Source organism: Passer domesticus, chromosome 5 (genome assembly GCF_036417665.1).
Source record: "Passer domesticus isolate bPasDom1 chromosome 5, bPasDom1.hap1, whole genome shotgun sequence".
Classification (NCBI taxonomy): domain Eukaryota; kingdom Metazoa; phylum Chordata; class Aves; order Passeriformes; family Passeridae; genus Passer; species Passer domesticus.
Window position 1 is genome coordinate 18,505,217 of NC_087478.1, and position 56,301 is coordinate 18,561,517.

General features: G+C 42.2%; 2 protein-coding genes across 5 annotated transcripts; one reads left to right on the plus strand and one right to left on the minus strand.

Annotated features, from left to right (window-relative positions):
* The first annotated feature begins 3,891 nt into the window (after positions 1-3,891).
* On the plus strand, positions 3,892-26,622 carry PANX2 (pannexin 2). Of its 4 annotated transcripts, none has more exons than XR_010363507.1 (5): positions 3,892-4,030; positions 4,339-4,629; positions 21,470-22,921; positions 23,792-23,953; positions 24,797-24,871. XR_010363507.1 is itself a non-coding variant. In XM_064422194.1 (5 exons), exons 2-4 carry the CDS (start codon positions 4,404-4,406, stop codon positions 23,909-23,911), a joined length of 1,710 nt encoding a protein of 569 aa, XP_064278264.1. In that variant the 5' UTR covers positions 3,892-4,030; positions 4,339-4,403; the 3' UTR covers positions 23,912-23,953; positions 24,797-24,934. The 4 variants fall into 4 exon arrangements, 3 of the variants coding, with proteins under 3 accessions (XP_064278264.1, XP_064278262.1, XP_064278263.1); XM_064422194.1 differs by having other exon boundaries at positions 23,880-23,953; positions 24,797-24,934; XM_064422192.1 differs by lacking the exon at positions 23,792-23,953 and having other exon boundaries at positions 24,797-26,622.
* A 20,306-nt stretch (positions 26,623-46,928) lies between these two features.
* LOC135301767 (tetraspanin-7-like) lies at positions 46,929-50,178 on the minus strand. The gene has a single exon (XM_064422185.1). It carries the CDS (start codon positions 50,103-50,105, stop codon positions 49,389-49,391), a length of 717 nt encoding a protein of 238 aa, XP_064278255.1. The 5' UTR covers positions 50,106-50,178; the 3' UTR covers positions 46,929-49,388.
* Positions 50,179-56,301: the final 6,123 nt, after the last annotated feature.

The window sequence follows — 56,301 nt, forward strand, 5'->3', positions numbered from 1 at the left end:
TGAAAGATTCTTGGTAGCATGACCAATTTTAAAACCTTCAGATTAAAAGGCAGCAATTCTCACGTTACTGGGAACTGATAAGGACAAGGACAGCACACAGTCACCGTTGGGGAAATGGCTAAGCTAAGACAAGCTGTAATATAAGAGACAGTGAGTGGGATTCATGTGTAAACTCTGGACACCTACAATGTGTAAATGATTCATCTCATTTGGAAGAGAACATCTACGTGTGGTCACATGAACTGCACTGTTACATTTAGCTAGTTCTCCTCCTACGTGATTCAGGAATAGTGCTCTGCAATATCTCGCTCCAGGACCTTCGTATTTGGATAGATAAATCTCACACCACATCTAGAGGTAGTATCCCTCTGCTCAGAAGGTAAATTCTAGGTGCTACAAATGTCTCTGTCAGAATTTGAAATCAATCTCACTTTTTCTCATTTGCTTTTGAATTTCTGAACCTTCACAACTGCAGAAAACAAGACTTACAGAAGACCCACACTTTACCTTCTATAATCAGTATTTTCTATGTGATAGCAAGTGATTTATTCAAACTAAAAAATAATACTTCTTTTTTGATCTTTTGTTAGAACTAATTAGAATTCCTTCCCATGACTTTCCACTTTGATCTGTAAATCAATTTCTGACCCTACCAGCAACTTGTGAAATATTTATTAGCACAGGAATATTATCACAGCCTGATTATTGTCTAGATCACCCAGCAGCATACATGCCAGGATGTTATTGCTGAGAAACTTGGCTGTGGTGTTTATCTGTAAATTGTGACGGTAATTTTCCATGTCCCACACTCTGTCTTACTACGGGTTTTTGTTTACCATCTTCTGGTCTGACAGTACCATTCCATCTTGCCTGTCTCTTTGGCTTGCTGTACAGACATAATCTTGCAAAGCAGGATTACAAAATCAATATGATTAAATCAAATAATGGTATTATAATGAAGCAAGCTTCATAAGAGAAATTTTAATCACTCGTGGATATCACATTTATTTTAAAAGCAGAGTGTCTGATTTATGGTTATTCTATGCCTTGGATATTAAATGTGGAATTAGATATAATTTAAGGGGAAGATATAGTACATGTCTACAGAAGTATATGCATCATGGAAAAGATGGGTGAGGATTGGTCCAGATACATTTCCATAGGGGCCTGTCTAATTTGATGATTTGATTCCATTTGAAGCAAACAGAACAAGGTAGGTTTGATACAATGGATGATACATCCAAAGGTTGTAGGCCTTTGGAATTCCTTAATAAAGAGGCTGTGGATGCCAGAAATTTACACAGTCCCAACAGGAGACCAGAAAAATACCCTGAGATCTTTTGGGAGTTATCAAACCATCACAAGCTCAGGAAATTCCCTCACCATTGTTGGAAGCTGGGACAGTTAGGGAAAGGCATCAACACAGGCTACCTCATTTTAACACTTCCTTAATTGACCAGTTGCAGCCACATTTGGAGATGTAAGGGACGAGATGGCTGCTCCTAAGTTTGTCAGGCTTGTAGATGTTTAGACCAAGGTTCCTCAGAAATGGTTACTAGAGCTGGCATTATTTCTTCATGGAAAAACATGAGCAAGCATCTAGAGTCAGCATCTAGACAGCAGATGAGTGCTAAGGGCTTAGGTAGGGGAAGATAGGAGAAATACTACAGGCAGTTTCTGAAAACAAAAAGCAAGCTGATTGTTTTGAATTAAGTAAGTGGATGGGTGAAAGAGGATTCAAAAAGAAGATTACAATAGTGAGAGTTAGAAAAGTGGTCTTTCAACTTCAGTCTCAAGGAGCAGGACAAGATTGTCAACAGCCGACAAATCATGGGGAAACAATTACAATGTTGAAAGTCTGAGCAAAAGTTTCACACATCAGCTGTACTGCCTCAGGCTGCCAGAGCCATGCTCAGTATCATCCCTCTGGCAGCAGCAGGAACAAGTGCCTAAGGTGTTTTGGTTCTTTGTGTTGGAATGGAAAGCTCGTATATTGGAGGCTGATAAAATACAAATGTAGTCCAAATGCAGCTAGAGCTAGAGAAATTGATGCATCTATCCCTCATCACAGATAGGTAGGACTATCGAGGCTTGAAGCCTGACTCAGAAACTGTCCCCACTTTTCCTCAGCTGTGGGAACAACACAGGCTGTACTTGTTCCCAAGTTCCCCACACCTCACTGCTCTGCCAGGAGCACCTTGCCTTGCTGGGGTACAGCTGGTGACCAGGACCTCTCTGCTGCACTACATCACAAGTACCCACTGTACCTGGACAAGGAGGTAAGAAAAGGGTACTTCTCCTCCCTGTCTTCTGCCTGTGAGGTAGGTACTGCATGTCAGTCCTTACAGAAGACCAACAGAGGCAGAGCCCATGGAGGGTTAGAAGCAGGGAAAATGAAATGAGTGATGGTTACAGGTTCAGGTTCAGGGTCTATTGCCTTCTGATCTTCAGTACTCTTCAGGAGCATGTGGCACTGACAGCTTTGTGTCTGCTGCCTGGGATCCTTGCTCAATCACCATCAGGACATCCCGCTTACCTTGCTCATTATCTCCCTGCCTGGATGGAAGGACCCCTGCCAAGAAGTATTATTTAAAGCTTGCACCCAATATTTAAACTTGAGTAATAAACACAACCATCATACTGTTCACAGTGACCAGGGAAATGAAAATTTCAAGGCAAAGATAAAAATCCCTGCCTTACTCTTGTGAGTTGCACATGACAGCTGCAAATCTTTGAGAGAAATGTCAGCAATATTTGTTTAAGTTTATCTCTGGTTGTTATCTAAGTACTGCTAAAAATAAAGTCCACAAACAAGAAGCAGGATCTGTGACCTGGAGCTTTTGTCTGAGCACCATTGCTGCAGGCTATGATGCAGCACATATGGCCTCCTTTGGTGCTGTGTGGTGTAGCTTTTTCCCAGAGTGTCAATCTGTGCTCCATTCCCAGCCTGTTCCAGAGAAGGACAGCAAGGTCTGGCCATCTCTGTAAGACCCAGGTCTCGACACCATGAGGCTGTGGGTGAAAGCTGCCCTCTGCATGCTCGGCAAGTCCTCTGCTCCTGGGCTGCTTCACCAGGTGTGGCCGACCCCACAAGTGCTTTAAAAAGACAGCATCAGTAAGGGCTTTATATTGGCGGCACTGAAATCCCGACGTGCCCGCAGATCCAAGCCCTTCAGGGCCCGCTTGGGTGAGGGATTTCCCTCTCCCTCATCGCTACTCTCTCCATCCCTCAGCCGCGGGAGCTCCCGCGTACCCGGGCCTGAGCTGCCCTGTGCGGGCTCCGGGAAGGAGAAGGGAGGGAGCCCGCGGCCCGTCCTGCCGGGACCGCCCGTGCCGGTGCCGCCAGTGTCCCCGGGCCGGGCCCGAGACCCTCCCGGGGCCGGTGCCGCCGGTGTCCCCGGGCCGGGCCCGAGACCCTGCCAGGACCGGTGCCGCCGGTGTCCCCGGGCCGGGCCCGAGACCCTCCCGGGGCCGGTGCCCGCCGCGCTCCCCGGGCCGCCGGGCGCATGCGCGGTGCCGCGGCCGCGCGGGGCTCCTGCGGGGCGCGGGCGCCGGGGCCGCCGCCGCGACGTGTTGCGCTCGGAGCCCCGCATGGGCTGCGCCGCACCGGCTGCTGCGGCCGCGCCGCTCCCGGCCGCCCTGCCGCGGCCGCGCCCCGCTCCGCAGGCTCCAGCTGCTCGCTGGCATGCCTTAAAGGACCTCTGCGTTCCCGCAGTTCTTTCCGGGCTCCTCTTGCCGCCTCCTCCTCCCCACGGCTGCGAGCCCCTTCTTGAACTGCTCGGCACGCTGTCGCTGCTCGGTGCAGGCGGGCACTTCCATGCGAGCGCCAGCCGCCCGCTGCCGTAACGTGCATCAGCACATCAGCCACCTCCCGCTCCGAGCCCGGAGCGATTTCATTACTCGTCGTGGTGCGGGGACCATTTTTCGGCAGGAAGGTCCAGCGTAAGTGTATTTTCGGCTTCCGCTCTGCTGTGCCGGCCATCGGTTTTGTTCACCATCCCCCGGGAGCCGAGGGAACCGAAGTTGCCAGGTAAATGCCCCCTTCCTTGTCTGCAGCGCTTCGGGAGGCGGCTCCGGTCTGCCGGGTTGCATGGCTGCTGCGCCGCTGTTGCACAGCTCGGGTTCGGAGCGGAGGCAGCGCTCAGCGGCACGGCTGTCACCGGGCATCTCGTGCCGCCGCCCGCCTCTCGCGGCAGGCTCCGCACGGCTGCGGGAGCGGGAGGCTGCGGCGCTGCCCGGGCCGGCGGGGTGCGGGGCCGGCGGGGCCGGGGCAGCGCACGGAGCCGCCGCTGCGGCAGCGCGGCCCCGCCGTCACCGCTGTCGGTGTTGTCCCCGCAGGCCGGGCGGGCGCCGCCCGTCCCCGGGGAAGCCCGGCGGCGTGAGGCCGCCCGCCGCCGCTGCTTATGCAACACATCATCGATAACCACCCCGACATGGCCACGGCGCTGCTGGCGGGCGAGAAGCTGAAGGAGCTCATCCTGCCGGGGCAGCAGGATGACAAGGCGGGCGCGCTGGCCGCTCTGCTGCTCCAGCTGAAGCTGGAGCTGCCCTTCGACCGCGTGGTCACCATCGGGACCGTCCTCATCCCCATCCTCCTCGTCACCCTCGTCTTCACCAAGAACTTTGCCGGTAAGGGCGGCAGGACGGGCAGGGTCGTGTCCCGGTGCATGCCAAACAGGTGCTGGGAGATGTCAGCCAGCCCCCGCCCTGGCCGCTGCCTCCGAGCCACCTGTGCTCAGGAGCCGGCACTGCCCGTCGCGGCGGGCAGGACAGGGCTGTCGCCGCGCTGGGCAGGGCAGGACAGGGGTGTCGCCGTCCAGGCCGGTCCCTATCGGGGACAGCTGCTGGCTCTTGCCTCGTCCGGCAGGCGAGGCGTGGGGAGGTGCTGGTGCTGCCCAGCAGCAGGTGAGAGCTGGCGGGGGTGACAGGGCGGGTTAGTGCTTGAGGCAGATCCTGGGCAGGTCCTGACTGGACCTGGCTGATGTCAGGCATTGTCCTGGTGTTACTTCAGGGGTCTACAGCGTGTTAACTGGTCTGCCAGGGAGAGGCTGATGCTTTCATGGAGACTGATACTATATATGGAGCCCCGTGCAGTGTGCTTTGCTGGATTGTGGCAGTGGAAATCACTGGTATCTGTGTCTGCTGAGGGTCATCTTGCATAAACTCGTAACAGTTTAAAAAGCCTGGTTTGAATGCCCATCACCACCAGTCTCAGAAGGTGAAGTTTTGGTGAGCCTTGAAAATTACTGATCCAGTAAACTGTTAGGACACCTTTTGGGCCACTAGATGTGTAAACATTGTTTTGCTGTGTGGATTATAGGCTTGATGAGTGTAGCTGCCAGTGCATGCCTGCTTTTAATGTCCCTTGAAGCTCCTGAAAATCCATGGGAAATTATTGGTGCTTTAATATGCAGGACTGACCTGGCAGTCTGTAGCTTGTAAATTGCTGAGAATTGGCTGTACTTAACCAGCTTAAACCAGAATCAGGCTCTTGCTTTGCATGCTGCTTTGGGATTGACTTCCAGTCCTTAACACTTGTTTTCATTATGAGGTGAAGTTAAATCATCTGGAAGTATAACTGCTTACAAATGGTGTCTGGAGATTTTTCTTAATCATAGTTAAAACTTTTTCAATCCACCTCAGTTTTTTAAAAAATAGTTTTATAGCTCAAGATCTTCAACCACAGTTAATAAGAACCTCATCTTTTGGATGCTGTTCTGGAGGTAGCTTGGAGAAGCCATGTTTGCATGGTACATGAACACTGGCTCTTCATAGCAACTGAAAGACAGGTTTCAAGGTGACCTTAGAGGATCCTCTGTGGGGTGCAAAAGTTTTGTGATTGCTTCCTCTGCAGAGGATTAAGCTAATAAAAAGGCAATCCTACAGCAGCTCACGAGAGTGCATGCTTACATATATACTTTCATACTGTTTGAGGTGTACACATTTGAGCCTCAGTAGGCCTAAAGACAGCCTTGGATGTGGGCAAGGTCATGCCCCCTTCACGTGTGTTCCTTGACGTAGGGCAAGATTCCTACCAGAAGCCCCTTGATGCCTCAGTGCTTGGTCAGACAGCAGTAGCTTGCTCCATATGAAGAAGTCATCTGAGGCTGCAGATGGTAGAGCAGTATCAAGTCTGAGATTCAGATTTATACAGTGGATGTCCCTCTGCAAAGCTAAACTGTAGTCCCGCATACAGAAGAAAGAGGATCTGTTGAATTTACTCACATCTGCATGTGCTTCTGCTGTTGAGTTTATTTTGTGCTGTGGAAGACTATTATCTGGGCTCACACTTGTGTTCCAGATTTGTTTTTCAGAAGGACTAAAAGCAGTGTCACTTATGTCTACTTATGGGCTGTGTATGTTTATTTGACCCAGTAAGATAGAGAGCAGTAGCCTATTGTGTCCTGCCAGGACAAAACTTTATAAGGTAACACATAAAACACCCTTACATCTCTGCGAAAACATGGGATAAGATTTTTCTCTCATATGATGTCATGTTTCTTCAGATGGTCTGCAGTTAGAAAAATAATAGGAGAAAATGAAAAAATTATGCAACAGAATGTAATTGAAAAAGTCTAAGGATCTAATAAAACTAAATAGATAATTTTTAAGCTTAAGTGAAAGAGTTCCAGGTTAGTGAATTCAATTCTGCTTCCACAGAATTCAAGAGCAAAACTTACATTAATTTTAATGTGATCTTAATCAGACGTTGCTCTTTTAATGAAACAGTATTTACTCAGACTTCTTTCCTAAGTCATGCATGTCCAGAGATACTGACCCTGGTAATAACAGTAGTTCAGCTGGATTCATGCTTACTACTGATTTTACAGTTTGTGTTGTTTCACCCATACACTGTCACCAACCTTGAAAAAAAATCTAACTTTGTTTGCTTTGGATACTGCTTCTTCTGTGCAATTTAAATAGTAGCTATGCAAGTACAAACTTTGCTGATGTAAGGTACCTACTGCCTTTTGGTTGTGAATATCATATCATAATAGCTTCCCAAACTTTGCTTTGGGCCCTTGAGTGCTTTTCTGATACTTGCCCTTATTTCTCATTTCTGTTAATAATACCCAGTGCAAGCTATGTGAAGATACCATCATGCCACTAAACTGAAAACAGCCCCCTTTTCTGGGGTCTATACCGTCTTACTTAATCAGTATTGGTAAAGCTTTTGGAACAATGGTGTGTGCACTCGAGACATGAAAATGTAGCTGTCTAAGAGCAGTGGTTTCTCAAAACTTTTTTTCTGAGGATTGGAAGAACCCTCACGGTCAGTGGGTAGAAGAAATCAGAGCCTCTTATCTACTTTATGTGTGTGCAAAGTGTAGCTGAAAGTCAAGACCAGCTGTACAGTCTGTCCAGCAAGCCTAGTGAGACTTGGTCAGGCAGGGTGGGTGTCCTGCCCTGGGGGTGTGCAGGGGGCACCCCATCATCCTGGGAAGCCTGGGAGTACCCAAGCAGCAGGAAGTCTGCTGGGGCCAGAGGCTGCAAGGAAGCACATATGAAAGCAAAGTTCAGCCCTTCATCAGAGGACAAAGAAAGAACATGGTGTTTACCTAAAAGATTGTAATTGACAACCTTAAAGGTCATTATGACTGTAGTATATATTATTGTATGCTCTATTTTGCCTGTGACTGGAGATAAAGCTACCTAGTTAATTATGTTGTTTTAGTGCCATGGGCAAAGTCATTGTTTTGGTAAATGCATGTGCTCTTCATGTAAGTGATTTGTTTGCCCTTGAGTTTGAGTGTTCTGATCTTTAAATTTCTTTTGAGAAATTTAATGGCAAATTACTGTTTTGGTAGCATAAGAGGCAAGACCTAATTATGTAGCAGATTCTATGCCAATATTATGAAAAAATCACAATTCATCTGAACTTAATGCGTTACAAAAGACTTTAAGTTAGATATTGTGCTTTTCTTCTATTACACGTATCATAAAGTCAAAGAACAGTTTGGGTCGGAAGGTGCTGTGGAGATCATATGTCCAACTCCCTGCCATGGACATGGACGCCTTCCATTAAACCAGGCTACTCAAAGCCCTCTCCAGCCTGGCCTTGAATAGTGCCTTGAAGAGATGGGACATCCACAGTTTCTCTGGACAGTCTGTTCCAGTGCCTTACCACCCTCACAATAAAGAATTTCTTCCTTGCGTTCAATCTAAAGCAACCCTTCTCCAGTTTAAAACCATTGTCCTGAGATACAGGCCCTGCTGGAAGTCTGTCCCCATCATTCTCAAAAGCCTCCTTTAAGTACTGCAAGGCCTGTTAGGTCTTCCTGGAATCTTCTCTTTTCCAGGCTTTTCCAACGCCAATTCTCTCAGCCTGTCACAGAAGTTCTCCATCCCTCTGATCATTTTCGTGGTCCCTCTGGTCTCACCTGGGCAGATGTTTCCTGAGCAGAGGGTTCCAGAGCTGGGTGCAGTTCTGCATGTGCAGTCCCATGAGAACAGAGTGGGGGCTCTGGACCTGCTGGCCACACTCCATGTTGTGCAGCCCTGGATGCTTGGTGTCCTCACAGTCTGGCTCGAGGTGGGAGGAGGGGTTGTCATCCTTGGTGTTCTTTTGCTCTGTAAATGAATCTGTAACGTAGCTAAAATGTACTGGGAGATAAGGTTTTGTTTCCATACATCGCTACTAGGTGGCAGTGCGTTTGGGGTGGAATTGGGCTCTCTGCAGGAGGAAGGCAAAGGGCAGACACTCTGCTAGGATATGCTCCTGAAAGTTAAATTCAGGCTGCAAAGGAGGCAGTAAGAGCTTGACCATTGATTTCAATAGGGACAAGAGTTCACTCTGATGGCTGAAGTAAGATATGTTTCTTGCATTGATCCCCACTTCCTAAAGCTTTTTCACAGGAGGAAAGAAAGCCATGTAGCTAACATCCTACAGTGCCATTTCTGAGTCTCCTAATTCTCCTTTGTTTTTCGAGCAAACCAGTGTGATTCCAGAAAGGACACCCCTAGAAAGTTAATTAAAATAAATCTATGAGCCATATTTTTACTGAGTGTAAGATCATCATAAAGTCATCTAGGAGCTATGTTCAGCTGCCCAACACAAAGGAAGCCCACATCAGCACTCACAAAAGAAGAATGAATATTATTTCCCTTTCTAAAACTCAACCATGAATGGACTTCGTATAAAACTAGCATATCCTCTATTTAGAGGCCCATGTATGATGACCTTGAGGATAATAAAGAAAGTTTTTGAGGCATTTTTCTCTCACCTAGTGGATGGAATCTGTATTTAACTATGAGTTTTCTGGCTTCCTGGAGTCAGAGAGCTCTCAGAAGGTAGCATAGGCTAAAGGATGTCTCTCCAATAGCAGTGTCCTTGTTGAGGTAACAGTGTGTGCAGTGGGTGGTTCCAAGGGAACTTTGGCTTGATCTGTTTTTGTGTGAAAATTACTGCTTTAAAGATAACAACTAAATTTTTTATTTAAATATGAGAGCAAATGTGTTTGAAATTCTGTCAGAACAGCGACATAACCCCCATCACACTCTATACAGTCTTATGCGTCTTCTGGAGCACTCATGCAGATGTGTATGCAGTGCTTTGCAGAGATCCATGTTTGTATTTGACTCTCTGGAAGTTTGATTTCTCACACCGAGCTTTTTATTTCCTACCAGTTAGTTATTCCTGTGCAAACTAGAAGTAAAATATAACCAGTATGAGCAGAGAATTCAGATTTGATAGTACTGTGGTGTCCCACTGTGTGAATAGGTGACTATACCAGGTACTGCCTCGTGGTGAAGCAAATTTTATGTCTGTTAGTATTGGTAGTCACATTTGTCTTCCCATTTTAACTACATTAAAGCCTCCTGGGTTGTTCCCTTTCCTATGATAAAGGTTTAGGGATTCTTTTTATTGGAAGTGTTTCCTTGTTAACCTAAGTCAGCCTTAGGTTAATATTTAGTGAAAGAAAGGTAATACACCAAATTTAATTAAATTTTAGAAGGTAGGGATTTAAGGTACATAGTCTTAGTCCGGCTGTAGTCTGTGTTGGTTTTCAGTTTATATTTTTTTTTTAGTTAGAAAGTTTCAGTGTCTCTTGTCAAGGCATGGTCAGTCTGGAATGGTATGGATATAGAGAAACAAGATCATTCCATCAGCCTTTCCATTTTCACTTCCTTTCCAAAATGCACAGAATGTGGGGTATTAGACTGCCAGTTTGAGGTGGGTCTGTTTGATATTCCATGGTTTTTATCCTTCACTCTCCCTGGTTTTGCCATGGCATCAGTACACAAGCTGCAGCCACAAGTAGGATGCTGCTGGGTCAGCACGTGCTGTATCCTCTCCTCCATGGCTGGCAATGGTGCCACAGCAGCAGGTGCCAGCCTTTGGTGTTGAGTGTCTCATGGCATGTGCTGAACTTCAGAACACTCTTCTGTAATCCAGTAGATTGAGAGACACTTGGCTTTCATGATGTGCTGCTTAGTTCTTTTGTATCACTTCATGTTTTTAGTGACTGGTTTAAATATTCCAGGGTTGTGCTGGGTTGAGAAGCAACCCCAGCAACAATGTCTGCGGGAAGTTCTCTCTGTAAGGGACCAGAGAGTGGTGCATCCCAAAGGAGATTGCATTGCTGGTTTTGTTGTGTTATCTTCACAATATTGAAATATTTTGGTTTCCAAACTGATGTTGTAATGGGATTGCTAAGTCATATCCCTCTAGTACAATGCCTCATGCTTTCTATTCACAGTGAATTATTCTTTCCATATTGCAGTCATGTTTGCTTTTCCCACCCAAGCTGTTAAATGCAGGTACTTTATTAAAATAAAGCAAAGCATTCATCCAGTTGGTTTTTATACTTCAGTCAAAAGCCAAGCTTTAGCATTGGTTTTCATACTAGGTTCTTAAAACAGTGCCTGTAAAATACAAAAGAGGTTGCTCAAAAATACTGTATTTCTGTGTTTCTTAACACTTGTGTAGTTCAGCCCTCTACCTACCATCCTTCTGCTAGAAAATTTTCATAAGAAAGCAATGGAAGGAAACAATATTTAGTGACTGAAGTATCACTTCAAGGTTTTATGTTATATTTTCTGATTTGCAATGATTTGCAGAAGCAATGCTTACATTACTGTGTGATACAGTATATGCATGAGTTCAATGTCTTTTTCACTTTTCACCCTACAGTATGTTTGAAATAGAATATGTCAGATTTTTATATTATGAGACAGAGTTTTATTTTGTATTTCTGGTCACTTTTCTAATTTGTATTTGTTTCGAATTGTGTCAGGATAATTACAAATGCTTATTTAGGTAACTTACCTAATAGATGGCTTTTGATCTTTCCGTTTTTTCTCTCCAACTGCACTTGAAGAAAGTGAAGATGGCATTTTCCCAAGTGACTTTGTTAGTGCTAAGAGTACAGAGCCAGATTGTTTAGTGTATGACAAACTGATGACACCAGTGCAGAAATTGTTCTGAGGTGATATTAGCAGAGAAAAGAGAATCTAGGGAGTGTAACAGTACCACTTAAGTGCTTTCTTAGCACGTATTTTTAAAAAGGGCTGAAATGATGCAAGCACCCACAGGCTGGCTGCAGTCTGCCTCCTGGCTGTTCGCATTGCTGATGGCATTTTTCCCAAAGGATGAGGGCCCTTTACACTCACACAAACTCGAGGTGTGCACAAGATACACTAGTTGGGACTCTGTGCGTTTTGATCATTTAAAGATTTGCAATTACACAGGTGAATGGGGAATAGAACGGTATTCTTGAGGAAATGCATGAGCCATGCATCACTCCACTGCAGTTCCTAATGACTGCAGATATTTTTTCTGTCATGAATTCCATTTCTCAGACTTCATCAACGCACATACATCATCATTTTTTAGTCATGTCTTTAATGACCTGTTTGCATTATTAACCCCTTCATTTTTTCAAATGTCATATGTGGGAAGAGGTCCAAAATACGGATGAATTTTGGCTTACTACATGCTTTCAGATAACCAACAGACTTGAACAGATGGTCAAAAATAATTTTCTTTAAGAGTTACTTAATTTATTCACTTTTGACAAAAGGAAACCTTATGAATAAATGAAGAATAAGGTCGAGACTGTTTTTCAAAGCTATCCTGAAGTATTTGAGGCTCTTTGTTGTCTCTAAACTAGATAGAAATCATGCATCCATGACGTAGAGGAAATTTCAGCTTGTGTGGTTTCTTACATCTGTAAAAGTCTTCAGGAAGAATCTGCATCATCACTGAGTTCCTTGGGTCCTCTCAGTATTAAAAATAGCTGCAGTGGACACCCTCAGTACATGTATATGTTTAATTACAAAAGCTGAATGATTTAACAGTAGACAGGCATAATTCTTGTAGATTCCTTCTTTCTCACATTATACAGGATTTATTCTAAGAAAACCATTGGAATCAGGACACATATTTGCATCATTGGGGATTTTGTCCCTGGCATGTGTTATACTCTTGCATTTGAATGGGGAAGTGCAGCTGTTTGCTGTGATAGCAAGCACAGTTAGCGAGCTCTGGGGACTGTGTGCTTTTCTTTAGTGGCACCAAGCCTGTCATGCAGGCTCAAAGTCCATGGAGTAGTGCTGCAGTCAGGTGCTGAGATGTGTGGTGTGGTTTTTGCAGCTGAGAGACTATTTCTGGAGTTTTAGTTTAATTTTAGTTTTATGATGAGGTAATTATTTCACATTTTGAGGTTGAGGTACCTTATCTTCTGTGAGAGCCATGTTTTCTTCAGGAGGTCAGGAGGCCTCTACCCTGGAAGTGGCAGAGCCCTTGGGAGCCTCGGGTGGTGGATTGTTCTTTCTCTTCTAGGATGAATCAAAACAATTCTGATACTTCACAAAACCCAATTTCTCTACACATGGAGAAACCAGTTTTCCAAAAGCAGTAGACCAGCCATCTCTGCCCTCTAAATACTATGTTATTAAAATAATGTTATTACCCAGTGAGCTAACTGTTGGTCCTTTTCTTGTTTTTCAATATGAACTTTTCCGGGTGCTGTGTTTATGCCAAAAGGTATTTAATACAAGCCATCATTTTAATTTCTAGTCATTAAATAATAGTAATGCAGTAGAACAAACATGTTGTTTCCTGTTGCTTCCTGTGGTTGTATTTTGTAGTTGACCCTTGATTTAAGATGCCACCATTGTTCACGTATCACCGGTTTCACTGGATTCTCATGATCCATTTCATTTCAGCATTTATTCTTGCAGTTTACTTTAGGTGTTACTGCAGTCCTCATTATCATACTGTCTGAGTGTATGTAGTTGCTTTGGGGTTCCATCTCTAACAGGCAATTTTTGACCTCTGCAAAACATTAAAATATTATTTTCACGCCTTACTACCTCTCCTATGCAGAAGATCTGTACATCACTGAAATTCCACTCACCTCCTCATGCAAGCACTAAATTTAGAGGTAAATGTTATTCAGATCTCTTTTGTAGGACTGACTGCATGGCTGAATTTTGTTAATTATATTTAGATTAATACATTCCTTTAAATTCAGATCTAACCTTCCCTCAAATCTTGGCACCAACAGTCACTCACTATAAATAAGCTCTCTTTTCAGTGACTTTACCACCACATGGTAGAGAGCAGCTCATGAGTGAGGACACATTCCTCTATAGGAGCAGCCTAAGGGATTTCATCCAAGTGTTTCTGCACCTTCCTCATAACAGGGGCTATTTCCAACACACCAGACATGCACGAGTAGGTGTCTTTTTCCTGACTAACCTGGGCAGGTGTACAAAGCCTGGAGCCTGAGATTTCCAGTAAGGGTGAGCACACCAGCTACTTTTAGAACAGACAGAGTCTATTGGGAATATGGTTCTGTACATTCATATATACACTAGGAAAGTGCACTGTTAATTCATTGATTCTACAGATCCAAAATATATGCAGTTCAAGCAGCAGTCCTGCAAGGCAAAAAGACCCAAATTGGAAATACAGGGAGACCTGCTGCTACCCTTGCACTTCAGTTACCCTTGTGGGTGAGCCACTGCCAATCAATCTTTGAAATTGCTTATCTACATCTCACTCTTTATGACTAATCCTTACAGAATATAGGCCAATAAAACCTAATAGCAGCAGTGGTTTCCTGTCTCATTTTTTTAGGGACTTTCTTTTCAAGATTTTTTTCTTAAACAGGACAAGTGGTTTCAGAGATTGGGCAAAAAAGGCTTTGCTGATCATGGAGAAATTTGTACCTTAGGAAGACTTCATGGGCATGCAACCTGTATTCAGACTGGAAAGAATATTCCCTAAGAAAGGTAAAGGTACTGCCTTTTTATTTCAGTAAAACTAGTAATTCTTAATAATTAGCTTGCTAAGTTGAGGCTTAGTTTGATGGATGTTTTCTCATTCATATAAGTAAACTCAGTGAGTTAAATAGGACTGTATGACACACAAAATGAATTTCAGGGATCCATCCTTACCCTGTACTAATTTCTAACCTTTAAATATCCTTTAAATAAAATCGTTGAAATAAACTAGTTAAATTAAGTGAGTTTTTCCTTTTGTTGACAGTTAATTAGCTAGCATAAGTTAAAATTATTCGAAGCAGAATTAGGTATTCCTTGTGAACTTTGTGATGGGGATGGAAGACATGTATACTGTTTAGATAATGTTTTGCTTTCTTAGACTACATTTTTAACCTCAGTAACATAAATGTTCTTTATTCGTTTTTTCCAGAGAGAAGAGGATCCAGGACATTTCTTCTTTTCCATTTAAAAATTGCTGAAGAAGAACTAAATAAATTATTTCTGTTTCTAAAAATAAACAGTTTGCTACCTGCTTTCTTGTGCAATCCTTTTAGTATCCAAGATGAATAAGACATGTATGTCAGATTGCTTACATGTATGTGCCACAAAGCAGTATGATAAGGAATACCCTTGTTAAATACTGGCATTTATCACTGAATTCAGGGAGTTTCTGATTTATTTTGTCTATTAGAAGTGTGTGTACTGGGAAGTGATGAGCAGGGAGATTCAGAGATTCTACCCAAATGTTGAATTTCTCCTGGGAGACAAGTGGAGAGGACTGCACAAGGAGTGCTTCAGAGATCTTGCCTGGATTGCCAGCTTATCTTCACAGGCAGGCTGGGCACAGGAGTGAGGATGATTTAGAGCTCTCTTCAAGAGGGCAGAATGCCAGTTGCTAGGAAGCACTAGGCTAGCATGAGTCTGCAGTATATTTAACTCAGTAAGTGTAGTAATCAATATACCTACCTGATCTTTAGCTTGGGTCTCCAGCTAGAGTGTTTAGGCACTTGTCCAGAGGCTGGGAGATCCAGCCTGTTCAGCAGCACCTCATCACCAGTTCTGCTGCCTACACCCTGTGTGGGGTACTGGCAGTCACACTGAATGTTAACTAGATCCTTGAAGAAGACTTCACACAAGAGGCATACTTACCTTTGCCTTGAATTGAATTCTTGCCTTGCAAGAATTTTCATAATTTTTTTACATTTTGTATTATATTTTCTCAAAACTGTTTCATTTTTTCTGCCTGCTAGAAAATTTTACTGTTTCTTTTGCTTTGCTCAGTTATTACATTGGAGTGCTAATAATGCATTTCAGTGGGAAGATTAATGAAGTGTGATTTCTTCTCCTAGAGTAAATTCTAAAAGCTGGAGGTCACAGGAAGCATATACAATTTGTTATCATAGTTTATATTTTGGCAAATATACTTTATTCCACTGGGAATGCAGTAGGTATAAAAAATCATTTGCCCTGTTATATAGGAGTATATACTGTTTATTATTAATTTTTTTTTTACAATGCCTACCAAAGCACTCTAAATGTGTTGTCCACCTTTTTTTAAATAACTTTTGCTCATAATGACATTTTAAAAGCTTTATAACTACAGCATCATTTCTTCAAAGAGAGATGCATATGCTAGATTTTATGCACTGTTAGTAATCACATTTACTTAAGGGAAATGCCCAGTGCCTGCAGTTGCTTAAGTATTTTCAGGAGCAGGTCTGACTTTTTATAGCAGTGAATGCTAAGAGATTGTCACTGTTACCTTTATTTTTAAGTGGTGAGTGTGTTAGATGCAATTCACACGCTTTCCCAGGAAGACTTGTAAAATCTTAACTTTGAATAGACAATGGAGGGTGATGCACATCTACAGTTGCACCATATCTTCTTGACAGTGCCATTTTAGGCCATATTTCTTGCAAAGTGTTTCTTGTTATAGATGGGCAAATAAATGCACACACGCCTCTCCCACAGCCTCCTTGAGCCGTACTTTTGGCATCTCTTCCCTCTGTTGAGATGCAATGCTGAGGCCTGAGCTCCAGCCACATGTATGTCTGTGACAGCCTTCTAGCTGTATTGTACTGGATGTGTTCTTAATGCAACTGGCCATTGCATTCATTTTTTGAAATGGCTGTTTCTCAAAAATTAAAAAAAATACTGCTGCATGGATCAGCCATTCTTGCTGGACATGACCTAAAGAAGATGAAAATTCACTTGGAGGACAATCAAGCATTGTCCCTGCCTGAGCAAGATGCAGAGACAGGTTGAGTAGCCTCCGTCTTTGAAGGTTTTCAGACTGACAAACCCCTAATCAAGCTGGTCTGAAATCAGGCCTGACTCTGCTTTGAGTGGGATGTGGGACTCAGCATTTCTATGGTTTTGCATTGGGGTATAATTTCAGGAAATGGTCTAGGAACAGCAGTTATCAGATTTTTCCTCTGTTAACTCCATTTCCACATCTGAGATTCATTTCTGTAGTGGAAAGTTTTACAAGGGTTCCAACCGCAAACTTCAGCATTCTTTCAGGCCCCTTTCCTGAGGAATCCAGAACCTGGAGTATCATAACTCCAGTTTGAAATGTAGCAGTTTTATTTTTATAACATATTTTCATGCCTAACACTTGCAGCCTGAGAAAATGGTGTTTAATTCAGGGCCTCTGAAAGGGGACAGTTGAATGTATATTGCAGTATGTGGAGGCTGGGAACAGGAGGTGGCTGACCTTGCATTGGGAGCAGTAGGAGTGGGAGCGTGTGCCTGCAGGAAGCCCACAGGCATTTCTCCAAGCCTTTTCTTACAGCAGCAGACTTGACAGCTCCTGGCTTCAGTGCTTTAACTTCACTCCTTTCCATACTGTCTGGATTCTTTCTAAAGAGTTTTTTTTGGGCACAACCCCTTCCTTTATCCCTCTCCCTACCTTGAGTGTCTTCTGCAGCCATGCACTTCCATTCCCCCCTGAGGTATGACTTCAGTACCACAGGACCTCAAGTCACTTCTCTCCCTTTCAGAAATGCTTAAAATGATGGGTTGGGGTGAGTTGTTGCAGAATGGAGCATGTGAAAAAACTTCTCTGCCAAGGGATTTTAATTTCTCAAGTGGCATAACACAATCAGTTATATTATGCAACAAAGTAATTCTGTGTTGTTTATTTCATCTTGATTGCATGTCTGAAAAATGCAGTCAGATCTCTCTCATACCTTATCCTACAGGACAGTTCTGTGGATTTCTAGAAGCTACTTAGGTGCATAGTGAGCAGGATAAAATGTATTTATGTACAATTGTTGAAAACATCTGACATATTGAAAAAAGGGAAATGAAGTTTGTTAGCGTGCACTTAAGTTTAGGCTTAAGTTAATATAAAAAAACCATCACATATCACCATCAAAGCTTTTTTTTTTCCATGTAGTAATTATTAGGAATACATCTTTCAAGGAGCAGAGAGATTATTTTTATGGGCTTTAGATTAGATAACATTGAGAGTATGACCAATCCACTCAGCCATATTAATGCTCCTCAAGCTTTAAAAAATTTTCTTTACACTTTACTTCATTGACATACGCAGTTAAATTGTGGCGTCTCAAGAAAAAGCTGTTCCATGGTGGCTGGAATGGCTATATGAAAAAGGACCTTCACAAACTGTGTAAGAATTTTCAGGATGAAAGAAGAGTATCAGTAGAAACTTCCTATATTTATGAATATAAAGTTAAAAGCAAATGCATTTTGTATATTGCATGATCCAACATCAGAGCTATGATTTTAACACCATTGCAACATTTTTTTAATGCTTCTTACCTATCAGGAGAACATTGTAAAACAAACAAATAGAAAAATCTGCTGTGTCTTCTTGAAACTGCATTAAGCAGAAGCCTCAAGCTAAGTGAGTTATGTGTGAGAACAACTTGTTCCTCTGCTGTCCTCATCAGATCTGTATGTTAATGTCCAGCTATACATCACTGCCAACTTTCATAACAAGATTATTGATATGGTGCTTTTCTTTTTGATTAATTAATGATGGACACAGGCTGCAGTAGAGAAGAAGCAATCTCATACCCTACTATACCTGGATCAAACACTTTCAGGGTGTTTGTTAAATGTCAGGTTAAATGCTGCCACTGTAAGAAGTAACATTCACAAAAGCTAACTCAAAACCTGGTGTGGATCCTTCTTGGCAGCCTCTTGTCAGTGCAGAGAGACAGGTTCTTTGTCCAGGCAACAGCTAAATGAGTCTTTTGCTTTGAATCACTTCAGAAGGGACTTCCTCTCTTCTCAGTTGTCTGGACCATTTTCTAGAGGAAGGAGCTTCCAGGTTTGATGCAATGCTTTGTGAGTCAAGTCCTGTGATGAGAGGGTTAAGCTAAATATCCCTGTGGAATAACTTCACCAAAATTTATGGCATTCTCTGACAGTAAATATAGCTCAAAGATAATGGTAAGAGAGGTTGTGGCAGTCCCATCCCTGGAAGTGCTCAAGGCAAGGCTGGATGGGGTTTTGAGTAGCCTGGTCTAATGGAAGGTGTCCCTGCCCATGGCAGGGGGGATAGGACTAGATGATCTCTAAGATCCCTTCCAGCCCAAACCAGTCTGTGATTCTATGATTCTATATTAGAAAATACTATTTGAATAAAATAGTGTTGGAACCCCACTGCTCTCACTTCAATCAGTTATCAGAAATCCCATTGGCTCCACAGAGATTTGTTTTTGTCTGAAGGGTCTTGGGATTTACATGTTATACAATGAAAATCATGCCAATTTTGCAAATATGCAAAGAAAATACTAGACTAGTGGCAACCAGGTACAAAACATTGAGTAAGAGTGGGACACCATGCTCAGCTGGCCAGATAAATTAGAGATCTTTTACAACCTCACAGAAAATTGGGTCAGATAAAAAGTTTAACAGAGGAAAAGAAAACAAATTCCTCTCAAGTGATGTTTGCTTTTTCCACTGTTTGGGACAGCCTCATTTTGTAGCCTGTAATGCAGCTGGTCAGTCCAAGCTGGACTTCTGAAGCTCTTTAGACTTTTTTCACCACAGCAGTGGCAATGGATGGAGTGCAGTTAGTCTATCAGTGATCTGTTCAATGTAAATATAAATGTAAAATGTTTCTCTTTTCTAATTTATAAAGGAAAAATATATTGGATTGTTGTTGTAGTCACTCTAGCTTTTGGGTCTCAGTGAAGACAACTGAAAGAACTAATCAGTTTATTGGATAGTAGTAACTGATGCAGGAATCAAAAAATAATCCTTATGGCTGATTTGTAGGAATACTTGCTGCTGTTTTCCCAAGTATTTGTGATGTTGAGACCTACAAGAAATGAACTCATGTCTGCCACAGAAAACTTGGTTTCATAATGGAAAGTTCTACAGGGCTTAGGGATACCCAATTAAAAAATTTCTGCTTATGAGAAACATAGCATTCTGCTTTGCCTTTTTTTACCCCATGGGAACATTTTTGCACAGGATTCTGTTTGGCCTCCTGGGGAATTCTACAATAAGTCTTTGATAGTTGGAGATTAGGCTTTTTGTATGCATCCCTTCATGGGTAGGTTTGGGAGGCCGTGTAATTATGAAATCAGGGGAGTCAATGAGCAATTTTCTTATTACATATATCTGCAAGTACATAAAAATAGTCTAAATGGAAGTGCTTTAAACTATTCTCTGAGACTGAAGTTAGATAATTTTAAAATAGTCTTCAAAAATTATATTAAAATATTTGCAGGGCGTACTCACTTTCCACGCTGTCTTGAGTAGCAGCATTTATTCTGTCAACTCTGTTTAAGTTGGTAGTATTAATTCTCTCTAGGTCACAGAAGAGGTTTATACCTCCACTCCAAAGAACTAAATTCTGCTTTGCTCACATGTGAAAAGTAACTGGTCAAGTAAGGAGTAATTTTTTAAGCCAGAAAGATCATGGGGAGTTGCCTGTCTATTAATTTTTAATATTCTATTTATTGTTATCAATATGATATTTTCTGTTTTCATTTTTATCATAAAGAGAACAGTGCCACTGTGCTTTTCCAGGGAGCTGTTCTTGATCTGAATTGTAGACTACATTCAGAGCCAGAGCAGGCTTGATGTTCTTGAGCGATTCTCGAGTCAAGAGAGCATGCCTGCTCCTATGGCTGTCATTCTGGGAAGTTTTTTAAAGGTGTAGCAGAACACTGTAAAATATATTCTCTTTGTTCTACCTGTCAAACATGAAGACATGGTCTTCCTCTTTGAATAAGATGTCTTCATAATGGCCATTGTTCTTTGGGGAATTGATGCTGCTTTAGCTTTCACAAGTTTTTCTCTCTCATGTATTGCTAGGGAAAAAAAGGATCATGTATAATTTATCTACTGGGTCAGGACCTTTATCTCAACATTCTGATGATAATGGTAAAATACGAATGTTTAGAAGGAGTGTTAAAATAGACAAGTATGTGGTAATTTCCTTTGATAAACCCTTCTGTCCTCCAGCAGAATATGACTGTCCTGAGAGAAAAATTGCATCACTGTGAATTTAATAATACTTGCTATACTTTCTCTATTACTTTGTCTGATTTTTTTCTTGATCCACAGTATTTGTTTTTCCATAATACTGTCTGAGGGCAATTTGCATTTAATTACACATTGTGTAAAAATCCCAAAGTTACAATTACAAATGTAGAATAAATAGTTAACACACCAGATTCTATCCTGATCAGTCACACTTTTATTCAAGAATATTTGCTGAGAGGGATACAGTTGACTAAATCCTTGTATGTCTTGAGTTTCATTTTTTCCTATCATATCAAATGAGTTGACTTTGTTAATAATTATTAAAAACATTGTCTTAAGCTATGTCTAACTTTTTTCTATATGGAAGAATACTTAGCTGGGATGTACCTTAAATTTCATCCCATTTGCAGCATTAGCATGGAACATCCTCAGCTGCTGGCTTTGTAGTGAATATTAGGTCTTTTAGCTTTACAGAGTTCACATCACAGTTGCTTAGGATGTTGTTTTCAGAGAGGTCATTAAACCAAAATATGTATTTCTTGCTGACATTTCTAACTCAGGCTCATTCTAAAACCTTTAGGTAAATAGTTTTGCCGTAGGATTTGTGAGGATGTGTGTGCAGACTGAGCTGGCTAATAGATGTGGAGGGCTTAATGGTCATGTGAAGATACAGTAAAATAAAATTGATATAATTTGAAATGTTTATTTTCCAGAGCCCCTTTTGTAGGTTAAATGCACAGCAGTGACTTTTCTCTCTGTTATACAGAGGAGCCAATATACTGTTACACACCACACAACTTCACCCGCGATCAAGCCTTGTATGCCAGAGGATATTGTTGGACAGAATTAAAAGATGCCTTGCCAGGAGTTGATGCCAGCCACTGGCCCTCCTTGTTTGAGCATAAGTTCCTACCTTATGCACTGCTGGCTTTTGCTGGGATAATGTACATTCCAGCTCTGGGCTGGGAATTTCTGGCCTCCACTCGACTGACTTCAGAGCTTAATTTTTTGCTTCAGGAGATCGATAACTGCTACCACCGTGCAGCTGAAGGGCGGGCACCAAAAATAGAGAAACAGATTCAGTCCAAAGGCCCAGGGATAACAGAGAGAGAGAAAAGAGAAATCATTGAGAATGCAGAGAAGGAGAAAAGCCCTGAGCAGAACTTGTTTGAGAAATATCTGGAAAGAAGAGGACGAAGTAACTTTTTAGCTAAGCTTTATCTTGCAAGACATCTGTTCATCATCTTTTTAAGCATCATACCAATCACATATTTGTCCACCTACTATGCTACACAGAAGCAAAATGAATTTACGTGTGCACTAGGTGAGCCTCCAGACAAAACGAGCAGCTCCAAATTGCACATCAGAGTGAACTGTAAACTGCCTTCTGTCCAGCTCCAGCGGATTATTGCTGGTGTAGATATCGTTCTCCTCTGCTTCATGAACTTGATAATCCTCATCAACTTGATTCACCTCTTCATATTTCGCAAGTCTAACTTCATATTTGATAAACTGAACAAAGTAGGAATAAAGACCAAGAAACAGTGGCAGAAGTCCCAGTTTTGTGATATTAATATTTTGGCAATGTTTTGTAATGAAAATAGGGACCACATAAAATCACTGAACCGTCTGGATTTTATTACAAATGAAAGCGATCTGATGTACGACAACGTGGTGCGCCAGCTGCTCGCGGCACTGGCCCAGTCCAACCATGATGCCACTCCGACCATGCGTGATTCAGGGATTCAGACCATAGACCCCAGCGTTGATCCAGCAGACATTGATGCTAATGAACAGCTCATCATTAAGAGGCCGAGGAAGAAGATGAAATGGATCCCGACTACCAATCCCCTTCCGCAGCCATTCAAGGAGCAGTTAGCCATTATGAAGGTTGAGAACCACAAGCCTGACAAACCGAAGCCTGTGCGGAGAAAAACAGCGACAGACAGCCTTATAGCTCCTTTGCTGGAGTCTGCTGCAAAAACCTCACAGCAATCGTCCGCTCACAAGAGCGAGCCAAACGCCATCCCAAGCACAAGCAGTGAAAAAAAGCACACACGGCACTTTTCCTTGGATGTTCATCCATATATACTCAGTAGCAAAAAACCCAAGCCAGAGGTTCAAGCCATCCCCTCGATGCCTACGTCAAAAAGCCAAGAGGGTGGATTTATAAATCAGGAAGAGAATGTTGTAGTGCATGTTACCTCCTCTCTCAAAGGTACAGTATGCCATAATGCCCATACCACCTCCACAGGCCATAATTTATATAGCAATCATAAGGAACTCAGAGTTTATTGAAACTGTTAGACCTACCTTGCTAGATTTGGAGATAGCTAGTAATCTCAAGATTTGCAGGTCTCAGAAATACAGGTTCTCTCTCTTTAACAACTGTATGGAGGGTAAGGATTATTACAGGTAGAGCTGTACAAAACAGGCTGCAGGCTGTTGGTGTGGGTCATGTTTCAAATGTAAGCAGGTTTTCACAACTACAAATGTGATCATGCCTTGCCAAGGAAATGAGGAGCATTTGGCTTCCATGATACCCTTCCTGCTCCACCAGCACCTGGCACGTTTCAAACCTGCCTTATTTTCTAGTGGTATGGAAACTGCCATGGTACATGACCTGAGCAGTAATAGCCCCTTAGGGGCGTGTGGGCGACTACTAATGGTAGTTAAAGCTGCCTGTGGAAAAAAGATCTCTTAGACTACCAACTCTCAGGGGTTGTCATATGTTTGTCACCTGGAAAATCAAAACTCAGCTTGTTGACGTTGTTCTTCACACACACTTTAAACTGCCCTGTGTCTTATGTGGACCAGAGGATGGATGCTCTGAAGTGTTGGTGCTGGTCAGGGATTCAGGATTTCTACCATTCCCTTCCCGTGTGGCCTCACAGGAGATGCTCTTTCTGTGCCTCAGTTCCCTGGGGGTCTTGTAAAGCCTGTCCCTTTCTTAACTCAAGGGAGTGTTTCAAATATATCAGTAATTGCTATGAGCTAGGATGATGAGGAAAGCCATTTGAACATTACAAAAAGTGATAGATCAGTAAGTAAACTGATAGACAGATATCTTCTTGTTTATTTTTGTAAGCTACTGACATAAGAAAGAAGCACTATGCAGTTGAAGTTACAGAAAAATCTGTACGTACTTAAAGCAATGGCTCTCATCTCATTACAAGCTAAGACCTCCCTCTGGGCTTCGACAGACTGACCTCTACCGTCACCCCACTGCCCAGCAAAGAAGTGATTTGAGGTATAAAAGTTTCTGTCACTTCCAAATCCCTATGCTCCTTAGAGTCCTGCAACTCCCCAATGTGCATGTGAGCTATTCTACAGCATTCTTTTTCCAGTCACCTGCTCTGATTTCAACTCCTCAAAACTGCTGGGGTTTTCTGGTTCAATTACCTTAATCTAAATTAGTGCTTGAATATTTTAAGGGCAAAAAATAATTACTGGAGTTTCGGGGCTCTGTGACTCCCTATTCACATTAAAAATTTTCAACTTTGTTTTTGAGTTAGACCTACATTGCAGTCCATCAGGTAAGGCAGACTTATAAATTCTGGAAAGAGACTTCAGTTTATGAAGAATTGCTGAGTTCTTTCTAAAGACAAGTGGCTTACAATGTGTAACCACTGTTTTTTCCCATTGAAAATACCAATGCCTTTTGTATTCCATCCTGTGGATTTCAATAGTCATTGCATTTGTCAAAACATTAAATCATACTGTTTAAAAAACACTGGCCAGACTAGGAGGGGGATAAATATACTTTTCAGTTGTTGAGTTTTTTTTTCCTTCATTTTACAAAAATACCATTCACATAAGGAAGCATGAGCATGCATAAAAAAGAGTGAGATTTAGAAACCCCACTTCTTGTTTGTCCTGTTTCCCTGAGCTTACAACCCCGTTGTTTTCAAACAGTCCTCTTTGGATTTCTCAAAGGGTCCCAAGAATATTCCGTTTGGGATCCTCTTCTGATCCCACTGAGATCAGTGGCGAGACTGCCAATGACTTTTATTGGCTCAGGACGCTCCTCGCTGATGGACTGGAATGGTGAGAGACTACCTGTCCTTTATCTGTCTGTTTTGTTCTCTTGTAGACACCCCTCATCCTGCAAAAGAGATCCTGTACTCATCCGAGACATGCAGAACTGTGCCTGCCGCTGCGGCTTTTGTCACGTGTAACCACAACCATATAGCCACCACTGCTGCTGCCACCAGTATGGCTTTGAACCAGGTCAAGGCAGAGCCCACACCCGCACTGAGCTGCAACCCGGCCCACCCTTTGCTGCACATCAACACGCTGTACGAGGACCATGAGGAGGAGGTGTCCAACATGATGGACAATGGGATTCACTCGCCGAGCGACCCCGGGGAGATGCTCTCCATCCCCACCCCGAAGCAGATCAGGCTGGCGACGTTTGACGAGCCCATGGCCATGGTGAGCTCGGTGGAGTACTGAGGGCCGGGCCGGGCCCAGCAGCACGGCAGCGCTGGCCGTGGTCCCCCAGCAATGCAACTCACTGCATGAGCATGGAGAGTTTTCTCACGGACTATAGCTTCTGGTAATAACACCAAACGGTTCTTCAGGATCACGTCATAGGCACTGTCAGTCATTTGCAAAATAGGATGAAGAAAATCTGGTGGAAATAGACCTTTAACACTAAGACAACCATTAGCTCTAACTCTAAACTATAGCTTCCTGATTTAAATGGGAATTAGCACAATTTATGAACATTAAGAGTCTAATGGCATGCCACAGCAATTTTAGTGAGTGTTTAAATCCTTTGCATTCAGAATCACTGATTAAACTTAACATGGAAGTGAGGTATACTTTTTAATGGCAGCAGTTAAATAAGAGTTCTTTTCTAAGCAGGGAGGATTTTTTTGTTTTTAATTCAGGATTATGAAAAAGTTATATGCAAGCAAAATTTGTGTTTGTTTGTTTATTTAGCTCACTGATGTTGGGCTTGATGAAGACTTAGCTGAAAGGGCCTTACTACCACCAGCATTTAAGTGCAAAAGATTGACACACTCAATCTCTTGCATTTATAAATGAAAATACCTGAATTATGCCCCGCCCTTTAACATGCTTATATGTTTGATGGAAGATGATTAAATTAAGAGTTTATTTTTTTAAATATATTTTACCATGGAAAAAAATTACTTTAATAACTTTTCAAACCAGGTGTTACTTTTAACAAAATGTGTAGAAGAGAGTCATTGTAGCTGCTTATTTTTTCATAGTGTATTTATGAACCAGGTTAGAAACTTTCATGGGTGCTTCACTGATATGAACAAACTTACAGAGGTCATTACAAAATATCTTACAAAATGTGAAACCAGCAAACCTGTTTTCAAATAACACACAGTTAAAGAAGTCTATTAATTCAGTTCTACAGATTTGGCTAGTCCTTGATTCAGCAAAAATTAAGGCCATGGATGACACTGAAATGACTCATGTCTAAAACTAAGCACACACTGAAATGGCTTTGCTGGATCTGGGCTCTAGTGAAGGCAGACAATAATGCTGCAGTATGTGCTATCACTGATTCAGTATTTGCCATCCTTGGCTCAAAGCACATCTTCATGCCCATCTTCCTATAATTACAATATGTGTGATCTAATAGAAAACTCTAGTATAATAACTAAAACGTCTATTAAAAGTGTATCATGCAATAACCATTCTCAGCAAAATTATAGTGAAACAAAAAGTGACTGTGTAAAACAATATTCCTAGCTGCATTCAGAATTACAGACTGTGTGTGTTTGCTTCAAAATGATGTATAATGGTAGAAAAAAAATATGCAGCACAAATATGGGACTTAAATCTTGAGTTTATTTTTAATTTATTACCTCAGACATGAATATATTATACCAATATTTAATGAAAATAGTACTGAAAATAAATGCCTATTATTCTGAATATTTTAATGTGTACTACTTCCTAGCTTAGTGATACAACCAACCTCTAAAGCAGGGTAACTGAATGTCTTGTCAATAGATCCCTTGGGGTGGATTAGAGTAAAATGACACTGAATTACCAGTGTACATTTTTGAGGCAAGTTTATTTTAAAACAAATTGGTTGCATTGGAAAGGAGGTATGTAGCCACTTTGTTTCTTCTCTATGCAATTATAAAAAGATGACAAAGAAAATATATTAGGAGAAGAAAGAAAGAGAAGGAAAGGACAAGAGTAGATAATGGGGAGGAAAGATGCCACCACCCGTGGATCTGCAAAAAGACTTGATTGTTGCAATTTTGATATCCATGGTTGGAGTCAGCATGGTAGCCTTGTTCTGTTGGGGCCAGCACCCACACAACAAAGAGTTTGACAGCTTATACACATTCAGGCTTAATGCCCCAGTACTTCCCCCTGGGAGGGGTTTTCTTTGAGGGTCTTTTGATGGTTTGTGGCCCCTTCCAGTGACATGATTGCTTCTCTGGCCCTGTTTCTAACTGTGCCAGCTGTGCCTCCTTAGGGAGGAATAACTTCAGGCCTCTCTGTGAGTGCCCAACACCTGCCCTGGGAGGGAGTTCTGTGCTGCCAGCCTTCTTGGGGGACAGGAAATTGGTATGATGAAAAGCATTACCTCATCTCTGCAGGACAGGCTTCTTAACAGCCTTTTACCTAATCTGGCATAAAAGTGCTTTGTTTAAGACATCAGTCCCACGTTATGAGGGAAACAATAGCTGAGCTCAACCTGCCCATCCAAGCAAAGTTCAGCCCATCACACATCATTACATACAATGGGGATTTTATGATAAGCAGTATGCAGGACCTGTAATTTACATAATGGAAAGCCACCATTCCTCCTTACCTTACCTCAGTTGTGCCCAGCTGTATGGCCTCTTTGGCCTGAACAGCTCAATACCATAATGGCAGCAAGGCACAGGGCAGCTACTGCCAACAGGACAGAGGGTTGGGGACAGCTGGAGGGCCTGGCTGTAACACCCCCAGGTCTCAGAGCAGTGCAGCACGGAGCTGATGGGGGACATGGAGCTCGGTCCTGGCTGCTGGGAGATGGGACTGCAATGGCTCCTGCTGGCTTGTGTCCTTCCAGCCCTGGGAAAAGGCACTGTGTGACTCCAAGTAACAAATCTGCACTTGCACAGCCTGGGTCTCATTCCACTCAAGGTACAAGAGTGCAGCATCACCTGTGACAGGATTGCAGGCAAGGTCAGTGCCCGGCCTGTCACTCAGAGTCACCTGAAAGCAATGGCACATAGATTCTGGAGATGAGGAAAATGCCCCACTGCAATTTTTTTTGATTAATTAAAACCATTATTGTTCAGAACTTGTTAGACACCAATAAATAACGGTTAAAAAAAAAAATCCACAGGAAATTGCCGTGAGACTTGTTACTAAAAGCAAGGTGAAAGAACAGGACCCTGAGGCTAGTTTTAAAGTGATGTGACTTCCTTATGCCACTGTACTTTCAGTTGTCAGTAGGCAGTGTGGTGAATTTCTTGCTGGCTGCAGTGGCTCAGCTGACAGTTTCACAGGCGTGTGGGGGAATCCTTGAGGCTGCCCATTCACTCCCCACTTGGTACAGTTACACAGGCCAGTATGGGTCTGGAGTGATACACCAATATATGGAAGTACCAGTGTCAGGCAAAGCAGATTTTCTCAAACTAAGGATCTGAACTTTGTGAAGTGTTTTGAGAGCAGCACAATTCAATAATTGGAAAGAATTTCATTGTGCAGAAAACACAGAGCCAGATTCTCAGGAATGTACCCTTACTCATCTGATGAGTGTGGTGTTTCCTAGGAAGAGTTGCCCACAAAGGTTCACATATTGCCATTTCATTCAAGAGCAGGAAGCAAGTCTGTGTGGACAAAGTGATACTACTCTGTGATACTGCTGGTTCCTATTGATTTAGCATCTGTTGCTGCCCTTGTAGAAATCAATATCAGACTTGACTGGACCTACTCAAAGAAAGAAAGGAAGCCATATACCTTTCCTCATCCCTGGGATAGGCTAAACTCAGAGAACACCCCCTTTACTCATCTCTACATGTTGTGTTCCAGCAGGTTTGCACCAATCCTTTCACAAACTGGAGGCTGCTGATGTCGGGCACCCAGCTCGGAGTGTTGGCACAGCCCCTGCTTGCTGAGGGCAGGTGGTGGCCCACACATGGTGTTTCACTGACCAAACTGGCAGACAGCATATCTTGGCTGATGGAGGGATAGATAATTGATGCAGGCACATAGCAAACACTGCTCTGCTGAACTGAAAGGAAAATTTTAGTGTCTTGTCCACCAAAGGGACAAGAATGACCAAAGAGGAGAAAGATGAGACAATGCTGCATTTTTTAAATGTCTGTTCAGCCTGGATTGCATTTACATCTCCATCTGCCTTGCCTCTGCCTAGTGGTTTCAGCTTGACAGATCTGATGACTCACATTCTTCAAGGCTGCTTTCCCATTTCCTTCACAGGAAATAGGACTGTATGTTGAGAGCGCAGAAACCCCTTTCTCCAGGGTACTCTTACTCAGAGTACACTTGACAACCAAAAAGAGAGACAAGTGTGTCAGAAACATCTTTTGAGCTATATTTAGGCTGTATAAACCCAGCAAGAGATCAACCATTTCTGTCTCACAGCAGCTAGAGAAGTGCAGTGCTTCTGTGGGAACTTTTCTAATGCAATAATGATTTTAGTATTGATGTTACTAATATATAGCTATACTGAGTAAATGTACACATACACAAATATACATTTATATATATATATAAACTGTTCTATATATATATATAAACTGTACTAATTCTATATATACATGCAAATATGCATTTTGCATAGGAATGTTCATCTTCTGTACTTCACTTTGTAAATAAGCTATACTTAGTAATTTCTTTTCCCTTCATTTCCCATTATCACATATTGGGCCCAACCCATCTGGTTACATCTTGCTGACTGCACTGGCATTTTCCAATGCTCAGCCTGCTGGTGAGGATGCTCTGGTCCTGCTGGGTTGGTACTGTCAGTGAGTCAGGCCCTCGTGGGAGCTGTTCTCTGCATTGTACTTCCTATGACTCCTCGGCACTAAAACCCAGGGTAGAATTTCTCTCTGTGCTGCTGGGGGCACAGTTGGTACAGCTGGCAGTCACTTTGCACATTGTTTGTATCCCCAGAGCTGGCTCCCAAAGCCAGTACTGGAGCAGAGGAAAGCAAAGCAGAGATGAAGCTCCTGTCACTTTGTCCCAGCCACTGGTTATCTGCCGTTTTAAAGAACTGCAAGGTTAGAGCTGGCAGGCTGTAAGAGATGCTGCACTGAGGGAATTGCATCTCCAGCTTGAGGCAAGCTGGTCACTGCCCTCTCAGGCTTACATCAAAAGGAGCACTAATGAAAAGCTAAGGCTGAGAGCATGAGCCCAGGCTCATAGAGCCACTGAGTGAACGAGAACTGAAGACAGCCTCAAACGCACTTGACCTAGCACTGCGTAGGGAAAATTCTCGCCTTTATATCACAATCACAGAGAGTATTAATAGGAATAGTGAAAACCCATCTTTAGCCTTTCGGTCAGAGAGTTCAAGAAGCTCCAGAAGAGCTCATCCTTATTATCCCTGGCTTATAGTTACAGACACTGAAGCACAAGAAAGAAAAACAATTTGTCCCGAAGCTACTCCAGCTCTGTCTAAACTATCTAATCTAAAGCTGACAGTGTGCCATAGGTAGAGCACTACCTGCCAGCAAAACCAGGTCAGGATGGTTTTGGGTTCTGCAGGAAAGCTCTCTGAACTCTCCTCCTACCAGAATTTTTTTTTTTTTTTTAATTCTGACAGAATCATTGTGGAATATTGATCAAGGAATGTTTCATTTTAAAGACGCAACATCTTTTCTCATTAAAATAATTCTGCTAAAATACATGCCACAGAACACATTGGGAGTTTTTAACAATAATTTTTGAGACATCTTCCAATATTTTCTGGCTTTTAATGATGAATATTTCACTCTGTCTGTAAACAGACAGTAACTAATGGCAAAATATTCTGTATACTTTATTTACAAGAAACAAATCTTCAGCTTTTGCTATTCCCCAAGATGTTAGCATTTTTTAAGCAGTTTACAACATTGGACAAGCAAAAATAATTATTAATTACTGCCATGCAATTGAGGATCTCAGGGTTCTGCAGGTCAGATTCAAGGAAATGCTGGCCTCCCAGTCCTGTTGTCCTCAGTGGTTTTGGATGCTTCTGTCTTCTTATGCTTCACTGATTTGCTGTTTGTTCACAGAATGGATTTGCCTGATGTCAGTGCCAGCTTCAACTGAAAGAAGTTGTTGGGCCTCCTGCTGCTCTCGAGAGCAAAGAAGTTTACTGACTCTTGCTTAACTCATTTTGCTTTATAATCACAGGGCTCATAGCAGTCACCAGTCTAGCTTTCCACAAACACATCCAGGGACAGCAAAGACTACAATAAATCCCTGAAAGAGGAATGCATGCTTCACAAGCAAAATTTGACATCTTGCATGAAATGAGACAGAAAACCAGCCCATAACCCACACCACTGCAGATGGGTGCCTGTAAAGAAAAATTACACATTTAGAAGATTATACCAGTTTTTTGCTCCTAGAGCTTTTATACCATGGCAATAACCCCATGGCAGTTTCCCAGCTCCTGCTCTGGAATAACAAGCTTGTGCCCAGACCCTGAGGCGCACAGCGGAGGAGACAGATGGGTACATTTTGTTGCTGAGGAAAAGAGTTTCTGAGAGCAGTTCAGGAACTTCTTTTGCAAAGTGATGGATGTGTTCATCCATGCAAACTTGGAAAAAGGATGTGCCACAATGGGGGCTAAGAAAACTCTGTACTATTTGTCCTCTATGTACAGTCCTGTGGACTTCACATTGACAGATTTATCCTGTTATTGGAAAGGCTTGAACAATATAAAGGAGTGACTAGATGTCTAGAATAAATTAATAGTCAGGAGAAGGGAAGCCTACAGGGAGATCTTATTGTGGCCTTTCAATACTTAAAGGGGATTATAAGACATATGAAGACAGACTTTTTAATAGGGTCTGTAGCAATATGACAAGGCGTAATGGTTTTTAACTAGAAGAGGGTTTAAAAGAGAGTTTAAACTAGAAGAGGATATATCTAGATTCAGACTAGCTATAAAGAATAAATGGTCCAGAATAACAAAACTGAGAGTCTGAGAAACCTGGTATCCCAGGTTTCTTCACAGGATGCTTCACATGACAACAGAAGTGGCAGAAGAGTCAAAGGAGCTTCTGTGAGAAGCTTAAGTATCATGAGAATTGCTCCAAGGCAATGACAGAGAATATTTTAGTGCTTGGAAAGAAGACATGAAGGGTCACAAAGGTGATGGAGGTACAGGAATAGCAGAAGTCTTCTGATGAGATAACTTGCTAATTTAGCACATGCTACATCCTAGTGTTTGGGCAGCAGCAGTGCTTGGGAGCTGCTGTCACAGAGCTGCTCCAACCGAGCAGGCAGCCAGGCCAGAGCCCTTGCACTGCTCCTGCCATCCTCAGCCTGCCTGCCTGGCCTTGCAGCTGCCCCTCCTGGAGGGCTCCTGGGCGAGCACTCATGGCTTTGGTCAGCAGAACACACTCTGCATTCCAGAGGGATGCCCACTTCCTTCTTTCTGCAGGCCAAAACGTTACCCAGTGAGAAATGAGAGCCTCGGACCTGCAGCCTTGGCTGTGCAAGGCATGGGGACACAGGAGGGATCACTTGACACTGATTTCTCAGGAGAGCTGGCGAGGAGCAGAACATGGGTGGGTCAGAGCTACCAAAGGCAACAGGCATCCTCTGGTAAGTCAGACACAGCCAAAGGCCATGTACACAATGCTTATCCTTAGCTGGGCCAGTCACTGACTTGTCTCTGCTCCCCTCCCCTTCACCCAAAGTCCACAATCTGTGACATCCCTGCCTGCTGAGCCCTCCTCTGACATTTCACTCTGTTTCTCTACCATATAACTCTTTGCACACTGTTCTTCTCAAGGCAATTCTTACAAATACTCTGCCTAGGATTCACTGCCTGCTTCTTTCATTAACCAGTAACCCAGTACCATAGGAGCAGATCAGTAAACAGAACCAGTTGGTGCTGATTTCCTCACTGCTCCAGCATCTGTAGTCTAGAAGTTTACATTCAGATGACATTTAATGTGTTGTCCTGGACCAAAAATTCCTGCCAGGCATGTATGTGAGACTTGTCATTGTCTGAAGCCTTATATCTCTACCAGGGGCTGGTTTGTACCTCTGGTAGAATCTCCAGGGCAGTTCTATGCTGGAGAAGCTGCACACACAATAGATTCACTCTGTAAAATAAACCAATGTGCAGCTGGCAGATGTGACAGGCAGTTTTGTCCAGAATCACACTACTCCTTGAAGCCAAACTGCCAGAGATGATGTTGTTACACTCTCTTCTCTCCCTCAGCCACCCCCATAACACCTCACTCCCAGAGCTACAGATCCTGGACTGGTGGGAAGCACCTGCTCTGCCTCACCAAAGGCTCTGCCTGGCTGCAGCTCATCACCACAGCTGCCATACAGGAGGCTGCAGTACCCTCCCAGCAATGAGGAAAACAGGGAGAGCCAGCAGGTGCCAATACTGTTCACCAGCTCTGGAGAGCCAAACTGAGTGGAGTTTACCAGCTTTGCTTCACTGAATGTGAAGCAGCTTCAGATTTGCCCACTGAATGTGCTAACATTTAGCTACTGTGAAGTAAAATTAGACTAAAATTTACAGTCTGTTTACTACCTCTGTGTGACAATTGTGTGTGTGTGTGTTTACTCTTGCTCCATGCTAAGCGTTAAATAAATCCCTCATTTTCACTGAAGAGCAAGTTTGCTTTATCAAAGGATGGACCAAAATACAAGACTGCCTGTCCTAGAGTACTTAATGCCTCCCAAATCCACTTTCTGGCCTCCCCCACCAGTTTCTTGTATTCTCTGGAGCTGATTCCATTAGGAAATTCCTTAGAGACAGGAATACTAATGTCTTCATCATATTGTTGAGATTTTAAATGTTCATTTGTTGTTTCTGCTTAGGAAGCCAGAGACCATGTGATAAGTGATACCAAATGTGTCCAAATAAGCTATGATTGTGCTGAGCAATCTATCAGTTCAGAGTAATAAATGACTACACAAACAGCTAGCTTTAATGATGTTTCCTCTGCAGATTTATAGCAGAAATAAAACCCAAGCAGCACAGACAAGAACTGTTTAGCATGGATGTCTGATACACACAGACTTTATAGCATTGAAGTTGGTGCACCTGAATGCAAACTGAGGATTTTATGGTATCATTTCCATTTTCTTCCTGCGGCATGTTAATAAAAGCAACAAATGTATGAATAAGATAACATTGTTTCTGTTAGCAGTCAGCTAACCAACTTTCTGTGTGCACTAGCTAATTGTATGTGCTCGTCCAATTATGTCTTACTCCTGGAGAATAATGCCTAGTATTTAGCAGAACTGTTATTCCAATGAAACATTGCCTCCAAATGTTTCTGTTAAACTATCTTCCTCTTGATAGCTCCCTTAATCACTTTTTGAAATGTTAATATGGATCTGGCCTTGTGTCAATATATTGAACACTGTTCTTTTAATTAGAGTTCAAAGGCAAAAGCTTTACTGATGAAATTGAGTCAGCTCTCCTCTACATTAGCCTGGACCATTTATTTTGCTATCACTTGGCTGGACGAGGAGCTGCTCCTGCTGGCAGGAGTCCTGCTGGGCTGTCAGGATGGGCCCACTTGTCTTCAGCAAGGCAGAGGCAGCAAACTGGCCCTTGTCCTCAGACAGGCTGTGACTGAAGGGCCACCTTCCTGCTGGGTGCCCTCCATCACAGCAAACTCAGCCAGCTGAAGCCTCTACTTCAGGGCCATAACCAAACCACCAATCACAGGACACAGAAATTCAGGGGGAATTTAATATGGACTGCTTTATTCAGGCACAGGACCTTTTTTATCATCTGAATTGTTTCCATAATTTAGTTGTTAAGGTTAGCCAGAGAGTTCTGAGAGCTCCTTACTTTAATACATGTGAGGAAAAAAATTATAAATAGAGTTGTAAAATATTTTCTGAAGCATTGCTTTTTCTGTCTCCTGAAAAAATGTTGGGATGAAAATACCTGACACACATACAGGAAAAGAGATGTGTAAGATGGAAATAGAGATGACAGCAGATACACATATGAAATTAGTAAATGAAAACTCACAGATAATATAACAAAAACAGCTTTGCAATTTTGTACAGGCAAGCAGCCTGAACAAAGCTGTATATTTACCAAAGATTGCACAGGTAAAATAAAGGTGCTCTATGTGCTATACCTAGACTAAATGTCAAGGTCAAATGCCACAGTGCAACACTCCTCTGTGAAATGAGTTTTCACTGACCTTCTTGCATCACCTCCTTACCATGCTGCTTTCAACACAGTGTAAACACTGTGGATAACAGATGCTGCTTTGGGGAACAGGATTTGGGGGTAGAAGCCCTGGTGTCTTTTGTTGGGATATTAAAATTGTAACTTGTCTGATTTTATAATTAATGTGTCTGTTGCCAGCTGAGTTACCATACCCAAAGAAATTCCTTTGGGCAAGCATAACCTCTCCCTCTCTGAGGGGTTTCACATTTTTTAATTCAAAGGCAGCAATACAGGCTGAGCATACCTACACTCTGTATCCCAATTCTTCAGGTTTCTTCTTCAGCTAATGGCTTATACAAGCCTGCCAGCTTACAAGACATCAGGCTCCAGCCAGGCTGCTTCAGGATTCCACACCTGTCTCACCTGCAGGAACCATCCCAGCACTATCTGAGGCCATATTAAAAAGCCCACAGTTCTCCACCTCAGCCACTTTCAAGGTGGACAATATGAATACAGGTTAGGTACACTGATTTATTCACCAGTTGCAGCAATTCCACTGCCTTTCCATGGTGGTATGAAGTGAGGAATTCAGCTCAGTTCTTACATTTCCTGGAAAAATATCCAAATAAAATTTATTTGGCAATTTTGGATCAGTGGGTAAGAACTTTGAAGTGGACAGATTTTCTCCCCTTTTCCTAGGGTTCAGTGTTCTGAAGTGGGATGGAGCTCTTTCTCTCAGCACCAGCACTCCTTTACTGTTAAAACTGTCCTGTTCATTAAGAATCTTGCAGTAAGAAAGATTCTTTCTTGCCAGTAAGTCTGGCACAGTGAAACTACACAGGAGACCAGGCAGAGGAGCTGCTTGTGCCTGAGCTGTCTGAGCTGCAAGGTGCTGCAAGGTGCTGCTCAGTATTCATTTGTTTCCTGCTGGGAGCTGACAGCTCTGCCCGGCAGCGCTGGCTGCCCAATGCTCTGTGCAGGTGTAAAAGTGCAGGAAACAGCATTTCTACACACAGCACACAGCTAGCATTGCTAAACAGCTTGTGCCAGCTGCCCCTGCTCCTCTCCCCCTCCCACCAGGAGACAGACCTTAATAGTGTTTGTTGGCAGGAGCTGCCTTGGGTACGCACATGGAAATGTTTCCATTAACTTCAACTTAGGCATTGATCACAACCACGAGCTCATGCAGAAATGAAAGCTTCAAAAAGGAACCAATTTCTATTCCTTCTGAAAAATTAATCCAAAAGGTGACATTCTGTATGTCATTAAACCGGTTTGGAATAAACCCATTGAATGTCCAGTTTTTCTGGTTAATATTCACACATATCCATTATTAACATCATTCAAAGAGACAAAATGTTTTCATTTGTTGCCATTATGTGTCTTCTGTCATTTGGTATGATTTAGTATGATAAGTATTTGCAACAATCTCAGCCCTTATCCTGGCAACTACATTTAATAACAGGCTTCCTAAATTACCTATAAGAGAATTTAATCAGACAATACCTTACCTGCATATTTCATTAATTATGCATTTACCCAGTGGCAACAATTAAAGTTCAAGCCTTGCCTGAAGTTAGACTTAAGAATCAGCAAATGCATTTTTAACAGTTTAAGGCTAAAATCACCTTTTATGTAATTTCTTATTGAGAAATAATCATAGTATTGTTCTTGCATGTAACTTGCAGACACAGGCATTTATCTGATTTTTTTCATACTTTTTTTCTTACCATTTGTTATCAACCAAGGTAAGTGCATATCTTTGCATGTGTTGTACAGTCTTTTCTATCAAGAGTTTCATAATCAGTTTCTGGAAGAAACTAAAATTTTTATATTGCAGCATGAAATCTAAAACTATCACAAGTGTAGGTGACAGAAATAGAGAAAATATGTTTCCCAAAAGCTTATGTAATACGATCTGAATTAATCTCAATGATAGACAGGGAGAAGAAATTATTTTTTACTAAGTTGTCTGGAAAGAACACCCTCCTAACAGTAAGCAGCAATGTTTGTTCTTTCACTATCATAAGTCATATTTAGCTAAAAACATTAATCCCTCACTTCACTCACAGCTTTGATGAATAACATATTAATATTGCACAGAAAGAACTTGGAACATTTTCTCATACACCTGTCATGGGTGCTTTGTGTTTATGCTAATTTATTTTATGGAATTAGAGTGCTCCCAGTGGTACTGCAATGAAATCAGTGCAGTTATTGTAATTGGATGTACCGTGCCAGAGGAAAGGTCAGCTTTCAAAGAAGAAGGAATAATTTCACCTTTCCCTTCATGAGCCAGACTCCTTTCTGATGTGTACATACAAAGCCTAAATTTCCATCTCTTTTGTTAGCTGACAAATTTACTGAATTCTTTCTGGAAAAAAAATAAAGAAAGAACCCAGAGTAACCCTTAGCTGAAAGCATTTTCAGGCTGCATTTAGAAATCACTTTACTCATTTCTGAAGTGCAGTCACCCCAAAGTAAAATGGCTTTTCTAATAGGAAGCAGTGTCAGACAATTTCAAAGCAAAATTTCAGGGGGAATGGAGAGAAGTCAGGCTGTAATTACACCTGGTGAAAATTACCCAGGACTGAAGGCTAATAGAACACTTCTTTTTAAGTCTCGTGGGATTGCTTCAGGGACAGAAGGCAGCAGAGAATTCTCATCACGGGATAGGAGCAGATGAAGCAGAACAGAGAGATAAGAGCCAATCTGTTGAAGAGACAGAGATTATGTAAAGGATTTGGGCACTCACCACACAGAGAGTGGGGCTGGCTCTGGGTGAGCTACCTGCAAACTGCTGAGCAGGGTAGCTACCCACTGAGGCACAATACTGCAGTTTTGGGTTGGGCTGTTTGGAGGCCCAAGATCATCTCTGTGAAGCCCCACGGGTCCCTGCTTGTCCACATCAGCCCAAGCAAGCACTTACTCAGGAGTTTCCACATCTCTGTACACAAGCTGTCACATCCTCATGCTATAAATTTTCTGAACAAGTACATTCATAAATATCCAGGGATCTCAAAAGTCCCCAGGGAAATTAAACAGCTCTTTCTAGGCAGGCTTGGTGGAAACTAAAGTTAAACTCCTCTTTGGAAAATATTGGTTTTGCATAAGCAGAATTTATACCATTGTGCTGGGAGGGCAGTTCCACACCTGGCAATCCGTGGTTCCAGGTAGGATCATGGAGCACAGCTGGCAGCTCAGCCCGAGTGCAGAATGCAGCCACAGTGTGCAGCAGCCATACTACTGCTGGAGCCAGGCTCTCCCTCGGGGCCCTTCTCTCTGTCTGCAACAAGGATTAAACACATTTTATTTGTACATTTTCTGATGGGCAAGGTCAGTCTCTGAAAAGATGGGTATTGTATCACGTCACGCTGAATACGAGCGTCAGCGACCCATGAAATTAAAGGACGTGTTTCAGTATTTGCTCAGGACAGCCCAAGTTTCCCAAAGGTAGATCTGCTTGGAAAATCCTAGCTAGACTGAAGAAATTGTTGGTAGGTGGAATAAACACCTGAACTAAAAATATAAAAAAATTACAAGTGTAGCTTGAGTCCAGGGGAACAGAAAAGTGGTAGTGGCTTCAGCCTGTTTTGTTTCTTTTTTCTTTTTACATCAGAGAACAAGATACAAAACAAGGAAACAAAAATAATCCTAGAGATGTGCTATATCTTAAAATCTTTGAGGAACTAAAACTACAACATAGTGATTAGGGCAGCTTATAGGGCATATCAAAAACCAGCACTGTGGTATCTGCAAGGATCTGTCCGTTGCCAGGTTTTGGTAAGAATTTCAGTCCTCTGAGACATTGTGAGGAGAAACAGCTTGTGAAGAATTGTCTCTTTCCACAGCTGTGGTCACAGAGGTTATCCTCTGATCCTCCCCCTCAGTATGAAGTCTGAGACTGTTTAATGTGAGGTCTTGGTGACATACAAGTCTGCTGCCTCCCAAATCTGAAACCTAGATCTGGTGATGCAGTGAGTGGGGGTCCACATGAGTGAGTTGCAGTCTGCCTCTGTTATCCATGACTTTGGAGGGGCTTCCTAGAAATCCCACATAATGTGGCATGATATCCAGTTGCCTGAACTGTTCCCTGGTAGCTTGATAGACACTAGCTTTTGCATATGTCCATTGCATTGTTAAAAACCTCCTGGAGTGTCTCCAGCTGTATATGCATTTCTGTCTTTTTAATAACACTAACTAATAAATTCTTAGAAAATCAATATAACAGCACCAGAATTTGCCAGCCCAAACTTGCTCATTTGATGAATAGGAACAGTTGTGCAGCTACTAAAGAGACTAAAAATTTCTCAGCCTGACAGTCTCTAAAAAGGGAGACAAGAATTACTTTTTGAACACAAAAAGTGCAGATGACTGATGTTTGCATCAAGAAAAAAACTTCACGTCAGCTTTCCAATGTCTAATACAATTATGTCAGGCACTGACTTTTTATCACATCTAAAGGGCCCTCTATGAAAATGTGTCCATGTACCATTCTAATCTGAATGACAAGCAGCATTGCAAGCAGTGATTTCTCCAACCTACCACACCTGCTTGGTGTTTGTAGCCATAGTCTTGTTATCAGCCCAGGGTACAAAGGAGAGATTTGCAGAAGAAAGAAAAAGAAACTTAGCCTGAAACTGTACGGTACAGTTCTTTTTGCCAGAAATGGTGTTAATACCTGCCCTGTTGAAGTGCAAACATTTTCTTACATCAAACTTTACAAAACACTTAAGATAATCTGCCCGGAAATGAGATGTCTGGCAGCAAGGTGAACACCTGGCTTCTTGTCTGTTCTTTACATAAGGCACTTTATGTGCTCTACTTATTAAAAAAGTAAAATTAAGGGATTTTGAAGCTAGAAATTGCATGCTTTAATTGCAGGTAGTTGTTTAAAATACAAGCAACAAACCAGGAAATCCTTGCATAAGAGCATTAAGAAAAGGTTTCTGGCATTGATAAGATAAACTTTTATGTGACATTGATATAGAGGTTTTCTTGGATGGACTATAACAGTGTTTTCAGAGAGATGTTTCATTTACCTATTGAATTACTCTATTTGATCCAAATTTTAAATAGTTATCTTAAGCATTTATCTTCTCCTGCCTCTTATTTTATATCAAAAAAAGTGCTGCCTGGATTCCACAATTCAGATTTATTCATGCCCAGTGAAAGCAGGGCACTGTCAGACAGTAAAGAATTAGGAATATGGTGGCTTGTACTTTAATCTGGAGCATCCCCAGCTTTGGAGCATCCCCAATTTTCAGGCCCTGTGTGACATGTCAGGTGACATCTCATCAACAAATACAAGTATCAGAACAATTCTGAATTCCAGTAATCTCTTCATCTCTCCCAAGGAGATCTGTGGCCCAAAATAGCCAAACCATTCCCTCTTGCATTCTCAGCACCTTCTCTATAGTCCAGAACAGTTGAAGTCTGTATGTTCAACACTGTTACTCCCTGAATTTGCTTGCAACCTGCACTGGCACAAAGGATTTCACTGAAAGGAAAACTTCCTGCTGTGCCTGTAAAACTCCTATTTCCTAAAAGGCATTGTCCCAGCAGGCAGTGTACTGAGGGTACAAAGTGCCTAAGGGTACCTCCTGAGATGATACCTTTGGTCTTCTGCTTTCTAAAATGTGTCCACATGAATAAAAGTACCAGCTATAAACTCAAGGCATACTGTTTGATAAGTACAGGACCATTAATGTAACAGCCAATCATTCTCCAGGAGCTTATTGTGGACAAAATGTAGCTGAAATATTCCAAAATGCATTGTAGCACATTTTCAAGATCAAGATTTTCTTAGCAGGTTAAAATTTGTAACTCATTTGCAATCAGCTTTTATCCTGGCCTCTTCAGAGTGTATAACACATTCCCTTTATACAGAAAATAAAAATGCAAGATTGTGTTTAGCCTTATTCTACTACAAAAGCCACTGCATGCCAAGGCAAGGCCTCAAGAGCACTTGACTGGCCTGTCACATCTGTTACTACTCAGTGGCTATTGTTTTACATCTGGTTATATTTTTCAAGAGTTTTCATTCAATCCTTCTATGAACCAGCAGTTTGACTGTGTTCACAATGGGCATGGGCTCTCCCCATCTGGTAACAGCAGTGAGTGAACCCCAGAAGTGACATGCAGAGATGCTTCAGTCAGCTCTGTGGGAGCCATCACTGCAACCAGGAGCAGGGTTAGCTGTGCCAGCATGTGCTCTGCTCCAGATGGGCAGATTTGTATGGCACTCACCAACTGAGATGTCTGTCCTCTGTCTGGGCTTCTGCTCCTGGCTATGCCATGGTTCTTCAGCCCTTCTAAGCTGAAAACATCCTCAAGTATGGGTGAGGGAAGGACAACTGCACAATAGGAACTCATACCACTTCAACCCAAGTGCCCGCACTCAGCACAGCATCAAATCAGTCAGTCCAGTTTGAGAATAGAAATAGAAGATGAATGATGTACAAAATCTCTAAACACAAATATTAACTGACTTGTCCTGAAATTGCTGGGCAAGATAGTGAAAAAAATCACTGCTTCTTGTCTCTGGCATAGTGGGAGTGAAATTAAGCATTTGCCTTCCATGCAAGTAAAGAAAGACATATTACAATGCACTGGCTACCCAGTGGCAATATACTACACACTGTTTGCTCACGTAATGATTGTTCTTTCCCCCTCAGTTTTGACTCAAACCTAAAGTGTGACTTACATGTGTGTCAGTTCCTACAAGTGACCACTCTGTGATTAAAAACAAGAATGCAGCATCTGCAAATGTAGACAACTCTGATACCCAGAGAACTGCATCTTAGGCATACTAAATCATGCCACAAGAAACATGACGACAGCTATTTGATGACCCCCCAAGCCTTTTTGTCTCCAGGCTGAACAAACCCAGCTCCCACAGCCTCTCCTCATATATCATGTTGCCTTAGCTTCCCAACAGGCTTAGTGGCCCTGGGCCAGATAAGTCACATTTTATCAACTTTATCTTGTCCAAAACTGGGCACATTGGTCCCAACAAAACCTCATGAGTGCCAGAGAAAAAGAATTAATATTTTCTTTGATCCTGCTGTCTACAGCCCAGAATGTGGTTGGCTACCTTTGTCGCAAGAGCATCCTGCTGAGTCTTTTTCACCCAACCTCCACAGCTGCCAGGTCTTTTTCTGCAAATTTGAGAATGGAATAAACTTCCAGAGCCTTCAAAAGTAATCCCAAGGAGAACAATTTAATGTTTCCTTCTTATCTCTAGAATCTACACTTTGATGAATTGATACCCTCAGGTAACATTCCCATTTTACTTTAGCTCTTTACTCCTGAGCTGTGCTCACCCATGTGAGCAAACAGCCCCTACAGCATGGTGCCAGCACAGCTCAGATAACATTGCACTGACCTGTCCTGTAGGAAACTGCATGGACTACAGAAACACAGCACCACAGGCTGAGCACACTACTTCCACAGTCCCTGCATAAACCAGCAGGGATTTGGGAGCTGTGATGAGATGGACTGTGAGGTCTGCCTGCAGCCAGCAGATGGGATGGTCTTCTTTAAGATCATCAAATCCCACCATTAACCCAGCACTGCCAAGGCCACCATTAAACCATGTCCCTGAGTGCCACATCTACATGTCTATTAAACACCCCCAAGGATGGCAACTCAACCATTTCCCTGGTAAGACTGTTCCAATGCTCAACCACCCTTTTGGTGTATAAATTTTTCCTAATATCCAACTTAAATCTCCCCTGCTGCAATCTGAGGCCCTTTCCTCTCATCCTCTTGCTGTTGCACGGGAGAAGAGGGTGTCAAAGATTTTTTAAATCTCATTTGAGGCAAAAGAGCATACCTTAAAAACATGTAAATATAGGATAGAAATCATATTATAAAAGCCAAGAGGGAAGAACAAAAAAAAAAAAAGTTCCCAAAAATGGGAACTAAGGACCTGACCATTGTACAATAATGTCATAATTAAAAGCTGGAGAGGAAGCAGCAGCAGGAGAATTACTTTAATGAAACTTAGATGGTACAATTGAGCAAACTCTGAAAAATAAATGCTTAAAGGGAAGCAATTTTTTTATTATAGTCTCTGTGGACAAGCTGATTAATCTGTGTTTTGTATTATAAACTAGAAACAAACAAGACATTGAACAGTACAGGCTCAGAGAAAAACAGTGATGTTCTTTTTTAGGGGTGAAATATGTAGGAAGCACGGGAGAAATCTTACTGGATTCACCATCAGGGACAGAATGGTTCTTCAACATCACTGCTGAGCCCCATGCAAAAGGAAAAGAGCATGAAGAGTGTCTTAAGGCAAAAATTTAGTAAGAAATAAATGTGAATGTCATAAGCACACAAGGAACATCATATAGAATGGAAATAAATGATGACATCCCTGACACACTAGAAGCATGACATATAAAACATATGCTAGAAAGCTGACTTTGAAACAGCACTCACATCTTCATTTCTACTTGTCAGCTGTATGAACCATGTGTATGTCCCAATGCCCTCTATCAGGGGACTTTAAATTATCTGTACTCTTCTTTTAAGCCATGAGACTTGTTTTCTGGGACCTTCATTTTTTCTCCATTAAGTATCTGATAGCACATTTATTTTCTGATGAGTTTGCTCAGTGATACCCTCTAAACTTTATTAATTAAATTATTAATGTAATCACTAGAGCTGATCAAAACCCACTTATTTCCATGTAAAAACCTCGTTTATCTTCTGCCTAAGTTTCCCAGAATATTATAATTTTAACAAAACAACAGCAACAATACAATGATAATATATGCAAGGGGAGTGGAGAGGGAGTGTTGCTTAGCTAAGAAACAAATACCTAATTGAAAAATAGCTATCTGAAATTATTGTTTAATTATGACTTTCTGCCAAATTTTTCATATAATTATAAACTACTATTGCTAGAAAAGTGCTGTTACTAAAACAGGCAAATCAAAAGGCTTCTTTTCAAAAACCTCTCCAACAAGGAGCTCAAACTTTGAAGGACTGCCTGACCTTGGAGTGGGAAGTTAGAAAATAAAGGAATTTGTTCAAGGGAGCCCATAAGGTAGCAGAAAACTAATAACTGAGATTACAGACAATTACACTCTGGGAATAAGAAGTGGAATTAGAGGTAGGTGGAAGGGCAAAATGGATAAGAAAGTATGAACATGCCACACTGGTGGGAAAATTTGCAATATTAATGAGTTTCCAATTCTGCTTATACTTTAGTTATTCTGATGTTTTCTTTACCAGTTTCAGTGAACAACCTTTTCCAAATTATGAGATAAGTATATTTAGCTGTTGGATTTGTGCGTTACCTACATGATTATTTTTCCTGAACTCTGTACTGAAACTCAAGGTGCTTCTGCATCTGACAAGCCTCCAACCTCACCTCTTCTGAGAGTTTCTAGGCAAGAATGGCAGTACCTGGGACTACTGGGACACCAGTACACTCCGGCAAGGAACACGGCATAGGACTCCAGCACAACTACTGAGAAGAGGATCTTGTCCTAGAGGTGGCTCTTGGCACACTACACAGTGCTGTCTGCCAAGCCAAGAAACCAAAAGCAGAGGAACAGCCCAGGAACATGCCCTCAGACCAGAAGAAAAGCAGTAGAACTACTGTTATTGATGCTGACATTTTAACCAATATATTCTCAATCCCAACCCCCCAGTCAGTCCTAGAAGTGACCAGAGATACTCTCAGCACCCCATCTCTGTGACCTGGAAGAGGTAAAGCTATCTGAAATTATTAACACTAAGCATGAAAGATTCCTTTTCTTAGGTTTTGAGACCACACCACTGCTCTAAAGTGCTGATACCTTAAGATGATTCATCACAATGAAGACAGAGAAAAGCTGTAGAACCATTATTTTGGGAAAACTAGAAATGTGAATTACCAAGCAGTATTTGATCTATTTGTTGTAGTGTTAGGATGGAATGTGATAGTGTTTCAAGAATCATCAATCCCAAGGAGTTGTCTGTCTTGGTCAATATGAGCATTGCAATTCCCTTTATTTTGTTGTGGCCTTGCCTAAGACTCAAGATACTGTTCAAAACCAACAAATACAAACGTTATATTCACAATGTATCTGAGTACATATATATATATATATATATATATATATATATATATATATATATACACACACACACATATATATGTGTGTGTATATATATACATGTATATATGTGTATATATACATATGTAATGTGTCATAATTAGTCTGAGTACCCTAATATGATAAACCAGGGATACCATCTACAAAATTGGAATAGTCTAAGATTGAAGCTTCAAACACTACTTAACTCAAAACTTAGCCAACCTTAGAGTGACTCTAGACATGAGGAGAATGAGTGCACAGGAGAAGCAAAGCTGCACAGAAACCATTTCAAGCAGATTAGAGAGATCTTTATAGAATTAGAGCATTTTAAATAAAGTTTAATTTGATAATTTTAATTCTGTAGCCCAGATGAAATACTCTAAGAAATTCTATTTTGTAGATTTAAAAGCATAAACAAAAGATTTCCTCTTTACAACAGAGTACTGTGTGTCAATTGCAAATCAAAGGTAATATGAAGGACAGAATATGTTCCTTAGTTTTCTTCTTTTTTTCTGTCTCATCCACAAGCAAATCCATATATTTGAGCAATATCCCTCTGAAGAATATGTGTGATGGTGTTCTATTTGATGACATGGGACACTAAATCCTTGGATATTTGCATTTTACTGGCCCAGAGAGTAGATGTTGCAGTAGAGGGCACAACAAAGCAGGATTAAATTGTGATATTTTAAGCAATTTCTCAGCAAATTAAAATGGCACATTGAACAAAGTGAAATCTGCGGGTTTGAATCACATAGAGTTGAGTAGAAATATGTATTTTTACCATGTTGAAGCACAATGGGTGCACGACCAATGAAATATTCACTACTGCTGTCAAAAGGCTTACCCTACAAAGACTGAAACAGAAGGAAACAGAAGAATCACAGGAGATCCTACCACTAGGTTGTTTGCAGTCTAGTTTGCTTTGAATGTCTCTCCACAGTATCATCCTGAAAAGCTTAAACTTCAAGGAAACAATGTGACTGTCATTAACTTTTCAAGTTGCACAAAGTAAACAGTGGCATCCCCAAAAATAAACTATGCACATGTTGAAAGGCCAACTGTTTAAGTTTTCTAACCCCAGGATATCATCTCTTACTTTAAAATTCACCTGTTATTACTTAAAAAATCATCTGTTATAAAGGCCATTTTTAGTTCTGGTTTTCTGTAACACGAAGTTTAGCTACAGCAAATAATTCATATTGGACGAAATATCAAAGCACTTTTGAAGTTTGAAAGATTTATATTCTTGGCATTCTAGATCAGCATTATAAAATAGTCCTTGTTTCATAACAAGGGTCTAATCTTAGCACCCTGTTAATCCTAAATATTACTTTGTCCAAACAACAGAGCTGTTGTTTCTACAACTGCAACACAAATTGCTCCTTGATTTGAATAGCCAGTATGTTAGAATTTATATTAGTCTTTTGTAAGAAATGGTATGATCTTTTATTAAAATATACTATTTTGATGAGTGACTTTAAAGTGGAGACAGAAAACAAACACATATTCCAGCAAGGGATAGATGGTACTGTCCCCAGTAATATTTTCCAGTTACAGACATTTTGACCATGTAGAACAAAATGAACCTTGAATCCAGATAAATTTTAAAACTTAAAGTAAGATCTGGTTACTGAGCACAAAGAATTCCAGAAAATTGAAACAGCTACTGGGAATCTCTTAATCTGGAAATTAATTAGAGAAGAATGACATTTCTTTCTCACAATTACAAAAGTTAACATTGTTAATTCTAGGAACTGGCAATACATATTCAATAAACACACACAGCCAGTTCATTGAATCTTTGGTGATATAAATATATTTAGCATTTATGTGGTCATTGCCAAGGTTTATCCTATTGTAGTGAGGCCAAGAGTGCAGAGTGATGGTTTACATTTTTTAATTATTTATTACATTCAGCTGATGTCCCAGATTCAGACCCAATCACCATACAAACATACACTGGTACATTTCAAACTTGCTCTTACTCCTATTTTGATATTCTTAGCAACTTAAAACCAAAACAAATTCACTGAAGTACATATTTACACTATGTTTGAATGTGTTTTAACAGAGTACTTCATTTTTACTGACTACTATGTGTCACATAAAGCAACAAGGGTCAAAATCAGAAATAATTTTAGTCATCAGTAAAGTAAAAATAGAGCAATGTCATATGCTTGTAAATTTTCAGAGCTTATTAACTCAAATAAAGAAGATCTTTTTATAAAGCCAGTGCAATTCCATGCCCCTTTCCCACAGTCTCTATAATGCCTGTTTTATTTCATCTATAATGGATCTTTTGAATAATAATTTTTAAAACTCGCAACATGCTTCTGTCTCTACATTTCAATGTAAACTTCATTTCACTTGCATTTAGTTGCAAGTGTAGACATACAGCAATGCAAATACTCCAAGCTGACACGGTGACCTGTTTTGCTCTTAGCAGCTGCCAAACTTTATTTCTCAAGTACCATTTACCATACAAACTATACTTTTTGCCAGTTGTTAAAATTGTACATCATCTTGACTTCCAGGAAATGAAAGGAGTTCCACTATCACATAACTAAAAAAAAATGCAGAGACATTTACAAGCAAAAATAAAAAATATATTTTGTAAAATAATAAACATCAGCCCTCAAAAATAAAGCACTGTTTTGCCTACAGAGATTCCTAACACATTTCCAGAGTCCACCTATGCAGATGAGTACCCAAATGACTGCAAAGACTGTTCACACTACACTGTTAACCTGGAACACAATTATCATAGCTAAATAGCCACCTAATACATGAAAGAAAGCCTTTCCCCCAAAGTTGCTCCACTCCTCCCATGAAGCTACCAGTCATCTTCTTTACTCATTTGACCATTCTCCCCAGCTTTGCAAGTCACGTTCCTAAGAGATGCCATGTTCTGGAGTTCCTTTGTGGTTCTTTGATTCTTTTCTGAAATCATTCCTCCCCTGTTTGCTGGTTCAGGTGGGCATGTCTTTGTGCTGCGAGGTAGAGAACACATAAAAGTAGAGTTCACAGGTTTTAAGGAAGTGGAAACAAGCCGGAGTTAAGTTCTGAAAGTTCAGGACTCTCTGAAGTCCACGGCTTGCTTTTCCTCAAACTCCAAATGCAAACCCAGCTCTGTCACAAAAAAAAAACCCAAATTCTTGTAGATTTGTATTGCTGTCTGACCTGAATACACCCAGAGATACACAACAAGTCTTGGGGATTCTCCATTTACTCTCAGGTTGTACACAGGTCTGGCTTCAAAAATGTAGGTGGGGGCACACTTCAGAGACAGATCCTTTGAGAGAGGAAAAATGTTAAGAGTCTGAGGGCTGATTTTTAGAAACCCTTCTATGAAACAGTCAGCCTGTTCCATTTATCCTGATATTAACAGTAAAAGTTCAAAGCAAACTTCTGAAGGGCAACGAACCTTCTCTCCACTTGCCACCCCTCAGCAGATCTGATCGTACAGCTTTTGCCATCTTCTTGCACATGGTTTTAGGTCTTTTCAGCCCTGCAAAGATATATATAACACACTGGCTAAGAGGACAGGCATATCCTGAAGGAGGGAGTAACACTTAGAGCTGCAGCTCCACCTTTAGATAGAAATCGGCATTGGAAACACCAACAGCAGAAAACGCACCGGTAGCAGCTGGACACTCACACCGAAGGTAGGATATCTGTGGCAATGGGATGCACGATGCTGGGCAGTCCCTCAAGCAGCTCCCAGTGCCAGCTGCTGGCACGGCTGTCTGTGTGCCCCTGGACCAGGCCTGCCCCTCGTGCACTCCAGCAGTTTATCAGTAACATCATTTTCCAGTCTCAGAAGAAAACTTACATGGTGTCAAGAGACACCTCTCTTGCTCTCCTACATCTTCTACTCTTTCCTGGTCTACGTTTAGGTGTCTTGGTGTGTACACCACCCAGAAAATCAGTCAGCCTTGCCTCAGATGTCCCTGCTGCCTCAGAGAGTGACCATGCAGCCACCACTCCCTGCCGAAGTGGTTCGGAGGCTCCAGTGGGGACCTGCTGCCCTGCAGGACACACGGCCAGGCCAGCAGGCACCTTCCCAGCACCTTCCCCTCTGAAGGACTTGAGGTGCTCATAGCACACCTAACACAGCCTCCAGACGAATGGAGCCTGGAGAAGGACGCTCAAGTGGAAATGGTGAATCTGAAGGAAGGATATTCCCAGCGGGATATACTCAGTTATGTGGGAAAGAAGGGAACTGGAGGGGACAAGGGGCAGAAGCGGGGATCTCAGCGAGGGGTGGTGATGCCCAGCAGCTGGGCAGGGACGCGGGCAGCCAGCAGGGAGGCCAGCACGATACCGACGAGCTGCAGCAGCGCCAGCCCCAGGGCAGCGTTGGCAACATAAAACATGTTGCTGCCGACGAAGGCGGCCACGGAGCCGAAGCAGCCGTGGCGGTGCAGGCTGCGCGCGTCGGGCGGGCTGCGCTGGCAGCCGCGGCGGGCCCGGCAGCAGCTGAGGGGCACCGAGCCGTTCTGCTCCAGCCCCCAGGGCGAGACCAGCCAGTCGCGGTAGCTCTCCACACCGCAGCAGGACAAGGCGCGCTGCAGCGCGTCCAGGGCGTCCGCCACGCCGTCGTCGTCCCCGTAGGCCAGCAGCGCCCGGCGCAGCCCCGCCTGGAAGCCCTGCGCCAGCGTCTGGCGGTACAGGAGCGCCGAGAGCCCGGCCGCCAGCCCGGCCGCCAGCACGGCGGCCAGGAACGCGCTGTAGGCGCGCAGGAGTCCCCGGTGCTCCGTAGCGGCGCCGAAGCATCCCAGGAAGCCCCAGATGATGACAGCGACGCCGGTGGCCAGGAGGATGGCGGGGGCGCTGGGGTAGTCGCTGGCCGACAGCGCCAAGTAACTGCCCAGAGACACCTTGGCCCAGAGGCCGATGATGAGCATGGTCAGCCCCGCTGCCCAGAAGACGAAGCTGAAGGCCATGAGGGACAGCTTGAGCAGGGTCATGGTGCCCTCGGGCCCTGGCGTCGTGGGGAGGGCGGTGGCGGTCACGGTGAGGGCCGGTCACGGTGAGGGCCGGTCACGGTGAGGGCCGGGCCGAGCGGAGCACGGGCGGTCACGGTGAGGGCCCGCCGCGGCCGTCGGTGCCGTCGGGCGGAGCGGAGCACGGGCGCCCGGCGCTGTTCGAGGTGCGGCCCCGCCGGCTCCCCGAGCAGCCCTCGGTGCTGCCCGGTGCCAGTGCCGCCGCTCCTCCGGCCCGTGCCCCTTTTGAGGGCGCGGCCCGGGGCGGGCCGGCGGCGTTGGCCGCGCTGCGGGGCTCGGCGGGGGGGTCGAGCCGCCCAGGGCGAGCAGCTGCCTGGCCGCCGTCCCCGGGCTCCACGCTCGTCTCCCCGGGAGAAGTAAACGGGTGCGACCGGCAGCTGCCCCTGCCCGCAGCACTGCGGACCCTCAGCCGAGAAAAGAAAACATTCTGTAACAGGAGAGCTCGGTGTTAAACTTTAATGGCATATGCTGCAGCCCAGGCTTACCCTGGGCGAGGGACTAAACTTTTATAAGCACTAGGAGTAATACTTAACACAGAGATAACCTACAGGAAGCACAACGAGTGGTTTTGGTTTTATTTCTTTTATTTTGTTTACTTCATCAAGCTGTACTATTAAGACCTTTTGTAGAAATAAGCACAAATCTGTACCTGACTATTAACTAACTACACATTCAGTCAGTCACTCAGTTTAGATTTTCCCAACTGGAAACTATTTTCAGTGTGGCCTGGCCCTGTTAAATATTCATTTGATTTAGCCCATGATAACACTGAGCCGCTGAGAAGACATTAAAGCACGGCAAGGTACTGTTATGTAACTTGTGGCCCAGTAAGCTACAAGAAGAGATTCCTTATCAATGTAGTCTCATTGCAAAAGATAAGCTACCCCTACAAGTCAGATTAAAAAAAATAGTAGGAAACTGTAAATGAGACAGTGTCCCAGTCAGAGGTAGAATTAGCATCTCCAGGGGTTTAGTTTGTATGTGCAACAGTCACACTGAAAAAAAAGGCTGGTCAAACCCTTTTGTGACTGAATTCTGAGGTTTACTTGTTTCAGTGGTAACATTTTCTTGATTTCTTTCTGTTACAGATTTAGGGAGGGAAAGGAGGTGCTTTGTGTCACATTTTAATGCACAGGCTCAATGTGCAACTCATAGTTGTCAAACCATTAATATAGCATAATCATAACTGAAAAATCACTTGTTCTTTATTAGAGGCCTTGAATTCTGTCCATTCTCACAATCCATACTCCTAGAACTGTTTAGGTAAGTAGAGGAGGTAGGATTGGACTCCTTGAGCATATGTGAAGCCATAAATGATGAAACAGCTTCAGTGTCTGAAAAATAAACTTACTAGAGTAGCTTGATTTTTCAGACATTAGCCAAATCATAAATTATGTTTACATCTTAGTAATAAAAACGTTAAAGAATCTCATTAAATCATACAAGTGAATAAATTTTTATTGTATTACATGTGATATGTGGACTGGCAACATGATGAAAGAGAAGTGATGATCCATTCCATGTTGTTTTGGAAAGCAAAGTGTTGTGGAAATACCATAAGAAGGGACGATTCAGATGTGCCTAAGCCATTAAGTCAGAGAAGCAATACCAATTATCAAAGAGTGGTTACAAACTTGGGTAGGGAATTCACTGAGATTGACCCTGGGAAATGCAAGCCAATATATCCTAGAGAAAACTGGTGCTTAGTGACAGCAAGAAGCTGCATGCCAAACTGTGCGTCTGAAGGGCATGTGGGTGATGGGAGATACCTAATTAGGCAGTGCTCTGAAATACTGTTTGGCAAGGAAAAGCCATCTGCTTGAAGTATGAATTTTCCTGTTTCTTTACTCTTCTGGGTTGATAATGTCTTAAGTGTTACATCTTCTTGGCAAATGCATGATGATTTTGATTTAAAGTGATCATCTCCACTTCCTGTGATTTTTTTTTCCTGGAGTTTACACTTGAGATTCTGAAGTGACTATTTCCCATCACTCTGTAACAGAGGGAAAGAACAATGCAGAGATTCTTTATGGCTTTTCAAGGAAACTGAGCCTTTTTGTGGTTCTTAGTTCATGACTATTTAAGGTACCTCTGGCTAGAAGAATGAGTGGCAGTACTTGCACAGACAGCAAGATCAGTAGTTAGGAGCTCTACCACAAAAAAAAAAAAAAATGGGTAGCAAGAGTAGCTTAAAGTATTGGTTTAGTGTTCTCAAGTGTATTTTCCTTAGACACTTGGATGAGATTTTCATGTCATGATTTACTAGAGAGGTACTATAGATGCTAAAGTGCCTGCATATTTACCTTGGGGAAAACTAGAAGTCCTGTGATGCCAGCATAGTGTTCTGCTGGTGTTATACTAGTGTACCTTTGATGTTGTAACTATTTGTTATTGGTAGTTTGTTGTCTGGCAATATGCTTAAGAGCTCCTCCCAAGGACAAGATGCCTACTGGGCGGGATCCCTGTAAATACAAAACAAAAGTGTCTGCTACAGTAAAGTCTGATATTGCAATGTTTCATCATGTTGAGTGATTTCTTACACCATAAATTCAAGCCCATTGAGTTCAATAGAACTATTAATAGGAAAAGCAGTGTTTCAGTGTAAGACAAGTTATCTAATTCCAATTGAAATTATTTTTATCTAAAACTGAAAGTTATCTTTATTTTAAATTGAATCAGTTGAAACAGAAGTCATAGTTTTACAGACTCCCAGGGCTGTGCTGCATGGATGTGGTGCAAGTGCAGGTTAAATGGGAAAAGATGAACTTGGGGAAAGAGAATTTCCCCTTAATCTTTCCATTCATCCTGAGAAGGAAATGTATCAACATTTCATAACAGAACTCATTTCCAGTTGCAGGTCCCTTCAGGGAAAATTAATAGATTATGAAATAGCACACATTACTGGCCTCACAAGTAATCACAAACCCTTGGTCCAAGAGGAAATATTGGATAACTGCTCCTGCTCATCATCAGACTCAGAGATGCAGCCCGGGCAGAGCAGAGAGGCATCTGGTGGGGTTCCTACCAGCTTGCATGGCTGAGCAGATGCCTCCACCTGCACAACTAGGATCCTAAGGAAGAACTCAACCTACTGATCCTTGAAATGTACTAATGTACTTCACCAACTGTACTAGCATGAGTGCTATTTCTTTTTTTTTTTTTTTCACAGCAAGTTTATTTTAGGAACTCAAGTGTGTAATCTCTGCTATATATCAGTTACTTTGCTATTAATAGCAATGATCAGAGATGCTTTGAATTAATGATTTACTTCTAATGTGCTTTTTAACCTTAAAGTAAAGCACAAAATTTAATTTTAGCTGTACCTTCACTATAACTAGAGGAAAATATGATCCATGCCTTGAGCAAGTCTCTCAAGGAAAAATTCAATGTACTTTCCACTTACCCCACAGAAAATTATTATATGCTGGACATCAGATACATTTCAGCACTTTGGATACATTTCAGCTATGTATCCAAATAGCATACAGGCTAGGTAGGTAGTAAAGTGTCAAAATACCATGTCAAAGGAATAAAAAACCAAAGTAGATCTTTAAACTTTTCAGGGAACAATGAGAAGACAAGATCAGATTAAATATTGGCAAATTTTACATTTAATTTTAAAATATTTGAATATATTTCTACTAATTCTCTGTTTCCACTTGTTGTATTAGGAGCTGAGGGTATTAAGCATTTCACATATGGGATCTGTGCATAGTGACAGCAGTTCAGTGTACTTGGCAAGTCATCATTCCTGTAACACTTACCTACACTTATCAACACAGATTTCCATACTTGAGATTTACAAGATCTCCAGCAACAAAAATTTCTTCCACTTTTCACTTGGTTGGTATAATTTTGTATCACCTTTGCTGGGTTTGAAAGTTAATGACTTTATTTCTCTATAGCCCCTTTTCCTGTCTTATCTTAAACAAATGCCATGATACTAATTGTGGAGCAGCCAATCCAAAACAGAGTAAATTAGGGTAAACTAGGGACTCTCACTGCATAGTACAACCACTTCTCTTTAATTTTATCAAAACAGTGGAGGCTTCCAGTTCACAAATGCTGATGCAAGGGAGAAGACTGTTCCTCTCTGGATGCATAAGAGACCCTAATACACCATGTATTTTATTTTCTTATGTAACAAACAGTAAACGTTTTAGTGACATTGTAAGTGTAGCTTTATGGAATGAAAATATTATTTTATATAATCAGCTGTCATGGCTGATTATATAAAATAGATAATGCACACAACCTGATGTATAGAGGTGATCTATATGTTGCCTGTAATGTGTTTTTATCAAAAAATACCTATGAGTAGTCTCTTGCATCCTACTGGTGCTTGGCACAAGGTTAGTGTGGAAAAAGAATATTTGGTTACAAGCAAAGTTCATGCTTTCTGTGCCCCTGGGTGAGGAATTGAGAAATCTCATGGATAATTGCACGGCTGAAGCATTTAGCAGAAAACAGAGATCCAGTGCAAAGGTAGGTATTCCACATGTACCAGCTGATTCCTACCTCCACACAAAGAGTATCTTTGTCTCTGCTGTGCTTCTGTGTTTTGGCAGACCTTGCCATCACAGCAGAGGACAAGGTGACCACGCACCCTCTGTGTGGGCTGGTGAAAGAGCACCACAATTATCCTGGGGTCACAAACCTGTGTCCTTGCTGAGGTGAATGGTTACAGCTTTTCTGTAATGCAACAGCAGTACAACAGCAGAGGTTTTTCCAAGCCTTGGGGCCTGGATCCATGTTCTTTTATGGTTTCCTTGAATTGCTCACATGAAGTGTGCTGTCCTCAAGCAAGCATTGCTCTTGCCTGCTGTAAAGGTCAGGAAAGGCTTATTCAAAGGAAACAAGGAAACAGCCTGTGTGCAAACATCACCCCACACTGGCATCATTGCTTTAATCAGGACAATCATTTGTCAGCCTCCCTGTCCTCTCTGATACTTAGATAGGAAGGATCTTGTTTCGCTCTCTTATGATGACAGAATCTGAAGTATTCTTACTACAATTTGTATTAAAAATGCCTGTTACATTATTCATTCTACAGCTTCACTGAAGACAACGAAGCTACAAGAAGTTTTCTTACAGTTTCCCACAGGAAGAATTGCTGAATTTTTTTTTATTTTATTTTTGTGAGATATTTTTCATGTACTTCTAAAGTTACTCTTCTTCATGAGGGGAAAGTCCTGTTAACAAACTTAATTTTCCTTTATGACAAAGTCACCCATCTAGTTGACCAAGGGAAGACAGTAGATGTGGGATTCTTTTTATTTTGGCAAAGCTCTCAATACAGTCTCTCACAGTATCCTTCTGGAAAAAAAACCCAGCACATACAGCTGGATGTGTCCATAATACGTAAACAGTATAACTTTTTTTACTGTTGTAGTTAGGGTTTCTTTGCCCAAGAAAAGCAGCCAATTTAAGCTGTAACCTGTCTGGTGACTATTCAGGTGTTCAGATGGGTGAATTTTGTTGCAGGGCACAGGTAGCCCTTAAGCCAGTGGCTTGGGAAGTTATTGCTGTTAATTCCTGTATTCTCACCAGAGATGGAGGGACAGATTACAAGAGTGCTTCTAGGCAACTGTCATGCCAGGTAGGAAGGATTTGCATAAGCCCTCTCAAATTCATTAGGGGCACTAAACTCTTTAAACCACTCTACCAGGACCACAAGGGCAGGTGAGCAGAAGCTGTTGGTTGTGACCATATGTCACAGCACAGCCACAGTACACAGAGTATCACCACACAATTCCAAAAGGCTTTAAGCATTTTCCCATACAGAGTAACACCACGCCTCATCAGAAGGCTTCAGGCATCTGCCCATAGAGAGTAACATCACACCAGAAAGCTTCAAGTGTCTGCTCGCCTTGTTCTTTAGCCCAACCTTGTATAGGCTGATGTTCATGCATTGCACCTGTGTGTCCCTTTGGTGATTGGTGGGCGCACCTGGGCACTCCATGGCTCATTGCTTTCAATGCTGCTCACCTGCTTTTCACAGCTGTAGTGCATGAGGGATGAGGCTCTGCCACAGCCACACTCCCAATTACCACAAACTGTGTACCTCCAACCATGTGGTAATTTTATTCTTCATTTTTCTTCCTAATAGAGTCCTTTTCAAACTTGTCTGCATTTAACCAGTAAGTTCTCTGCCTTCTCA

Coding starts and splice junctions, on each gene's coding strand:
- LOC135301767 (XM_064422185.1), bottom strand. CDS start 50,105: ATGACCCTGCTCAAGCTGTCCCTCATGGCCTTCAGCTTCGTCTTCTGG.
- PANX2 (XM_064422192.1), top strand. CDS start 4,404: ATGCAACACATCATCGATAACCACCCCGACATGGCCACGGCGCTGCTG. Junction 4,630..21,469: donor CTTCACCAAGAACTTTGCCG/GTAAGGGCGGCA, acceptor TCTGTTATACAG/AGGAGCCAATATACTGTTAC. Junction 22,922..24,796: donor TGTTACCTCCTCTCTCAAAG/GTACAGTATGCC, acceptor GTTCTCTTGTAG/ACACCCCTCATCCTGCAAAA.